The 72089-nt window shown below is 42.2% G+C and overlaps 2 protein-coding genes, 1 long non-coding RNA gene and 1 pseudogene across 4 annotated transcripts; all 4 read right to left on the bottom strand.

The window, feature by feature from the left end:
• Positions 1 to 20082: 20082 nt before the first annotated feature.
• Positions 20083 to 21083, bottom strand: LOC311119363. Its single transcript, XR_014611934.1, has 3 exons — positions 20915 to 21083; positions 20755 to 20801; positions 20083 to 20604 (listed from the first exon to the last, which is right to left on the bottom strand). It is a non-coding gene; the product is annotated as an uncharacterized lncRNA (long non-coding RNA).
• Positions 21084 to 21165: 82 nt separating this feature from the next.
• Positions 21166 to 22477, bottom strand: LOC311119354 (ribonuclease inhibitor-like; the record flags this gene model as incomplete). Its single annotated transcript, XM_084194073.1, has 4 exons — positions 21166 to 21340; positions 21528 to 21689; positions 21770 to 21943; positions 22278 to 22477. The coding sequence occupies 4 exons, from the start codon at positions 22475 to 22477 to the stop codon at positions 21166 to 21168; spliced, it is 711 nt and encodes a 236-aa protein (XP_084050199.1).
• Positions 22478 to 22835: 358 nt separating this feature from the next.
• On the bottom strand, positions 22836 to 24590 carry LOC311119353 (protein NLRC3-like; the record flags this gene model as incomplete). The annotated part of the gene is made up of 1 exon (XM_084194072.1): positions 22836 to 24590. The coding sequence occupies one exon, from the start codon at positions 24588 to 24590 to the stop codon at positions 22836 to 22838; it is 1755 nt and encodes a 584-aa protein (XP_084050198.1).
• A 7298-nt stretch (positions 24591 to 31888) lies between these two features.
• LOC311119361 (NACHT, LRR and PYD domains-containing protein 3-like) lies at positions 31889 to 42234 on the bottom strand (annotated as a pseudogene). The gene is made up of 11 exons: positions 42215 to 42234; positions 38246 to 38474; positions 37244 to 37534; positions 34943 to 36786; positions 34590 to 34844; positions 34235 to 34408; positions 33612 to 33779; positions 33299 to 33469; positions 32951 to 33124; positions 32748 to 32794; positions 31889 to 32622 (listed from the first exon to the last, which is right to left on the bottom strand). The product of its transcript is annotated as an NACHT, LRR and PYD domains-containing protein 3-like (transcript).
• Positions 42235 to 72089: the final 29855 nt, after the last annotated feature.

Genomic DNA, 72089 nt, shown 5'->3' with positions numbered 1-72089 from the left:
TCTGTTTAGTCCTATTTCAGATCCACCGAGAGCCTTCCTGATGTGTGCAGCAGAGGTCCTGAGGCCTCAAACGCAGTGGAAGAGGTGTGCAGTGACACAAAGAAGACAGAGTCTACTGGAAACCATCTGAAAACGGGAAATGGCCTAAGCAAGGTGGTGCAGCTATCCACTGAGAGCCGTCCTGAGGTGTGCAGCAGTCCTGAGGTGTGCATTAGAGTGCCTGAGGTGTTCAGTGGAGGTCCCAAGGCCTCATACACAGTGGAAGAGGTGTGCAGTGACACAAAGAAGACAGAGGCTACTGTAAACCTTCTGAAAACAGGAAATGGCCTATGCAGGGTTGTGCAGCTATCCACTGAGAACTGTCCTGAGGTGTGCAGCAGACCTGAGGTGTGCATCAGAGTGCCTGAGGTGTTCAGTGGAGGACCCGAGGTATGCAGTGGAGTGCCTGACATGTGCAGTGGAGTGCCTGAAGTGTTCAATGGAGGTCCTGAGGTGTGCAGGGGAAGTCCTGAGGTGTTCAGTGAGGTGCCTGAGGCACCAAACGCAGTGGAAGAGGTGTCCAGTGACAAAAAGAAGACAGCGGCTGCTGAAAACCGTCTGAACACTGGAAATGGCCTCAGCAAGGTGATGCAGCTATCTACTGAGAGCTGTCCTGAGGTGAGCAGCGGAGTGACCGAGGCGTTGAACTCAGTGGCAAAGGTGTCCAGCGAAACAAAGAAGCGGAAGAAAAATGGCGTTCTGCGATTCTTCCGACGTGTGTTGAAGTTCTTCACATGCACCATCAGCCTCCCCAAAGAGGAGTGACTCAAGCACAAACACACACACACACAACTCTGGGCCACACTCTGCATCTGAAAGTCTCCACCATCTCCACCTTTCCTTTGAACTGCCTATTTTTAATAATACAAATAAAGGGGATCTGAACCCCAACAAAAAAACTGGTTTCATTAGTGTTTTTCATATAACTTGAAATTCATAATGCTTGAAATAACATTTTTATTAATTAATTATCCAGACTATTAAGCTGTTTGAGAAGTACTTATTAAGTACTTATTAATCACAGTATTACTGCATTATACACTAGTAAATATGTACGAAATCTTTTGAGACACTTTGCATATTAATGTAAGTTTGTGGTTGAATGGCTCTACTGTGGGACATTTTCCTGATCAAAACCAAATCAAACTTTATTTTCAGAGCACATTTCTTACAGATTATGCATTTCAAAGTGCTTAGCAAATAAAATAAAAGGTTAGAAAGACACAAATAGGTTTTATAAATTAGACAAATTAAAATAGTAAAACAATAACAGTGGACATGAGAGACTAATGCATTAAAATAAATGAAAATAAATAAGATATATACAACAGATAGTATGACTAAGCAGAAGCATGGCTAAAAAGGTATGTCTTAAGCTCTTCAAACTGTCGACAGTTTCTGAGGCCCTCAGATCCTCCGGCAGGCTGTTCCAAAGGCCAGGACCATAGTGGCTGAAGGCAGCCTCACCAAACGTTTTGGTTCTCACCTTTGGAACAACTAAAAGAGGATCTGAGGGACCGACCGGGCACATACAGTATCTTAAAAGCATATCAGACATGTATTCAGGTGCAGGGCCACGTAGTACTTTAAAAATCAATACAGCTATTTTAAAATAAATTATAAAACTACAGGCAAGATTTACATTTAAATTTACGTCATTTAGCAGACACTCTTATCCAGAGCGATTTACAAATTGCTGCATTCAACTTGGGATAGCAAGTGGGACAACCACTTTTTATTTTTATTTTTATGGGGTGGGTGGGGGGGGGGGGTAGAAGGATTACTTTTATACTATTCCAGGTTGTTATGATGAGTTTCTCAGGTATCAAAGAATCAAGGATGCAAGGATATTCTTAGACATTCTGTGGAGATTTCATACCAAGCATTTATAGAATCACGAGCTTGTGGGTTCATCTAACAAACGGACATGGCTTTGCCCTTCGTCAGTTGAACTAACTAGACAAAAAAGACCCTCTGTCTTATATAGCCTTTTGGTTCTCATTCCTTTCACATACATCTGGCAAGTCTCCATGGGCACTCCCTGTCTTTGATGTTCATCACTTTTTACCCCAAGTCAGTATACTAAACATCACTCATGCTATCCTAAACATCACTAATCTACCTTAACATAATGGAATGTAGACTTTATGGCCCCAAACCACTCATTTCTTAATTCTTCCTCTGTCCTCACAACACTATGGCATGACATCATTATACCATAAAAACATCATATCAATCCACTCTTTTTTTTTTTTTTTTTTCTTTGTGGTATGTGACACGACTTAACCCCAACAATGCACATATAACTGTATATAAAATACAATATTCTCCCATTAGTAGTACACACATCTCTGACTAGATCCTAAACTATGCTAGATAACTGAGAATTGATTGCTTCCACCATTCATACCTGAATCCAACTCCATTCTCAATATATTTAATCAACAAAGGTATAAATTCTCAGTCATCTATCTTATGCGATATCAAACCTCTCAAACCTCTATAAACTCAGTCTGAGTAAAAAATAAACACATAATTAACTACTATATATTCATGATAATAATCTATGTAGTCAAAACCCCATTTTTACATATATAAGGAAAAATCCCACATAGATCATTATCCCCCCTTTTAAAATAACCCCTATTTCTGAGACATGCAATCAAAAAAAACATACATAGAAATAAATTGTGACCATCATGACATCATCCCCACAAATACAAAGATCCGTGACACTTTGTAAATTACATGGATATTACAATATATGCAAATGAATATATCAAAAATAGAAATAACTTCAGTCTTCTTACTTTTACTTATTTATAGGTTCACACCATTCTATGCCAAATTATCCCTTATTATGCATTAAGATACCATCTGTATTTACCTCACTAGAAGACAAAAACACAACAGTTTAATTAATTTCATTTCTAAACCAATAAATCCCTATAAACATTCACCATATGACAAATTATTATGGTTTAACAATTATTCCTAATACCAATTCCTAATATACATCCCAATTTCTATTATATAAACCCTTTAAATACATATAACCGAATGGAATGACAGTCAGTTGATATCTGAAAAATCTTGAAATTATTGGAGGTATATAACTCTGTTTCTCCACTCAGGTACTCAGACATAACCCACATCTCATCATTGTCATTCCTCAAACGTCGTCCTCTATCACCTGATAATTGTCATCAACAGTATCCTCATCTCTAATCGTCAATTTCATCGTAGCCTTCTGTATCATTGGTTGACATGATACCTGTTCAATCTCCCCTCTATCCATACCTCCTTTGTGTTAGAAAAGTCCTACAATGTTACATATAGATCTAGGAATCTCTCTTTCTTACTTGCCCCTCCATCAAGGTAGCCATTAACACCTATTACTAACCTTCCCACTTGGGTGTTGTCCATCAATGACTTCATTAATCCTTTACCACCACATAGTCTCCAAGTTGCAAAAAATGTCCAGATTCTCCCGGTAGGTCTGTCAGAGAAGCCATCACCTTTTCTAAAGAAAGTCTGGATAACATTGTTAGTTGAGACACAGCATGCTACTTCAACCTTTCTTCTTATCCTTCCTGATAAGCCTTTTAGATTAGGAAGTTCACATTCTTGCATCTTGTTATAGTCACTAATGTCATAGAAAGGCCTCCTCTAAATTCTGCCTTATACCACAAATACATTTTCCCTTAAAACATTTAATCTAACCCATAACACATGACTTTCTACTGCTCATATTCTTAATACAATATGCAAATATACCAAGAAATCCTCATACCATCAATACTACCCCCTTTTTTGAACACATGAGTCACAACGTGATTCATGCTTTCGAAAACAAAACACCAACATTGTTAATTAAACCCTAAAAAAATGAAATTAAAAAGACAACCTTTGATAATACCTCCATTTACTTCTATCCCGTAAAGTAATCCAAGATTAGTATACATAACTATCAACAGTTATCCCTCATTCAGGATAGCTCTCTCTCTCCCTTGTTATTATCTAGCCCAAATCATATATATTAAAATCAAATTATAAACCACAATCAGTTATAATAAATTACCCTCAACTCAGTAAAATGAACTATCTTACATTTCTCAGCCCTTGTTTCTCGGATTACTAGTGTGGATGATCAGATCACACCAGCACGTCAGAACAGAGTTCAGAGGTCATTGAAATCATTCAACGAATTGATAGTATACTAATCATTACCAACATTCAAAACATCTAATAAATGTTATGTACCCCAAGTTTACATAAAATCCTCATGACATTTATTCTCATAAGAAATCATGTATACCCAAAACTCAGTCAAAAATAAAAATAAAAAGTCATTGTGTGTGCTCCTTTAAGACGTATCACCTTTGACCTGTTGAAATCCCCTTAAATAAAAATAACAACCTTTTATAACATCATCCTAGGTGAGTTGTGTGTTTATTTGAAAAACCCATTTGGAAAACAAATAAAACAAACATGGCCAGGCTTTATTTAATTTGGTAGCTCCCTATTACAACCTAAAAACAAGACTACTTAATTTTACTAACTAGTTCCACCCTAGCTCTGGGCAATATTCCAATGAGATAAAGAAATGCCCTTTCTCCTGGAATAGAAAGTATACATGTTGTTAACATATAATCAACATTCCAAATATAGTAATTACACACAAAACATGATACATACATCCACAGTCCTATCTCATCAATAATCATTTGTATCAATCTCACTCCTCATAACTACTCAAATAAAAATATTATATAAAACCTTTCACAAAATTAAAACCACTCAAAATTCCTCTGAGTTTACAATGATTCTGTTGAATTGATCACCCTTCAGATCATATCCTCTTTAAATCTCAGCATGATTATTGAACCCCTACATCTGCTCCTTGTGATCCCACATCAAACAAACCGTTATCATTTACTGTATCAACAACATAGGAAATATCAGCTACCCCTTTTAATGTTCCTAACTTCCCTCTAAATGACCAATTTCATACATTATCCAATACAATCATGTATATAATATAATAATATAATATTATATATAATATAATATATAATATATATAATAATATAATAATATATAATATGCCATTTAGCAGTACTCCTCTTAAGTAAGACTAGATATCTTATCCCCAGCATCGATAAAAAAAAATTGATACGTTGTGTCCGACTTTACCCCTAACATAATATTATAGGAGACTTCCATCAATCCAGGAAAAAAAACTCCCACTTAGAAGACACTAGATAATAACACGTTTTATTAAGTTAAGTACACCTTCCACTATAAACCTACAACCCCTTTTTAGTAATTTAATCATTGCAAACTGTTGCATTGATGTTATTAAAATATAAACCTATTGTTTCATAATCCAAAACCCATAAAAAGATGTCTACTTAATCCATCATGCCAACAACAACTATCTCCCATCATTCAACGTACCATAAACAGATTATCGTTATCTGAAGTAATGAACCATTTGCATAACACACGGCTTTTTAAACAAACTATATACAGTGATCCCTCGCCACTTCGCGGTTCACTTATCGCGGATTCGCTATTTCGCGGATTTTCATAATGCATTTTTTTTTTTTTGGTGCATTGTGCTCTGCATTCTGATTCGCTAAAAACTCACTCCCGCTTCTTGTATCAAAACATGCTACGAATTGTGCTATCATTTTGTAGTCTCGTGCAGTTATGTGTACGTACATAAAACAGCTTGGCAAATTTACATTAAGTTGGCCAAATTATCTTGTAATTTCGAACATCTCCTAAACCCATAATGTCGACGAAACGGCCTGGACCGACAAAAGCACCTGCGGATGGGCCCAAACGGCGGAAGATGCTACCTATCTCAGATAAAGTTAAACTTCTGGACATGCTAAGGGAAGGTAAATGACAAAGCCACAAAGCGACGATGAAAGAGAAGAGGGAGAAGAGGACACGAGAGATGAGGAGGAAGGACTAACGCTTGGTCGCTTAGCAACCATGGTGCGAATGGCCACTGAACTTAAGCGAGTAGCTGAGGAATGGGACCCTTTGATGAGCCGTTCATTACAGTTCTCCAACGTAATCGATGGTGGCATGTCGGTGTACAAGGATCTTTTTGCAAAGAAGAAAAAAGAGCGACAACAGCTGCCTATCACTATGTTCTTCTCCCGAACAAACACACCTGCACCGCGGGCTTCAGAAGAAGAGAACACTGCAGAGCGCAGTCAGGATGCAGCGGCCCAGTCTGAAGAGCAGTGAAACGGCCTACACGTGAGTCACTGTATTTGTATACATGTAATAGTTGCTAATTGTAAAAAAAAAAAGTTTTCTATTTCGCGGATTTCACTTATCGCGGGTCATTTTCGGAACGTAACCCCCGCGATAAACGAGGGATTACTGTAATGTCATAATAAAATGATCAATTATCAAATATCGTTCCTTATTCAACTATCTAGACATGTTCTTCATTAGTAAATCGTCTCCACAAAGCAATACTACTTAATAACATATTCTCATTCTCCTAAATAGAAATAATTACTTATATTAAACAATCCAATTCAATATCATGTCAACCTGTCTCATCAACCAATTAAATTACTTACTTTTTAAACCCTCTACAATATCTATCATACTCTACCGCTAATTTTCCTCATAACGGTACCTCAACAGATGAGACATTAATTTAAAGTTATAGTCAAAACCAATAAAACATCAATTCACCGATATGCAATTTTAATTACTATGTTTTCCTATCTGACATGGATTGGTAGGACAACATCTTTCCTATAATGTTATCAATGAAACCAGTAATTCACGTCAATAGCATCAATGTAAAAGATTAGCTTTCTATCCCTTACTGGATTCGAATCAGGGACCCTCTGCACACATCGACAACAGTCACCCTCGAAGCACCGTTACCCGTCGCTCCACAAAAGCCGCGGCCTTTGCATAGCAACTACTTCCAGTTCATAGAGCAAGTGACGTCACCCAATGAAAACCGCACTAGCTCTCACCGCTAACTAGTTTGCCATTTCCTGCCGATAATATTCAACCTCCTATGACTTCCTACAAAATACGCAATCCTTGTACACCTAACGTAACCCATAATGTCCATTTCAGCGCTCTCACGTTTCAGCAAGCCCCAATGGTTAATACCCGCAGACAAAAATTGAAATTCTTCCATTTTTACTACCAGTCCTAATAAAACACACTTTCAAACAACGTTCTGCATTTACCTCTATCATAGGGTTTAAAAACTAACTTAACAACATTAACCATCCTAAATTGCCATAGTAACATCATGTTTGGTTCAGTTTATCAACTAAAATCATAGCCACGCAATGAAACCATCACTCCGCCATTTACAGAATGAATGAGATCTAGTCAACTATCCTTTCTAAGTAGGCTACAAGTAACACCAAACACTTGCTGTAGTTTACCATCATATATTGAAATCATCCATTTATCACGATCCAATTTATTTATAGACATATTCCACCATTCTCACTCATTTAATCTATCAAAACCTTATTCAAATGCCAAAAAAATGTACTATCACGCACTCTTCTCTCCATACTCGTTAACATTTTTACATTTTAGTCATTTAGCAGACGCTCGTATCCCAAGCGACCCACAATTAGTAAGCTCTTACATTGTTATACTTATTCCAGCCCACCTTGGGAATAGAACACACAACCCTGGCGTTGCAAGCACCATTCTCCACCAAACGAGCTACAAGAGTCCTGCTATTTAAACCACACACGCTTCAAATCATACATTCAACATCACCAAACCAAATACTCCGTCGTACCCATTCAATCAACACATCAGCAGTGGAATGTACACTCATAAATGCAGATTGATACTCCATGCCTTGAAATGATAAATAGATTTCCACCAATAGCGCCATTACAATGATTTCTCATCTGACCCTCTGATACAAAATGAAGTTCCCTCACTGTACTACGTTAGCTCTACCATGATAATTATTTCAATTGAACCCTCTATTTGCTTTGTACAATATTATACATTACATCTGAAACAACATTACTTATGGTCAGTTTATTCCACTATCACATGATCCAACAACGGTATAAACTTAGAAAACCCATATTTATTACTTTCTTCACCCACGACGCATGTCTACGTTTGAGTGAAAAAATATAATACAGACATGGCACTCTAATTATGATTTTGTCATTACCATTTCCAAATCGTCACAACTCCTTATAGAACGTTAGAAAGTTCTATATATTCACATTAAATAATCCCTTCAGTTAGTTTAACAATCCTCATTCAACCCAAATCAGCCTCTCCTTCATTCTCTCAGCGGAACCAAAAAAAAACAGACTGTAATTTCCAAGGACACTGCCGTTCCTGTCCCAGAAAACTCAGACTCTTCCACTACTTTCTACAATAACATCAAGCTCTATTTACCCCTTATAAATACTCTTCTGAGGATATTCTTTATCACCCATGCAATGTTAGTAACTTTCAGTGTTAGTAATTTAAATACTTGCATCAAATCCACTTCTGATAATGTTTTTTTTTTAAATGTAGTTCGCCTTTAAATGTCATTTTTGGTGCTATGATTCAATATGTTACCTGTCATTGGCTCCATCTCCTAGCCCTTTTGCGTAATTCATCCACAGTACTTATTGTGACAGGGCTTGTATAACACGGTTGAGGCCTTGAACCTCTTCCCGACTAACACTTTATGATGATTCTTTCACATCTGTCATGAACCCTGCGTCCTGAGTCGGTTCCTGCCTATGTTGCCATTTTTTCTGCTCTAAATCTCCTGTTCCTGAAGGTTCTTGAACGCTCCCTGCCTGGTTGCCGGGCGACGTTGCTAGGCGGGAGATCTCCCTATTACCCGCACCTGCATCTCATCAGCGATCTGCACACCTGGTCCTGATCATCACCCTTCATAAGCTCTGACCTGACATCCATTCCCTGCCGGATCGTTAGCCATGAACAGTATGTTTGTCAGCGTATCAGCCTTTGAGTTTCTAGCGTTAGTTTTGTTGTTTTGCACCTTGTTGTCTTGCCGTGTACTTACCTCCGTTTTGTTTCTATCTACAGTCAATCTCCCGGAACCTTCACCCAACCCCTGCCTGGTTGTCGGCGGCTGCCGAGCCATTATTGGATCTGCCACTGCACCTCCACCAACTCATCTCCGCCGCCCGCTCTGTCCCCTGGATTATTCTGCATCGTTTTTTTGAATCTGTTAAATAAATACTCACCTTCGTTTCAACTCACCTTGTCCTGGTCTGCTTCTGGGTTCTGGCTTAGTAAACCGTGACAACATCAAAGGCCTCAAAACTATTTTATGAACTTTATGATGAATCTTTCACATCAAAGGCCTCGAACCTATAGCAAGGATTCAATTTTATAATCTCGTCATGTTGAGGACTCGACCCCCGCATCTTCCTACGTTCGTCTACCAAAGACGTTTATCCCTGAGGACTCGAACCTCGCATCTTTCTACGTTCGTCTACCAAAGACGTTTATCGCTTTTCATAATGATACTACACATCTCTCTATTTCATGAATTCTTCCATGATGATACAACACATCAGAGCTTCATCTATTTTACTCCTATGATGATACTACACATCAGAGCTTCACATATTTTACTCCTATGATGATACTACACATCAGAGCTCCATCTATTTTACTCCTATGATGATACAACACATCAGAGCTTCATCTAATTTACTCCTATGATGATACTACACATCAGAGCTTCATCTATTTTACTTCTATGATGATACAACACATCAGAGTCTCATAACCTAATTTACTCCCATGATGATACTACATATCAGAGTCTCATAACCTAATTTACTCCCATGATGATGCTACACATCAGAGTCTCATAACCTAATTTACTCCCATGATGATACTACACATCAGAGTCTCTCTTTACCAATTTATGCTAATTACTATAAACACACCTTGTTTTGAATCATAGCATCATGTCATTGTGTAATTTAATATTTCTCCTTACATCCCTTTACATCATTCAACACCACTCATCGTCCCCATTTAAAAATATTGCTTTTTACAGTTCGTTACAGCTCAGCTTTACCACAGATAAGCAGATTTTGACAGAATTCAAAAAATGAAAGTCTGCTTACCTGTTAGTTGAGCTGTGAACTGCATCCTGTTCATTTAGACGCCAATCTGTTATGATGAGTTTCTCAGGTATCAAAGAATCAAGGATGCAAGGATATTCTTAGACATTCTGTGGAGATTTCAAACCAAGTATTTATTGAATCACAAGCTTGTGGGTTCATCTAACAAACGGACATGGCTTTGCCCTTCGTCAGTTGAACTAACTAGACAAAGAAGACCCTCTATCTTATATAGCCTTTTGGTTCTCATTCCTTTCACATACATTTGACAAGTCTCCATGGGCACTCCCTGTCTTTGATGTTCATCACTTTTTACCCCAAGTAAGTATACTAAACATCACTCATGCTATCCTAAACATCACTAATCTACCTTGACATAATGGAATGTAGACTTCATGGCCCCAAACCACTCATCTCTTAACTCTTCCTCTGTCCTCACAACACTGTGGCATGACATCATTATACCATAAAAACATCATATCACAGGTATTCCTTAAAGAGGTAGGGTTTCAAGTGTCTCCGGAAGGTGGTCAGTGACTCCGCTGTCCTGGCGTCGTGGGGGAGCTTGTTCCACCATTGGGGTGCCAGAGCAGCGAATAGCTTTGACTGGGCTGAGCGGGAACTGTGCTTCCGTAGAGGTAGGGGGTCTAGCAGGCCAGAGGTGGATGAATGTAGTGCCCTCGTTTGGGTGTAGGGTCTGATCAGAGCCTGAAGGTCATGGCTGGTCATGGCTCACATCAACATCATTATCCCAGAAACCCTAGACCTACTCTAATTTGCATACCACCCCAAGAGATCCACAGATGTTGCAATCTATATTGCACTCCACACTGCCCTTTCCCACCTGGACAAAAGGAACACCTACGTGAGAATGCTATTCATTGACTACAGCTCAGCGTTCAACACCATAATGCCTTCAAAGCTCATCACTAAGCTAAGGACCCTGGGACTAAACACCTCTCTCTACAACTGGATCCTGGACTTCCTGACGGGTCACCACCAGGTGGTAAGGTTAGGTAACAACTAGGGGTGTAACGATTCATTTTAACAACGATTCGATTTGTATCACGATTCGTGGTTGTTGATACGATTCAAGGACGTTATTGGTTCATTTAGAACGATACAATCCGAAACGATTCAGTGACTTGAAATCGATTCAGTAACCTTTTAGCCAAAAATTCAACCAGTGTGACTGAAATAAATACCTGGATATTGGACAGTGCAGGTGAAGTTTCCTAGATTCCTGTTTCTTGTAAGGACCGCAATGGTGGCTTGATAATTTCTCGCTCGTCGGCTTCTCCTCTGTCGTCCGCTATGCTATGTTTTGTTGTCTTGGCGCCTTTGCGCTGCTGCTGGCGCGATGACGTCACGGACAGGCAGACTGAATCGAGTAATGTTTAAAGCCTTTATCATTAAAAGTGCTAAGAAAAAACATCCATATAAACAGGGGTGCACATAACTTTTTCAGTGAGTTACTCAGGTGAGTACCAGCAGATGGTGTTTGGTACTCACCATATATGTAGCGTGGTCTTAATAAGTGCAGTCTTCTTCACTGTCCTCCTCAGTGCCGCCACCACTGTCCTCCTCAGTGCTGCCATCACTGTCCTCCTCAGTGCTGCCACCACTGTCCTCCTCAGTGCCACCACCACTGTCCTCCTCAGTGCTGCCATCACTGTCCTCCTCAGTGCTGCCACCACTGTCCTCCTCAGTGCCACCACCACTGTCCTCTGCTTCAGCTTCCTGCATGGTAGATGATGAAGATGCTGCAGATGCACCTCCCTGTCCTTGGTTGAGCCTCCGATTAGCTGTCTCCATCCACAGGTCAACAGCAGGCTTTGGGTCAAATGTCTCTGGGGTCTGCTTTGACAGGTGAATGTGCATCAGTGCTGAGAGACGAGCATGTGACAGACAAGATCTGTACTTGGTTTTTATAATGTTGAGATGTGAGAATCCGCTCTCACAAGCTGCACTGCTTAAAGGCAGTGTAAGAGACAGCTTAACCACCTTGTTGATGTTGGAATAAGCATCTGGGTTACTTGTACTTACTATTTGGACCAAGTCATACACAGAAGAGGCTCCCAGGCGTTTTCCTGCCTGCTTTAAGCGCATCCATTCTGTCACAGTGGTATCTTTGTCAAGTTGCAATGTGGCCTCATATTTCTTGAGAATGCTGCAAACTGTTGTGTTTCCAAAACTGTGGAGGTCTTGCATTTCCTGAGGCCATGTTGAAGGATCAAATACTAAGAAATGATCACATGACTTGAGGGAGTCATATCTGATTTCAAACTCTTCAATTAACCCCCTGAGTATTGTCTCTGTCAGCATCAGCATTGGAAACAGTGTGTGCCCTATGGCTTTCACCATCAAGCAGAAGTGTGAACTGTCCAATGGCCACCATGAGTTCATCCTTACATTCTCCAATGGTCAGCTTTTCCTTCTGAAACCTAATGGATGTGGTGTTCAAAATGTTGCAAATGTCAAGCATGTTTGACAGAAAGCACTGAAAACGCTCTGTGCAGATATGCTGCAAGTCACTGTTATCACTCGTAACCAGTTGCATTTTAATGGCTGGCAATAGTCTTGATATTTTTAACAGTGTTTCATGCCTCCATGCAGACCATCTGATATTATGAAACTTTCCCAGTTTCACAAAGGAGATCCCATTTTCTTCACATTGCTTATTCAGTGCAGCAGTTTTTTTTGCTCCACCTTTTTGTAAATAAAACTGCAGCAGCTTGACCACAGAGCGATTAAATGTCTCACAGTAAGGAACGTTGCGATCAGCTGATTTCGCGCAATTCTCCAGTGTGTGTGCGGTGCACAGAATGTGCACAAGGGAGTCTCCAACCGCAGCAAGTTGCCGGAGTTTTGGCACAACGCCGTTGTAGATACCCACGTTGACAGCAGCAGTCTGTGCACACAGCGACCAACTTTGTTGTCCAGTCATCCAAGCCTGTGTCCTGGAAAAGTCTCACAAGTCCGTCTGTTATGGCCTGTGCGGTTCGGTCAGCACCCAATTCAATCGGTCCAATAAAGTCCGAAGTAAACTCTCCGTTGCTGGACACAGACACACTGTAAACGATTTCCTGCTCAGTTTTTGTGATGTCCTCAGATCCATCAAAAAGCAGCCCACAAAAATTCAGCAGACTGCAACTTGGCTCGTAACTCCCCGCTCATGGTGTGAGCAATGCTCTGCATGATCCGTGTGCCCTCTTCACGTGAATGATATGCACCTCCGACATTTACTTCTAGCCGCTTCAGTAAAGGAACATCCTCAGAATAGGAAGACGTGGGACGTGCGTGTTTAGCTTTATGGAAGGCGAGGAGAAAAATATTAAACAGAGCTTGCCGCTGTTCTTCATTCAGCTTGTCTCGCCATCTGGCAAGTGGGCAACTGGACATTTATTCTCGGCTAGCTTGTTTAGCAATGGCTTGCGCTACATTCGTGTGCTCCTTGCTCTTTTCATGTTTGTCAAATAAAGGATGGTTGAAATTCTTTGAGCCTTTATAAAATGCACCTGTTTTGTCTGCTAGATGTGGATTTGAGTGGCAAATCTTGCACCACATTTCAGTGCGCTCATCGTTAGCTTCAAGCCACTGCACATCTTGGAGCCACTTTTCCGAAAAAAGTATTTTCTTCGGCTCTGGCTCCAGTTGGCGTTTCTTTGTAGGTGGCGAAACGCCAAAGAAGCTGCTTAATGTCTGTTGCTTTTTGGACATCCCTGACAGTAGTTGACAAGCAACATGTCATGTGTAAGGTTAGATGAGAAGATCGGTCAAGTACGCAAAGGCGCGTAGTAACACAAGTGGCATTACGCATTCCTGATTTTTGTCGCGCTTGCGTACCTGCGTACCAGTTATGTGCACCCCTGCATATGAAATCTGACGTGCTGAAATCCAATGGGTTATTTCCTAGCATCGATACAATCGATTTATTACATTTTAAAACAGGGTTAGATCAATATATGTTGTCCAAAAGGCCAACTCGCCGAGCACAGATCGATGTAGTTGGATCATAGAAATATAAATCGATACATCGATGTAGTAGATGGATCGTTACAACCCTAGTAACAACACATCTGCCATGCTGATCCTCAACATGGGGGCCCCTCAGGGGTGCGTGCACAGTCCCCTCCTGTACTCCCTGTTCACCCATGACTGCATGGCCAGGCATGACTCCAACACCATCATTAAGTTTGCAGACAACACAACAGCGGTAGGCCTGATCACCAACAACGATGAGACAGCCTATTGGGAGGAGGTCAGAGACCTGGCCGTATGGTCAAGACAAAGTGGTCAAGACAAAGGAGATGATTGTGGACTACAGGAAAAAGAAGAGGACAGAGCACGCCCCCATTCTCATCGACGGGGCTGTAGTGGAGCAGGTTGAGAGCTTCAAGTTCCTTAGTGTCCACATCACCAAGAAACGATCATGGTCCAAACACACCAAGACAGTCGTGAAGAGGGCACAACAAAGCCTATTCCCCCTCAGGAGACTGAATAGATTTGTTCTACAGCTGCACCATCGAGAGCATCCTGACTGGTTGCATCACTGCCTGATATGGCAACTGCTCGGCCTCCGACCGCAAGGCACTACAGAGGGTAGTGCGTACGGCCCAGTACATCACTGGGGCCAAGCTTCCTGCCATCCAGGACCTTTATACCAGGCGATGTCAGAGGAAGGCCCTAAAAATTGTCAAAGACTTCAGCCACCCTAGTCATAGACTGCTCTCTCTGCTACCGCATGGCAAGCGGTACCGGAGTGCCAAGTCTAGGTCCAAAAGGCTTCTTAATAGCTTCTACCCCTAGCCATAAGACTCCTGAACAGCTAATCAAATGGCTACCTGAACTATTTGCATTGTCCCCCTCTTTTACGCTGCTGCTACTCTCTGTTTATTATCTATGCATAGTCACTTTAATGTACATATTACCTCAATTACCTCGACTAACCTGTGCCAACACATTGACTCAGTACAGGTATCCCTTGTATTTAGCCTCGCTCCTGTTATTTTACTGCTGCTCTTTCATTATTTTATTTATTATTATTTTTTACTTAACACTTATTTTTTGTTAAAACTGCGTTGTTGGTTAAGGGCTTGTAAGTAAGCATTTCACTGTAATGTCTACACCTGTTGTATTCCGCGCATGTGACAAATACAATTTGATTTTATTTTATTTTGTTGATATCTAGGCATAGTGTAAATTGTATTGATTGATTCTGTAATTTCTTTCATATAGCCACCTTTAAATTGCCTATTGTCTTCAACTTTGAAGAGATGTATTAACCAACACATTTGAATACTGTATTGCATGTTTTATGTATTTTTCTTTCAATGCCAATAAACCATCATAAAATACGTTTTTTTTCCCGTGACATCGCGTAAAAATGTTATAGGATGTGTATTTATTAGGGAGAAATAGGATTTGCCCGGGGCAAATGATACAACAGGACAAATAAATGTGCTCAGAAATTACGCACTCTGTCCGCAGTAAGGAACTCGTCACCATAGAAATCGAATCTAGATTATAATTCTATACGCGTCACAATGCCCAATAACATACATTCTAATTCCTAATTCTGTGTGTATCACTCAGAGGTTAAGTTATTCACAATCACAACCAACCTACAGTATATCTATAGCAAACGCGCATTCTTCATTCAAGTCAATCAATATTTTTTATTGTTCTCAGTAAGGTAAGTAGGTCTTCCCATAATGAGAATAACCGATATTGCACGCTTTCGACATTTGAGAAAAATAACGTTACTTGGATCATATCGAATCTATTAGATATACAACCAATTTATCGACAATCTAAGATGACTTGCTTCCTCATCATAATTAAGATCTCATTAATCTCATCTGCATTTTCATTGTTTATATTGCATGGTCTTGTTCTATGTAAGGTATAATGTATATTCTTCCCATTTAGATAACTTTTTCCAGCATGAATTAATAAAAGATAGATGTACTGCTGTAGACATATGGTGTTGGGTACTGTGCTCAGTAACCCTCGCTCTTTCTGCAGGGTTTTGGCCAACAACAATTAATAATCAATAAGGCCTCATCACTCTCCATGTAGGAGCAGTAAGTTTTTGCCATGAACCAATTCATATCACTCTCTGATTGCCACATTCTAACTGGTTTAGTCACTAATTGAAGACTCTATTGCAGAAAATGCTCAAGAGGCAATTCTGTATGCTGAAAGCCCAGGGAAGGCTCCCACTGGACCTACCTCTGAGACCAATGAAGGACTGGCTCCTGGCAGGGAAAAGAGTCTTCCTGGAGTAAGTGCAGTGTTCTCAGACTATTTTTAAATACGAAGTACGAAACTTTATACTTCATTTAGGTAACTTGAGTTTATCACATCAGTACACAAGGCCAAATAATAACCTGAATGTATCAAAATATATTAGATGATAGCAATAGTTTGATAGATAGTGTAGACAGACACAGTCTGATACATTTCCATATTCACATGAAGGCGTGAGGCAGAGACATGGAAGAGATGGAGGAAGGTCTCTGTAGCTGAATTGGTGAGGACTATGTAGAGCAAACAGTACACCCACTGTAAAGCACTTCAAATATCAGCAAGCTCATTTTTGTACCCAGAGAAAAACAATAGCTATCAGTTCAAATTCATAATTTTCCCCATCATTTCAATGATGGACCAGTGTCCAGTCTCACCTGGTACATCAACAGTCTTTTAATGACATATTATGTTGTTACATAGACTTGGGATGCAAAGAGGGGCCTGGAATTACAGGAAACAGAGACAGAGAGAGTTATCCTGCTCAGTGGCCAGAGAGTTCAGGATGAATTAAGGATACCAAATGTCATCGTGGACACTGCTACCGACGGAGACATCCAGCTTCTGAAAGAGGAGCGTTTGAAGTTAATCCGAAAATTCTATGATATGATTGCAGAACTACCAAAGGTAAGGAACAAGAAGCCTGTTTCGTAAGTGTCTTTCCAAGTTGGGTGAATCAGAGTTGTCTCAAACTGGACAATATTACAAATGAGCTTCTATACATTTTGACTTTAGATGTCTGTGGTATGTTTTGTGAAAAAGGACAGATATTGTTTTGTTCTTACTCTTTCATTGCTCTGCATTGTCTATTTAGTCCTATTTCGGATCCACTGAGAGCCTTCCTGAGATGTGTGGCAGAGGTCCTGAGGTGTGTAGTAGAGTGCCTGAGGTGTGCAGCAGAGGTCCTGAGGTGAGAAGCGGAGGTCCTGAGGTGAGGTGCAGAGGTCCTGAGGTGTGCAGCATAAGTTCACAGGTGTGCAGCACAGGTCCTGAGGTGTGCAGTGGAGTGCCTGAGGTGTCAAATGCAGTGGGAGAGGTGTCAAGTGACACAAAGAAGACAGAGGCTACTGGAGCCCTTCGGAACACTGGAAATGGCCTGAGAAAGGTGGTGCAGCTATCCACTGAGAGCCGTCCTGAGGTGTGCAGCAGTCCTGAGGTGTGCATCAGAGTGCCTGAGGTGTTCAGTGGAGGTCCCGAGGTATGCAGTGGAGTGCCTGACATGTGCAGTGGAGTGCCTGAAGTGTTCAATGGAGGTCCTGAGGTGTTCAGGGGAAGTCCTGAGGTGTTCAGTGAGGTGCCTGAGGCACCAAACGCAGTGGAAGAGGTGTCCAGTGACAAAAAGAAGACAGCGGCTGCTGAAAACCTTCTGGACACTGAAAATGTCCTTAGCAATGTTGTGAACCCCAAAGGGTGGCTGAAGGAGGGCTGGGAAGATCAGCTGCACCAAGACTTCACTAATATGATTGCAAATCTCCCAAAGGTAATGAACAAGAAGCCTGTTTTGTAAATGAAAGGTCTAGCATCTTTGAAAGTTGGGTGTATCAGGGTTGTCTCAATCTGGACAATATTATAAATTAGCTACTATAATCTTAGACTTTGGATGTCTGTGGTATGTTTTTTGAAAAACGACAGATGTGTTGTTCTTGCTCTTTCATTACGCTGCATTGTCTGTTTAGTCCTATTTCGGATCCACCGAGAGCCTTCCTGAGGTGTGCAGCAGAGGTCCTGAGGCCTCAAATGCAGTGGAAGAGGTGTGCAGTGACACAAAGAAGACAGAGTCTACTGGAAACCATCTGAAAACGGGAAATGGCCTAAGCAAGGTGTTGAAGCTATCCACTGAGAACCGTCCTGAGGTGTACAGCAGTCCTGAGGTGTGCATCGGAGTGCCTGAAGTGTTCAATGGAGGTCCTGTGGTGTGCAGGGGAAGTCCTGAGGTGTTCAGTGAGGTGCCTGAGGCACCAAACGCAGTGGAAGAAGTGTCCAGTGACAAAAAGAAGACAGCGGCTGCTGAAAACCTTCTGAACACTGGAAATGGCCTCAGCAAGGTGATGCAGCTATCTACTGAGAGCTGTCCTGAGGTGAGCAGCGGAGTGACCGAGGCGTTGAACTCAGTGGCAAAGGTGTCCAGCGAAACAAAGAAGCGGAAGAAAAATGGCGTTCTGCGATTCTTCCGACGTGTGTTGACGTTCTTCACATGCACCATCAGCCTCCCCAAAGAGGAGTGACTCAAGCACAAACACACACACACACAACTCTGGGCCACACTCTGCATCTGAATTTCTCCACCATCTCCACCTTTCCTTTGAACTGCCTAGTTTTAATAATAAAAATAAAGGGGATCTGAACCCCAACAAAAAAACTGGTTTCATTAGTGTTTTTCATATAACTTGAAATTCATAATGCTTGAAATAACATTTTTATTAATTAATTATCCAGACTATTAAGCTGTTTGAGAAGTACTTATTAAGTACTTATTAATCACAGTATTACTGCATTATACACTAGTAAATATGTACGAAATCATTTGAGACACTTTGCATATTAATGTAAGTTTGTGGTTGAATGGCTCTACTGTGGGATATGTTCCTGATCAAAACCAAATCAAACTTTATTTTCAGAGCACATTTCTTACAGATTATGCATTTCAAAGTGCTTAGCAAATAAAATAAAAGGTTAGAAAGACACAAATAGGTTTTATAAATGAGACAAATTAAAATAGTAAAACAATAACAGTGGACATGAGAGACTAATGCATTAAAATAAATGAAAATAAATAAGATATATACAATAGATAGTATGACTAAGCAGAAGCATGGCTAAAAAGGTATGTCTTAAGCTCTTCAAACTGTCTACAGTTTCTGAGGCCCTCAGATCCTCCGGCAGGCTGTTCCAAAGGCCAGGACCATAGTGGCTGAAGGCAGCCTCACCAAACATTTTGGTTCTCACCTTTGGAACAACTAAAAGAGGATCTGAGTGACCGACCGGGCACATACAGTATCTTAAAAGCATGTCAGACATGTATTCAGGTGCAGGGCCACGTAGTACTTTAAAAATCCCATACAGCTATTTTAAAATAAATTATAAAACTACAGGCAACATTTACATTTACATCTACGTCATTTAGCAGACACTCTTATCCAGAGCGATTTACAAATTGGTGCATTCAACTTGGGATAGCAAGTGGGACAACCACTTTTTATTTTTATTTTTATGGGGTGGGTGGGGGGGGGGGGGGGGGTAGAAGGATTACTTTTATACTATTCCAGGTTGTTATGATGAGTTTCTCAGGTATCAAAGAATCAAGGATGCAAGGATATTCTTAGACATTCTGTGGAGATTTCATACCAAGCATTTATAGAATCACGAGCTTGTGGGTTCATCTAACAAACGGACATGGCTTTGCCCTTCGTCAGTTGAACTAACTAGACAAAGAAGACCCTATATCTTATATAGCCTTTTGGTTCTCATTCCTTTCACATACATTTGGCAAGTCTCCATGGGCACTCCCTGTCTTTGATGTTCATCACTTTTTACCCCAAGTCAGTATACTAAACATCACTCATGCTATCCTAAACATCACTAATCTACCTTGACATAATGGAATGAAGACTTTATGGCCCCAAACCACTCATCTCTTAACTCTTCCTCTGTCCTCACAACACTATGGCATGACATCATTATACCATAAAGGTCATACATATTACCACGAGGTCATACATATTGTAGATACTATTGTTTTCGTTGATAATAACCCCAATATCAAACCATCCTGTGGCCTCCACCTGCCAGTAGAAACGTCCAGTAGATAAACCCTTGGTACAATGCACAGACAGGGATCTTGTACAAATTGATGGATCAATCCATTTATTTGATTCTTCCCCTCTGGTAGCTTCGTTTCCTATGCTAACACCGTCCCCACTGTTAGCATTGTTAGCTTCGTTTCCTATGCTAGCACCATCCCCACTGTTAGCATTGTTAGCTTCGTTTCCTATGCTAGCACTACTTTGACTGTTAGCATTGTCCTCTCTCCACAACACTGTCCTCCTATCCTCAGACAGCCTCAGGTCAATGTGTGCAGAATCTGGGTCCAGGGTGAGCTCACTGGAATCTGTAGAAAACACACATGCACAATGAGGAGCCAGGGAAATAAGAAAGTTAAATGTTTTTCTGTTTAGCTGACGGTACTTTCTCATTGTTTTAAAGGAAATGTCAAACTGAAGAAACCCTGTATATCATATTACACATCAGTCAGACTCACATTTCCTCAGGCCTGGTTTGATCCTGCACTCTCCACACAAGTCCACACTGTATTGTTTTAATAGAAATAGTTCATGTCAAGAAATAATCATAATATGCAGAGGAATATTAAAGGAATATTAAAGTAACTAAATAGTGTACACATAACATATTACACTAACTTGAGTTTATCCAGTCTACAGTGTGGATCCTCCAGTCTAGCAGAGAGCAGCTTCACTCCAGAGTCTCCTGGGTGATTGTAGCTCAGGTCCAGTTCTCTCAGGTGGGAGGGGTTTGACCTCAGAGCTGAATCCAGAGAAGCACAGCCTTCCTCTGTGACCAGACAACCAGACAGCCTGCAGAGAACAGTTGGAATGAGTTAGGGTGCCATACTCAATTCAAAAGGGTTTGCTTACATCAATATGTGAGCCTCTCACCCCAAGACCTGCAAGGCACAGCGAGGGTCCCCCAGGGCAGCAGAGAGTCGCTCCACTCCTGAATCCCCCAAGTCGTTGTCTCTCAGGTCCAGCTCTATCAGGGTTGAGTTTGAACACAGGACAGAGGACAGGGACTCACAGGATAACTCTGATAGATTACACTGCCTCAGTCTAAGAGATGAATGAGAGAGATAGCGGGAGAAACAGAGAGAGAGAGAGAGATTGAAATTTGAATTTGGTTTTATCCAAATACCTATGCACAGAAATACAGAATGTTAAATAAAACTGTATGTATGTATGTATACCACACTTTACTTTTTTTTTTTTTTTTTTTTTTTACAGCATCATCATTTCTCACCCCAGTTTCTGTATCTGACAGTGTGGATCCTCCAGTCCAGCAGAGAGCAGCTTCAGTCCCATGTCGCCCAGGGTGTTGCAGCTCAGATGCAGTTCCTCCAACTGGGAGGCTGCTAGAGCAGGGGACAAACTTCCACAGGAAGTGACCTCACAACGGACAAGTCTGGCGTGAGAGAATATGGAATTAAAAGGGGCTGTATGGATTGACACGATTCGAAACACTTGTTGTCGTAAATATCGCACCTCAGTATCTTCAGTTCACAGTGTGGACTCATAAGCCCAGTGGAGATCCCCTCCACCCCGGTGTCTGTCAGTTTGTTGTCGCTGAGGTCCAGCTCTCTCAGATGGCTGTTCTCTGACGCCAGAGCTGAAGCCACAATTTCACCGCAGCTCTCGTCGAGCCAACACCCAGGAAACCTATGGATTACAACAAAGTGGATCATCCTTCTACACTTTGTGGACTTACATGCTTTAGTCTCTTACGGAGTGTAATCGTAGTAAACAAGTTTACAGAAGAGTCTTTTAAATTGACTTCAAACAGCTAAACACTTGGCTGACTTCCCCTGTTCCGTCCCCTAACATCCCTTAGGTGCCGTTGTTGCATTGCTAGTTGCCAGCAGAAGAAGAAGCTGTAGATCCATCTATCCATTCATGTCACAAACGGCTTCCGTTTCTATTTTTCTTCCACTTTACTAAGAAGCTTTTTCTTGGTTTGCTCTTTTTTTTGTTTTGTTTACTAATAATTGCTCACCTTAGTGTGTGCAGCTGACTGTAAGATTGATTCAGTGCAGCAGTTAGCACCTCCAGCTCAGTTGTTGAAAACCCTTGGATATGACTGATGTCTAGTGACTCTAGTCTGTTGTTGGGACTTGCCAGCGCGTCTATGAAGGGCTTCTGGTTCTCCATCTGGCTGTAGATTATGCTGAGTTCTCTCAGGTGTGAGCCAGGCATTTGGATAGCTGATGCCAAAATTTCAGCGCAGTCGTCTGTGAAATAGCAGGCTACTAGCCTTAAGAGGGGAAAACAAAGGGCTTATAAAGGACATAAAAAATAGTGTAAATTATACTAATAGTCGTAAGTGACTACGGGAATCTACCAATCTTAGGAAAGTAAATGGAGGCAGGTAGCTTAGTGGGTAAGAGCGTTGTGCCAGTAACCGAAATGTCGCTGGTTCTATTCCCCGAGCCGACTAGGTAAAAAATCTATCTGTACCCTTAAGCAAGGCACTTAACCCTAATTGCTCCTGTAAGTCGCTCTGGATAAGAGCGTCTGCTAAATGACGTAAATGTAAATTCACTATCATCTGAACTTACATAGCCTTCCTGCAGTATCTAACTATTGGGAGGAGTCTGCTACGGCCCTGACTTGACGTGTTGTATTTTCTCGTGTCAAATTCATCCAGCACCTCCTCTGACATCAACAGCATGTACGCCAGCGCCGAGCACTGAGCAGGTGTCAGCTCAATCTTGGAGAGACTTTGGGAGGTCAGGAACTTTAGAATTTCATTCACCAGGGAGTTGTCCTTCAGCTCAATCAAACAGTAGAGGAGATTGATACACCTCTCTGAGGAAACAAACCATTCAGTCGATAACTTGACCTTGATGTATTGGATGGTATTCTGGATACTCTCTTTGTCTCCCTCTGTCTGGAGCTGTAGGCATTTCAAGAGGATCTGATTGGACTCAAGTGAGATGCCCAGAAGGAAGCGGAGGAAGAGGTCCAGGTGGCCGTTCTTGTTGTGGAACGCTTTATCCACTGCACACCTGTGTAAGTCATGCAATGTATCCAGCTTTCCGAAATATAGTGAAACCCATGGTGAAATCCATGGCAAACCATTGGTATGACAATGGGAAACATAGAGTGCTGCGAAGAACTCCTGAATGCTGAGATGCACAAAGCTATACAACTTCACTCTAAACATTGGGTCCTCCTCTCTGAAGATATCTGTGCACATCCCTGAGCCCAAAAAGGCTTCATTGATATCAATATCACACTCTCTCAAATCTTCTTCAGAAAACACCAGATTGCTCTTTAACAGGTTATGGGAGGCTAGTTTTCCAAGTTTCAAAAAAATCTGTACGTCAGACTCTGACAGTTTCCGAAGGTCTGTTTCATTTTTCCCATGCTTCTTGTTCTCCAGGTTTGTCAGAGTGAGTAGGAAACAAATGTACATCTCAGTCAGAGTTTTAGGGAATTCTTCAGAACAGGATCCTCTCAACATGTTCCCAAGAACCATGGCAGTAATCCAACAGAAGACCGGAATGTGGCACATGATGAAGAGACTCCTCGATGTCTTTATGTGTGAGATGATTTTGCTGGACAGGTTCTCATCATCACTGAATCTCTTCTTGAAGTATTTTTCTTTCAGTGGGTCGTTGAATCCCCGAACTTCTGTTACACGGTCAAAACAGTCGGAGGGTATCTTATCAACTGCTGCTGGTCGGGAGGTTATCCAGAGGAGAGCAGAAGGAAGCAGATTCCCCTTGATGAGGTTTGTCAGCAGCACATCCACTGATGTTGTCTTGGTTACATTAGACAACCTCTTGTTGTTATGGAAATCCAGTGGAAGTTGGCTTTCATCCAGACCATCCAAGATGAACACGACTTTGCAGTCGACCACCTTCTTTGTGTCTTCCATATCTGAAAGTTCAGGGTGGAAGTCACTCAGCAGCTCCAACAGACTGTACTGGTCGTCTTTGTTTCGATTCAAATCCCTGAATGGAAGGGTGAAGACGAAATCTACATCCTGATTGGCTCGTCCTTCTGCCCAGTCAAGGATGAACTTCTGCACCGAGACTGATTTTCCGATGCCAGCGATACCCTTCGTCAGCAGAGTTCTGACGGATGCCTCTTGTTGGAATATGGATTTGAAGACGTCATTGCAGTTGATTGCATGGTCTTGAAATGCTTTGGTCCGAGCCGTATCGTCCATCTTCCAAACCTCGTGCTCTTTGTTCTCCCCTTCACTCTCTGTGATGTAGAGCTCTGGGTAGATCTTGTTGAGCAACGTTGGATCTCCACGTTTTGCAATGCCCTCAAAGATGTTCCCAGACTTCTTCCTCATTGAGGTTGTTTTTCACTCCTCGCAGGCCTACTTGTAATTACTTCTAATCAGGAGAACAGTAGAGATATTGAGTAGTTTGTTAGTCCGAGTTTGCCGTTCTAGTGTCTGTAATATGTTACTTTTCACACAAAGTTAGTTTCCTATAGTTCTAATCAGAGTTTGATTATTTGTTACATTTTATTTTTTTTCTCCATTTGGTCTGGTCGTGTTCACATTGCCAAATGTCAAACGAATGAAATTGCCTAAACGAAACCATGTGTTCTTCATGCAGGTTGACTCATCATGGGTTGTTTGGTACAGTACTTAACCTACACCCAATGTAGACGGTGCTAAATAGCCTAATAATGAGAAGATTTGCAAGGTCAATTCATGATGTTTGCATATTCACTTTAAATAGGATAAAGTTTACGTCACTGCTGTGTTTTAAATGGCGCAAAACGCAGACGAAAATTCAACTATAATGGGGATTCACATTCTGTCTTATTTTAGTAGAGCTGTATCTGTTCATCTCAAATAAGTACAGAGGTTTGGTTCACTGAAAATCATTTTTGAGAATGTGCACATTTCTGTGTGACTCACCAGTAGCTGGATGACTTGTCTCTGGAGAGAGACAGGAAACAGTCAAGCTCTTAATAAAAAATAAAAAAATACCCTCTATTATCTTCGTAAATATCTTTATGATCTTCGGTCGTAAAATAATAAACGGAGAAATAAAGTTTCTCACCAGCGCCATGTGAACTCATAGTGATATTAATGTTAACTGGATCCCTCACCATTGCAGCCAACAAGCTGGGGTGCATCGACATTAGAACATGAAGAGTTGGGTTGACAACATTAATGGAGGCTCAAATAATTGAAAGTTTTCCTTGTCTGATGAAAGTGTTCTTTGTCTCTGATTAAATGTTCACTTCCCTCATGACCTCATTTGTAGGCAGGTTTTAATGTCTATGCTTTCTTGCAACACCTGCCAATTGTCACGATCGTCTAAGGAAGCGGACCAAGGCGCAGCGTGTTTAGCGAACATGTTGACTTTATTAAATTAAAGCAACCACGAAAACAACAAAACAAATGACGATAGTGAAGTCCACAGTGACAATGACTGAACATGGAACAAAAACCCACAACCCTAAGGTGAACACTGACAGTTTAAATATGGCTCCCAATCAGAGATAACGAGCCGACAGCTGACACTCGTTACCTCCGATTGGGAGTCACATGACGAGACAAGACACTACGACCAAAACCAAACACAACAAATGAACACACCCTATACCCAACACAACCAAATGAATACACCCTGGCTCAAACAACACAGTCCCGGAGCCAGAGCGTGACAGTACCCCCCCCTAAAGGCGCGGACTCCGACCGCGCCTACACACCAAAATAGGGGAGGGCTGGGTGGGTGTTGCTCCTCGGAGGCGGCTCCGGCTCCGGGCTTGACCACCACCCCACTTCACTCCCCCCGTAGTGCCCCCGGTCCGATCTGACCCAGCTTGCTGGATCAGGACCTCCGACGCGCACCCCTGGCTTGGTGCGAGTAGCAGGAATGGGCTGGATCCAGCTGACGGCTCGCACCCTTGGCTTGGTGCGAGTAGCAGGGACGAGCTGAACCAGGCTGATGACATTGCACCCTTGGCTTGGTGCGAGTAGCAGGAACGGACTGGACCAGGCCGACGACTCGCACCCCTGGCTTGGTGCGAGTAGCAGGAATGGGCTGGATCCAGCTGACGGCTCGCACCCTTGGCTTGGTGCGAGTGGCAGGAACAGGCCGGATCGGGCTGGCGACGCGCACCGTACACTTGGTGCGGGTGGCAGGAACAGGCCGGACCGGGCTGGCGACGCGCACCGTAGGTTTAGTGCGAATGGCAGGAACAGGCCGGGTCGGGCTGGCGACGCGCACCGTAGGTTTGGTGCGAATGGCAGGAACAGGCCGGGTCGGGCTGGCGACGCGCACCGTACACTTGGTGCGGGTGGCAGGAACAGGCCGGACCGGGCTGGCGACGCGCACCTTAGGTTTAGTGCGAATGGCAGGAACAGGCCGGGTCGGGCTGGCGACGCGCACCGTAGGTTTGGTGCGAATGGCAGGAACAGGCCGGGTCGGGCTGGCGACGCGCACCGTACACTTGGTGCCGGTGGCAGGAACAGGCCGGACCGGGCTGGCGACGCGCACCGTAGGTTTAGTGCGAATGGCAGGAACAGGCCGGGTCGGGCTGGCGACGCGCACCGTAGGTTTGGTGCGAATGGCAGGAACAGGCCGGGTCGGGCTGGCGACGCGCACCGTACACTTGGTGCGGGTGGCAGGAACAGGCCGGACCGGGCTGGCGACGCGCACCGTAGGTTTGGTGCGAGTGGCTGGAACAGGCCGGGTCGGGCTGGCGACGCGCACCGTACACTTGGTGCGGGTGGCAGGAACAGGCCGGGTCGGGCTGGCGACGCGCACCGTAGGTTTGGTGCGAATGGCAGGAACAGGCCTCACCGGACTGTGGAGACGGATAGGAGACCTGGAGCGAAGAGCGGCCACCACCCGTCCCGGCTGGATGCCTACCCTCACACACTCTGCGTGAGGCATCCGCACAGGACGTACAGGGCTGTGAACCCGTACCGACATGACAGCACGCGATACGGGAGCAGGATATCCGGGACCGCGGAGAGGCACTGGAGACCTCGAGCGTAGATCCGGCACACTCCGTCCTGGCTGCATTCCCCCCTTCGCACGACACGTGCGGGGTGCTTTCACAGGACGTACAGGACTGTGCCGGACCACTCGTGGCACAGTACGCTGCTCCGCATACCGCGGAACCTGCCCCGTCTCATGCTGCCATGCCTGAGTACGGGAAGTTGGTTCCGCTCTACCTCCAGGCCTCGCCAACCTGCCTTCTGCCTCCCAACACCCGGTGACCACCTCTCCAAAACGTCCTGTAGCAGCCGCCTGCTGCCCAGCCGCCCAAGCCATGTGCCCCCCCCCAAATTTTTTTTGGGGTTGCCTCTCTTCCATCCGACGATGGCCCTGCTGACGTCGTTGCTCCTCACTCGCCAGGGCCTTGATCCTTCCCCAAGGTCCCTTGCCCCCGAGCATGTCCTCCCAGGACCACGATTTGCCCACCTGGGCCATCGCCAGCCTCTCTATCTCCTTACCCGGCGCTTCCTCCCATGTCCAGTCTCCTTGCTCCTGGACACGCTGCTTGGTCCTTTTACGGTGGGTTTTTCTGTCACGATCGTCTAAGGAAGCGGACCAAGGCGCAGCGTGTTTAGCGAACATGTTGACTTTATTAAATTAAAGCAACCACGAAAACAACAAAACAAATGACGATAGTGAAGTCCACAGTGACAATGACTGAACATGGAACAAAAACCCACAACCCTAAGGTGAACACTGACAGTTTAAATATGGCTCCCAATCAGAGATAACGAGCCGACAGCTGACACTCGTTACCTCCGATTGGGAGTCACATGACGAGACAAGACACTACGACCAAAACCAAACACAACAAATGAACACACCCTATACCCAACACAACCAAATGAATACACCCTGGCTCAAACAACACAGTCCCGGAGCCAGAGCGTGACACCAATGCCAACTCATAAATTGTAGTGTCGCAATATCAAAGGTAAAATGAGATAATATAGCCTTGGCACCCCCTTTTAAGTTTAATAATTAATTTTGAGTTACTAAAGGCTTAGCAACACCAGTCAATATACAAGCCATAGACTGTTCACTCTGCTACCGTCCGGCAAACTGTAGCGGAGCATCGGCTCTATGAGCCTGTCCGACAGCTTCTACCCCCAAGCCAGAAGACTGATAAATAGCCAGAAGACTGCTAAATAGTTAATTAAATGGTTACCCACTGACCCTATCTTGCATTGACTCTATGCACACTCACTATATATACACACTACATACACTCTCACTAGACTATATATACACACTATATACACACTCACTAGACTATATATACACACTATATACACACTCACTAGACTATATACACACTATATACACACTCACTTGACTATATATACACACACTTGACTATATATACATACTATATATACACACTATATACACACTCACTAGACTATATATACACACTATATACAGTGGGGAAAAAAGTATTTAGTCAGCCACCAATTGTGCAAGTTCTCCCACTTAAAAAGATGAGAGAGGCCTGTAATTTTCATCATAGGTACACGTCAACTATGACAGACAAATGGAGAATTTTTTTCTCCAGAAAATCCCATTGTAGGATTTTTAATGAATTTATTTGCAAATTATGGTGGAAAATAAGTATTTGGTCAATAACAAACGTTTCTCAATACTTTGTTATATACATACTCACTAGACTATATATACACACTATATACACACTGACTAGACTATATACACACTATATACACACTCACTTGACTATATGCACACTATATACACACACACTTGACTATATATACACACTATATACACACTATATACACACTCACTAGACTATATATACACTCACTAGACTATATATACACACACTTGACTATATATACATACTATATATACACACTATATACACACTGACTGGACTATACTGTGTATGCAGACTATATACACACTCACTCACACACTACACTGACACTCACACAAAACCCACACACATTCACATAAACCAGAGGAGGATAGGGGAGGAGGAGGAGGATAGGGGAGGAGGAGGAGGATAGGGGAGGAGGAGGAGGAGGATAGGGGAATAGGAGGAGGAGGATAGGGGAATAGGAGGAGGAGGATAGGGGAATAGGAGGAGGAGGATAGGGGAGGAGGATAGGGGAGGAGGAGGAGGAGGAGGAGGGAAGGGGAGGAGGAAAGAGGAGGAGGAGGATAGGGGAGGAGGAGGATAGGGGAATAGGAGGAGGAGGATAGGGGAGGAAGAGGAGGATAGGGTAGGAGGAGGAGGAGGAAAACACTCCAGGCCATTCTTGAACGTCTTCAACTAGATGCTAGATAGAAAGTATAACGGAGCTTTATATTTTATATATATATTATATAGATTTTATATTTTCAAATAAATGCCCTTTTTTCCGTCCCTCAACTTGATTTTGATGAGACAAATCGAACAACTTTTACTTTTATCTGAGACAAAGTTTGCCCACCACTGCTCTAAAGTATCATCCACCCCTCCTCCCTCGCTCTTCCCTCTATCACTCTCCCTTTCTCCCCCTCCTCCCTCCCACACTCTTCCCTCTATCACTCTCCCTTTCTCCCCCTCCTCCCTCCCACACTCTTCCCTCTTTCACTCTCCCTTTCTCCCCCTCCCTCGCTCTTCCCTCTATCACTCTCCCTTTCTCCCCCTCCTCCCTCCCACGCTCTTCCCTCTATCACTCTCCCTTTCTCCCCCTCCTCCCTCCCACGCTCTTTCCTCTATCACTCTCCCTTTCTCCCCCTCCTCCCTCTATCTCTCTCCCTTTCTCCCCCTCCTCCCTCCCACGCTCTTTCCTCTATCACTCTCCCTTTCTCCCCCTCCTCCCACGCTCTTCCCTCTATCACTCTCCCTTTCTCCCCCTCCTCCCTCCCTCGCTCTTCCCTCTATCACTCTCCCTTTCTCCCCCTCCTCCCTCCCACGCTCTTTCCTCTATCACTCTCCCTTTCTCCCCCTCCTCCCTCGCTCTTCCCTCTATCACTCTCCCTTTCTCCCCCTCCTCCCTCCCACGCTCTTCCCTCTATCACTCTCCCTTTCTCCCCCTCCTCCCACGCTCTTCCCTCTATCACTCTCCCTTTCTCCCCCTCCTCCCTCCATCGCTCTTCCCTCTATCACTCTCCCTTTCTCCCCCTCCTCCCTCCCACGCTCTTTCCTCTATCACTCTCCCTTTCTCCCCCTCCTCCCTCGCTCTTCCCTCTATCACTCTCCCTTTCTCCCCCTCCTCCCTCCCACGCTCTTCCCTCTATCACTCTCCCTTTCTCCCCCTCCTCCCTCGCTCTTCCCTCTATCACGCTCCCTTTCTCCCCCTCCTCCCTCCCACGCTCTTCCCTCTATCACTCTCCCTTTCTCCCCCTCCTCCCTCCCTCGCTCTACCCTCTATCACTCTCCCTTTCTCCCCCTCCTCCCTCGCTCTTCCCTCTATCACTCTCCCTTTCTCCCCCTCCTCCCTCCCACGCTCTTTCCTCTATCACTCTCCCTTTCTCCCCCTCCTCCCTCCCACGCTCTTTCCTCTATCACTCTCCCTTTCTCCCCCTCCTCCCTCGCTCTTCCCTCTATCACTCTCCCTTTCTCCCCCTCCTCCCTCCCTCGCTCTTTCCTTTATCACTCTCCCTTTCTCCCCCTCCTCCCTCGCTCTTTCCTCTATCACTCTCCCTTTCTCCCCCTCCCCCCTCCCAAGCTCTTTCCTCTATCACTCTCCCTTTCTCCCCCTCCTCCCTCCCTCGCTCTTCCCTCTATCACTCTCCCTTTCTCCCCCTCCCCCCTCCCACGCTCTTTCCTCTATCACTCTCCCTTTCTCCTCCTTCCCCCTTCCTTGCTCTCTCTCTTTCCTCTATCACTCTGTAGTATCACCCCCCCCCCCCCTTTTACACAAATTAATCATTAAAAACATATTAATAATCAAACATGATAACTATAACAACAACAATAATACAATAATAAAAATATAAACAAACAACTTCCAAAGACCATTTCCACCCAAAGCTGAACGATGTGTGAATGGTAAATATTTATTACGTTTATTACATAACATTTTCTAATCAAAACATCATTGTCCTCTCTCTAAGTGAAGGTGTATTTGTGATGAGACAGGTGGATGTCATCTCTCTGAGTGAAGGTGTATTTGTGATGAGACAGGTGGATGTCACCTCCCGAGTGGCGCAGTGGTCTAAGGCACTGCATCGCAGTGCTAGCTGTGCCACTAGAGATCCTGGTTCGAATCCAGGCTCTGTCGTAGCAGGCCGCAACCAGGAGACCCATGGGGTGGCGCACAATTGGCCCAGCGTCGTCCAGGGTAGGGGAGGGAATGGCCGGCAGGGGATGTAGCTCAGTTGGTAGAGCATGGCGTTTGCAACGCCAGGGTTGTGGGTTCGATAAAATAATGTATGTGCTAACTGTAAGTCGCTCTGGATAAGAGCGTCTGCTAAATGACTAAAATGTAAATGTCATCTCTCTGAGTGAAGGTGTATTTGTGATGAGACAGGTGGATGTCATCTCTCTGAGTGAAGGTGTATTTGTGATGAGACAGGTTGATGTCATCACTCTGAGTGATGATGTGTTTGATGAGACAGGTGGATGTCATCTTCATCACTTGATATAAGACAGAGACATGACTCTCAGTTACATACAAAACTTTATTTACATCATCAATGTATGTAATGTGTGACTATACCATTTCGATTTCCCACCTGGGTATCAATAAAGTTCAATTAAAATCTCCCCCCAAAAAACAGACTAAATCTATTTACAGAAATAAAATTAATTAAAAATGTGTCTGTCAGTTACTCTGGTGATGGCTGCTTTCATTCACAGAGTTTGGATTTTAACTGAGCCAAATATCTCCATCTCATCACACATGATTTTGAACTGAGGGTAAAGGGGCTCAGTGAACGTGGTGTGGAATGTGTACCGGTGGGTCAGTGTACCAGAGGAGACGCTGTAAAAGGACAGAGTGCCAGCCGGAAAGTCCAGATACACTCCTATACACTTTGGGTCCGGCCTGGGTACTGGCACAACTGAGATCCTGATATTATGAATAAATGTGTACTGTTCATTGCAGCAGAAAAGCCTCCAAGACCTCTTGTTCTCAATATCCCATTTGGGTGTATATGTCACCCCAATGTCAACAAAGCCAGTCCATTCAACCTGCCAGTAGAAACGACCATCAGACAGGGGCTCCCTGCAGCGTACTTTGGCCCACTTATCCAACTTTTTTGTCTGATCTGAGTCATCTGAATCCGAGAAATCAAAATAAGGATATCGGTTAACCTGTGTTCTCCTCACCACCCTCGTGTTGTCCTCGGACAGAGTCAGGTCAAAATCTGCTGACATACAGTTCAGCTTGAGCTGGCAGGCATCTGTAGCAAGACAAGGCAGAAATAAACAGAAACACGTGTGTTACGTTCTTTTCACAATTTGCTTATAAAAGTTTAGGTGCTTAAAAAGCCAGCTTTCTTTTCCTAAATGTAGTTTGATGACTCACATTTCCTCAGGCCTGGTTTGATTCTGGACTCTCCACCATGGTCCAAACTGTGGGACAAAGAAAGAGTCATGTAGGGCCAATTGAACCTGATTACAGTGGAGATTGCCTTGATGATTTCACTATATAAACTAGAGTCTTGAAAGCCCATTGAGCAATGAGGTGTTAACAGAAGCAAAAGTCAAATCAACTAAATTTCCTTTTACCTGAGTTTCTCCAGTCTACAGTGTGGATCCTCCAGTCTAGCAGAGAGCAGCTTCACTCCGGAGTCTCCTGGGTGATTGAAGCTCAGGTCCAGTTCGTTCAGGTGGGAGGGATTTGACTCCAGAGCAGAGGCAAGAAACGTACAGCCTTTCTCTGTGACTAGACAACCAGACAGCCTACAGAGAGAAGAGACAGCATAAAACAATGAACAACTGCTAGAGTATATATTTTTTAAGTTAAAACGTTTAAATTCCATTTAAGTGCAGTGCAGTTCACTAGTTCAATCATTCCTATTTGACTGTTTTCTGAAGTTTACAGTATGCTTTCACAATATCAAATGTGTAATCTACCTAAGAGTCTGTAAGGCACAGTTGGGGTTCCTCAGTCCAGCAGAGAGGAGCCTCATTCCAGAGTACCACAGGCTGTTGTCTCTCAGGTCCAGCTCTCTCAGTACTGAGTATGACCACAGGACAGGAGCCAGGGAGACACAGGAACGTCTGGAGAGATTACACTCCCTTAGCCTTGGGAGGGAAAAAGGGAGAGAATTTAACGCTATGTTCTCTTGGTGTTTCCATTGTTACGGTATAGTTTTAACAATGCGGTAATAAAAGGTTTCTTCTACTGTAACATGTGGAAGATTAAACATAACGGTTTATTTCTCACCCCAGAGTCTGTATCTGACAGTGTGGATCCATCAGTCCAGCAGACAGCAGCTTTACTCCAGAGTCGCCCAGTTTGTTGCAGCCCAGACGTAGTTCCTCGAGCTGACAGACTGCTATAGCAGAGGACAAACTTCCACAGGACTCCTCTGTAACCCCACAACCAGTCAGTCTGTCCAACATGAAAAAACATGTATTAAAAAAATGTAAAGGGGAGCTGTCATTAATCAAGAATAAATTAACCTATAGGGCCAGTTTCAAGATACATTAAGCCAAATCCTGGACTAATATAATATGCCATTTAGCAGACGCTTTTATCCAAAGCGACTTAGTCACGCGTGCATACATTTTATTTTTTGTGTATGGGTGGTCCCGGGGATCGAACCCACTACCTTAGCGTTACAAGCGCCATGCTCTACCAGCTGAGCTACAGAGGACCACAGAGACTAAGAAGCTAGCTAACAATCAATGGTAAGTGATAGGGGCATGTGTGCAATGTTTTTACATAAATTAACAAAATCACCTAATGTCAAACCACATATGGAGTTGATTTGACAATTTTGAAAATTGCAGGCATTTCCCTTCTATTGATCCTGAACTTCCCCTTTAAACATGTTCATTACTCACCTCAGTATCTTCAGGTTACAGTGTGGACTCATAAGACCACTGGAGATCTGCTTCACCCCTGTGTCTGTCAGTTTGTTGTAGCTGAGATCCAGCTCTGTCAGACATGAGCCAGCTGCCTGGAGAGCCGAGGCAACGGTTTCACAAACGTCATCTTTGAGATCACAACTGGTGAGTCTGTGTGAAACAACCCCAAAAAAATTATTGAATTGTTCAAACTTGCCAACATGCATACCACCATCATTTAAAGTTGTTTATCATTATATGTATTGCTTGTTTTCTTTGCCAGAGTAGATTTTGAAGGTTACTGACTGTTGAAAAGTGTTCTGCTGTGTGTTGTTCCAGGCATAGCACTCACCTCAACACAAGTGGCTGGCTGTGAGCACCCATCAGCACAGCCTTTAGAAGCTCTGGTCCCGATCTTCCCATGTTGATATGGCTAAGGTTAAGTGACTCCAGTCGGCAGTTGGGACTCCTCAGTCCAACAGAGAGGGACTTCAGGTCCAACAGGGCGTTGCCGCTGAGGTCCAGCTCTCTCAGCTGGGAGTCGGGCAGCTGTAGTGCAGATGCCACCGTTTCACAGCAACTCGTTGTAAGGCGGCAGTCCGCTAGTCTACAGAGGAGAGACGTTTATTATGGGAGATGTGGATGTAGTATAGGATTAATTAAATGGCTATAAGACATACAGTGACATACTGTATATATCAACACTTCAACTCACATAGCCGTTCGGCAGCATCGAACAGCCTCTTACGCCCCTCATCTGACGTGTTGTACTCTCTCACGTCCAGTTTGTCCAACACTTCCTCTGACATCAAGAGTACGTATGCCATCGCCGAGCACTGTGCAGGTGTCAGCTTCTTCTCAGCAGGGTTTTTGGATGTCAAGAACCTTTGAATTTCATTTACAAATGAGGTATCGTTCAACTCAATCAAACAGTGGAAGAGATTGATGCACCACTCTGGGGAGGGATATTGTCTTTGTTTTTCGTCTGAGAGCTTGTCTTTGATGTATTGGATGGTATTCTGGATACTCTCTTTGTCTAGGAAGAGGTCTAGATGACCGGTCTTGCTCTTCAAAGCTTCATCCACCGCACTCCTCTGCAAGTCATGCAGTGTTTTCTGCTGCTGCTGAGAACCTCTGGGTTGTGGCCTGTAATCTTCGTCCTCACTGAAGTCATCACCTTCTCCAAAATACCCGTAATTCGATCTTGGTAGCCTGTTCTCTCTTGATGCAAACGGGGTTGACATTTTCACTGACAAAGAGGTAGGCAACATAGAGTGCAGCGAAGAACTCCTGAATGCTGAGATGCACAAAGCTGTACTTGTTTGCTCTAAACATTGGGTCCTCCTCTCTGAAGATCTCTGTGCACATCCCTGAGAGCAAGAAGCCTTCTTTGACATCAATGCCACACCCTCTCAGATCGTCTTCAGAAAACACCAGATTGCTCTTTTCCAAGTTTTGGAAGGCTAGTTTTCCAAGCTTCAGAATTATCTGTACGTCAGACTCTGACAGAATACGAGGATCTGGTTCGTTTTTCCCATTATATTTCTTGTTCTTCATGCTTGTCAGAGTGAGAAGGAAACGAATGTACATCTCAGTCAGAGTTTTAGGGACTTTTCCATGGTCATTTTCACAAGAACCATGGCAGTAATCCAACAGAAGACTGGAATGTGGCACATGATGAAGAGACTCCTCGATGTCTTTATGTGTGAGATGATTTTGCTGGACAGGTTCATCATCATCACTGAATCTCTTCTTGAAGTATTCTACTTTCTGTGGGTCGTTGAATCCCCGAACTTCTGTTACACGGTCAAAACAGTCGGAGGGTATCTTATCAACTGCTGCTGGTCGGGAGGTTATCCAGAGGAGAGCAGAAGGAAGCAGATTCCCCTTGATGAGGTTTGTCAGCAGCACGTCCACTGATGTTGTCTTGGTTACATTAGACAACCTCTTGTTGTTATGGAAATCCAGTGGAAGTTGGCTTTCATCCAGACCATCCAAGATGAACACGACTTTGCAGTCGACCACCTTCTTTGCATCCTTGATATCTGTTAGTTCAGGGTGGAAGTCACTCAGGAGCTCCAAGAGATTGTAGTCATCTTTGATGAAATTCAAGTCCCTGAATGGAAGTGCGAAGACAAAATCTACATCCCGATTGGCTATTCCTTCTGCCCAGTCAAGGATGAACTTCTGCACTGAGACCGTTTTTCCAATGCCAGCGATTCCCTTTGTCAGCACAGTTCTGACGGGTACCGCTTGTTTGGATTGGGATTTGTCATTATGTTCCTCTGTCTTAGGGTCTAAAGATTTAAAGATGTCATTGCAGTTGATTGCATGGTCTTGAAATGCTTTGGTCCGAGCCGTATCTTCAATCTGCCATACCTCATGCTCTTTATTAACCCCTTCACTCTCCCCAGTTGTGATGTAGAGCTCGGTGTAAATATTGTCCAGCAATGTTGGGTTTCCCCGTTTTCCAAGCCCCTCAAAGATGCTCCCAAACTTCTTCTTCATGTTGGACTTGTGTTTGCCCTTGACTTTTTGCAGATCTTCATCTAATGAGGAAAGAACATTGATAGTGTTGTGGGATGCATAAAATATCTTTACTTCCGTTTTTTTATCTGCAGTATTCAGTACCGTAACGAACACAATACTTTCAGTTACTGGTTTCAAAGTCCGATTTCCTGCATGGGCGTGCCTTATTTATTTTTTTCAGACTTTTATGAGTCTGTGTGTGTGTGTTAATCTACAAATGGTACATCCATTTTTTTACTTTAAAAATTAATTATATACTGTGTACCCATTTGATTCTTGAAGAATACAACTTACAAATACCTCATGAGCTTAGTTCAACTGTCGTACCCTATCAGAACACAAAATATATGCTTAATTGTATAGTATTATTTGACAGGGACACTGCATATTAACTAATAAACATTTCTGTAATAATTTGTTTTGTTTTTTTGCATTATTTTCTATTATAACAAAAATAACAATAAAGAATTGTCTTACCAGCACCATGTGAAGGCATAGTAACACTGATGTTTTGATAAACTGAACCTCCGAGATTGCAGCCAACAAGTTGGGGTGCAACAACAACAGAACCACCCTGAGCTGTAATGGAGGACTGTGGTGGGGCAGGCTGAGCCGTAATGGAGGACTGTGGTGGGGCAGGCTGAGCCGTAATGGAGGACTGTGGTGGGGCAGGCTGAGCCGTAATGGAGGACAGCGGACCAGAGTCCTGGGCTGGAACGAGGGACTGAGGAGTCTGATCCATGATATCAGACAGTCAGTCTCCTCCCCCTGAGAGAGCCAGAAGCAAAGAGAGAACAGACAATATACACTGAACACTTTCCTTACATTGAGTTGCACCCCCTTTTGCCCTCAGAACACCTTCCTAATATTGAGTTACACCCCTTTTGCCCTCAGAACACCTTCCTAATATTGAGTTGCACCCCCTTTTGCCCTCAGTACACCTTCCTAATATTGAGTTACACCCCTTTTGCCCTCAGAACACCTTCCTAATATTGAGTTACACCCCCTTTTGCCCTCAGAACACCTTCCTAATATTGAGTTACACCCCCTTTTGCCCTCAGAACACCTTCCTAATGTTGAGTTGCACCCCCTTTTGCCCTCAGAACACCTTCCTAATATTGAGTTGTACCCCCTTTTGCCCTCAGTACAGTCTCAATTCGGTATCAGTATTGTAGTCCTATGCCATAACCACAGAAGGCTAGACTGGTCATCATAAAGGATACATAGTTGACTTACAGAAAGATTCCCTAGTATATTTATTTTATTTAACCAGGTACGCCATTGAGTATACATTTTCTTTAACAATAACAACCTGACCACGATAAGAGCGAGACACCGTGCAGCAAAGCAGACAATTCTTTAAAACTCAACACATAAACAGAAAACGTAAAAGACAAATGCACAACACTCGGTAGGATGTAAAACATATCTATATAACGGTTATATAGAGCTTTGAATCCCTAAAAAGACGACACTTACCGCATGTAAGTTGTCTTGTTGTGCCGTCTACAATGGTGCTCTTTCTTCCTCCTACTTTCTTTGGTCTGTTTCATGTTCTGGGCGTTGTAGAGGAGGATACTTCCTCAGTGTTGCCAACTCCTCAGTAAGTAAAGTAGCTATTGGCTGTCCTAAAAGTCACTAGAAGTCGCTAAATGACGTCACCACTCAATTTGCATCATTGGCCATGCGCTTGTAATTGTGATGGACGCTGTAGGAGAGAGGAATAACTTCGTGAGAGAGAATTTTTTTTGTATACAATCTACATTAACAATCTAAATGGACCACAAAAAAATAAGGGCGGGATCAGCCAGCGGCGGCTTCTCGCATGCGCGATTCATTTGCAGTCTGGACGCGGAGTGGTGAACATCTTCTGCTCTGAATACTCGCTAAATATAGCGACAAAGTCGCTAAATTGGCAATGTTAACTTCCTGAACTTTGCAGTTAACCGCAAAGTTTCATCATCTCTGTACTGACAGGGTTTGGTGACTGGATAGAAATTAATTCAAAGGAATAGTCAGAGAGGCGTGTCTTAGTTTATAATACAAAACTGTGTCTGTCTGTCTGTTTTATATACTTTGTATTTAAAGTACAAATGTATTAATAAAGTTGATTTTTCTATCAGTCTGTCTGTCGGTCTGTCTCTCTGTCCATCCATCTGTCTGTATGTGTTTCTTTCTCTCTCTCTTTATAGTAGGGATATTCAAAAATAAAATATATAAATATTTTTAAAAACATGTTGATTTTTCTGTCAGTCAGTCTATCAGTCTGTCTGTCTGTTTTATATACTTTGTATTTAAAGCATAAATTAATTAATGAAGTTGATTTTTCTGTCAGTCAGTCTGTCGGTCTGTCTCTCTGTCCATCCATCTGTCTGTATGTGTTTCTTTCTCTCTCTCTTTATAGTAGGGATATTCAAAAATAAAATATATAAATATTTTTAAAAACATGTTGATTTTTCTGTCAGTCAGTCTATCAGTCTGTCTGTCTGTTTTATATACTTTGTATTTAAAGCATAAATTAATTAATGAAGTTGATTTTTCTGTCAGTCAGTCTGTTAGTCTGTCTGTCAGTCTGTCAGTCAGTCTGTCTGTTGTCTGTCAGTCTGTCTATCTGTCAGTCAGTCTGTCTGTTAGTCTGTCTCTCTCTGTCCATCAGTCTGTCTGTTTTTCTTTCTCTCTCTCTTCATCATTGGGATATTCAATATATAAGGCCATGCGCTTCTCCCGAGTGGCGCAGTGGTCTAAGGCTGATCCACTAGAGATCCTGGTTCGAATCCAGGCTCTGCTGTAGCCGGCCGCAACCGGGAGACCAATGGGGCGGCGCACAATTGGCCCAGCGTCGTCCAGGGTAGGGGAGGGAATGGCCGGCAGGGAGGTAGCTCAGTTGGTAGAGCATGGCGTTTGCAATGCCAGGGTTGTGGGTTCAATTCCCACGGGGGGCCAGTATGAAAATAAATAAAAAATAATAATGTATGCACTAACTGTAAGTCGCTGTGGATAAGAGCGTCTGCTAAATGACGTAAAAATATAAATATTTTAAAAAAACATGTAGAATACATCTAGGCAGTGGCGGCTCCTGAAAAAATTCTCAGGGGGGGCAATTTTTCTGATGATTTAGGTGATCTACACACATTTTTAAAAAGATATGTCCAGCAACAACATGAAGACAGGGGCAGCATATAAGTCAATACCAGAAGCATTTATTGACTGATCTCAAAAGTGTTGGCTTACAAAAGCAAAATAAGTTATCACAGTAAAAATAATCAAGGGTGTTCTTTCACATTCCTCAACACTGCATAAACAATATGTATGGCTTTGTAAAAATGAACAACCATATTCTGGCCAATTGTATAGATTTGTAAATATGAACAACCATATTCTGGCCAATTGTATAGATTTGTAAAAATGAACATGAACAGATTTTTTATTTTTTTGAATGGCAGTACCTTTCAAACATGTCTGCTTGCAGTAAGGTAGCACTCACAGGGTGGCCAGAGAAAGAGAACCTTTCTTTGGTGTGATCCAGGATGGTGTTGCAGACCTCTTCAGACAGCCTCTGCTTCTCCTCTTCTCTCAAAGCTGTTCTGGGTCTTTTGGCTCCTGTTGCTTCTTGCAGCTGCTGTTGAGAGGAGTCCCTGAAGGCAAACAGACCAATGTGTTTGTTGGCTTTGTACAGTATTGTTGTCTATGTGATGCACAGGTATATGCAATGTATCCATGTATAGTACAAATACTTCAGTTCCACTTAAAATGGGCAGGGATGCATAAAGTCTTTAGTGTTTAAGTTAGCCTTTGTGTCTCACATAGCCTGGATGTTCAGCACAGTATACAGTGGTGCTCATAAGCTTATGATCCCATGCTAAAGTTGACTAAAAAGAGGAATAAAAAAGAAAAGAAAATTGGTGTCCTTAAAGGTTGGATTTTCCAACTTTTTTAATTAAGTCATTAAGATCAATTTCCAAAAGATGATTTTTATATTTTTTTATTCCTCTTTTTAGTCAGCTTTAGAATGTGTTCATACACTTATGAGCACCACTGTACAGTACACATAGTATATAAAATAAGATAGATTACACCACTGGCCATATATAATGAGAATAATGTAATTTCAAACACAAATGCAGTCTCCTTTCATGCATACATTTTCAAATAAAGCTCTGCTTTGAGAAAGATCGAATGATATTGTTTAATCTTTATCTTACCTTATGGCCTGCACACTGCTTGCGAAGCTGTCGAGGGCACGTTTGATAAAGACAGCATCGATGTCCTTCTTCTGTAGCTTCTGGTACAGTGGGCTGGTCAAATGAACCCAATGAACCCGTCCGGATGGCTTCAAAACATTCTATGAGGTCGTCTCGATTCTCGTAGACAGTGTTCACGACTCTGCTGTTGCTAACCTCATCGTTGTGGCGGCGGACAGCTAGCCTGTATCCCTCATCCAGTTGAGTGGCAATATTCACTCTCCCCAAAGCAGACAATCTCAAACAGCTATCAATGTGGGTCTTTGACAGCTCATTTTTCTTAATCTTTTCTGAAAGATGGTGCATGTCGGTTACACCAGTCGCTGTCCAAGCGGTGCTGTCTGCGGTGCCGCCTTCAGGGTGAAAGAGTAGTTTCTTAGTTACGTTCATGGTTACGTTACGTTACGTATGACGAAAGCGCGTAAGTGCAAGCCCTCAGAAACCCATAGAGATTGTATTGACAGCTCTGAAATTTGAAAAAAAAATATTTTACATTAGAGGCTATGAGAGACTTCTGGGCGATTTTCAACCTGACTGAAATCGCCCCAAAACGGGCGGGGACATTTGAAGCACGACTTTAGCCTGATTGGACATTTAGTGGCTGGCAGATCAGACGTGAACACTGAACTACTGTTGCCGTGATATAATTGATTAGAAAAAAAATCCCTTCCTTTTCCCGTTTGGCAGTGCGTCGCCCATATCGCCCTATTGAACACACCGCCCATGCATGTAGGATACATAGGATACTAGTTGATTTACAGAACGATGCCGTAGTAAATGTATTTTATTTGCTCTTATTTAACCAGGTACGTCATTGAGTATACTTAAGCAATAAGGTCCAAGGGGGTGTGGTATATGGCCGATATACCACAAACCCCAGAGGTGCCTTATTGCTATTGTAAAATGGTTACCAACATAATTAGAACAGTAAAAATAAGTGTTTTGTCATACCCGTGGTATACGGTCTTATATACCATGGCTTTCAGCCAATCAGCATTCAGGGCTCGAACTACCCAGTTTACACATTTTCTTTAACAATAACGACCTGACCACGATAAGAGCGATACACCGTGTATCAAAGCAGACAGTTCTTTGAAACTCAACACATAAACAGAAAAGGTAAAAGACAAATGTACAACACTGGGTAGGATGTAACACATATCTATATAACGGTTATATAGAGCTTTGAATCCCTAAAAAGACGTACCGCATGTAAGTTGTCTTGTTGTTCTGTCTACTCTGGGCGTTGTAGGGTAGGCTCCTTCCTGTTAACCGCAAAGTTTCATAAACTCTGGCAACGGTTCTGTTCTAACAGGCTTGGTGATTGGATAGAAATAAATTCAAACAAATAGGCAGAGAGGCATGTCTTAGCTTGTATTACAAAGCTGTGTGTGTGTGTGTGTGTGTGTGTGTGTGTGTGTGTGTGTGTGTCTGTCTGAAGCTGTTTGTCTCTGTCTGTCCATCTGTCTGTCTGTCTCTCTCTCTCTCTCTGTCTGTCCATCTATCTCTCTCTCTGTCTGTCTAGGGCCTAGGTCATGTTTAAATTAAGGGATTAACATTTGCCAGGTATAATCTTTGGGATTTGACTCCTTGATGTTAAATTGGGAAATATATTTTTGGGTGGTGGTGGTGGAGGAGGAATAATGGTCTGGGGCTGTTTTTCATGGTTCAGGCTCCTTAGTTCCAGTGAAGGGAAATCTTAACGCTATAGCATACAATGACATTCTAGACCATTCTGTGCTTCCAACTTTGTGGCAACAGTTTGGGGAAGGCCCTTTCCTGTTTCAGCATGACAATGCCCCCGTGAACAAAGCGAGGTCCATACAGAAATGGTGTTTAGAGATCGGTGTGGAAGAACTTGACTGGCCTGCACAGAGCCCTGAACTCAACCCCCTTCGAACACCTTTGGGATGAATTGGAACGCCGACTGCGAGACAGGCCTAATCGCCCAACATCAGCGCCCGATCTCACTAATGCTCTTGTGGCTGAATGGAAGCAAGTCCCAGCAGCAATGTTCCAACATCTAGTGGAAAGCCTTCCCAGAAGAGTGGAGGCTGTTATAGCTGCAAATGGGGACCAATTCCATATTAATGCCCATGATTTTGGAATGAGATGTTTGACGAGCAGGTGTCCACATACTTTTGGCCATGTAGTGTATTTTTGGTTGGTGGAGGAGGTGATTCCTTCTTGATGTTAACCAGAGAGAATATATTTCTGGGTGGTGGTGAAGGTGATTCCTTTCCAATGTAACCCAGAGAGAATATCTTCAGTTCTCCTTTCTTCACCTCTTTCTTCCTCTTACCCGGAGAGAGACTCTTCAGTGACACAGACTCCTTCCTAGAGTTACCCAATGACAGCCTCTTGATTGAGGGTGACTCCGTCCTCTTCCCGGCCAATGAAAACCTCTTCTTGGGAGTAAGGACCTCCCTCTTTAGGATCTCCACTGACAGTTTGTCCAGAGTAGGAAGAATGATGCTTCTCTTCTGTTTCTTACTGGATAGCGCCCCCTTCAGTTCACTCCAGGTCAACACTGAGTCCTGTTTCTTCTTTTGGCCATGTACTAATCCAGGCACTTGTGCCATCAAACCAATTTATCCAGAACGCAGCAGCCTGCCTGGTTTTCAACCTTCCCAAGATCTCTCCTGTCACCCTGCTCCTCCGCACACTCCACTGGCTTCCAGTCGAAGCTCTCATCCACTACAAGACCATGGTACTTGCCTACGGAGCAGCAAGAGGAACTGCCCCTCCCTACCTTCAGGCTCTGCTCAAACCCTACACCCCAACCCAAGAACTCTGTTCTGCCACCTCTGGTCTTTTGGCCCTCCCTCCCCTATGGGAGGGCAGCTCCCGCTCAGCCCAGTCCAAGCTCTTCTCTGTCCTGGCACCCCAATGCTGGAACCAGCTTCCCTCTGAAGCTAGGACAGCAGAGTCCCTGTCACTCTTTCGAAAGCACCTGAAACCCTACCTCTTCGAACAGTATCTTAAATAATCCCACAGTCTACTGAAGGGAGTGGCTCTCCCATAGACACCAATGATAGCAGCCGGGTCCGATCTACTGAAGGGGGTGGCTCTCCCATAGACACCAATGATAGCAGCCGGGTCCGGTCTACTGAAGGGGTTTGGCTCTCCCATAGACACCAATGATAGCGGCCGGGTCCGATCTACTGAAGGGGGTGGCTCTCCCATAGACACCAATGATAGCAGCTGGGTCCGGTCTACTGAAGGGGTTTGGCTCTCCCATAGACACCAATGATAGCAGCCGGGTCCGTTCTACTTAGTTCATTGAGGTCTCACTTCCGTTTCCTTTTCTGTCTCTCTCTTTATCAGCTCACCACTCCCCGCCCCTCCCGCTCAGAGAAAAGGGGTGTATTCATTAGTCTGACAAACCTTTTTTCATCAAAAAAATAATAAGAATTGGCTATGAAAATAGGAGTATCTATTAGACGAATTCAAATAGTTCCCTCCCTGTTCCGATTGGCTCTGTTTTGGTTCTGTTAGGTTCCTAGTGACTACACACCAGAACAGAAGGATCCGGGTGTCTGGCAGGTTCAACTAAATAAAAACTAAATTCAGGGCAGCAAGTAGCTTAGTGGTTAAGAGCGTTGTGCCAGTAACCGAAAGGTCGCTGGTTCTAATCCCCGAGCCGACTAGGTGAAAAATCTGTCGATGTGCCCTTGAGCAAGGCACTTAACCCTAATTGCTCCTGTAAGTCGCTCTGGATAAGAGCGTCTGCTAAATGACCAATTATTTATTACACCATTCTGTACATATGTATAACATTTGCATGTAGCTGTTATGAATGCATAGAGCTGTTATGAATGCATGGAGCTGTTATGGACGAATGGAGCTGTAATGAATGCAGGGAGCTGTTAGGAATGCAGGGAGCTGTTAGGAATGCATGGAGCTGTTAGGAATGCATGGAGCTGTTAGGAATGCAGGGAGCTGTTATGAATGCATGGAGCTGTTAGGAATGCATGGAGCTATTAGGAATGCAGGGAGCTGTTAGGAATGCAGGGAGCTGTTAGGAATGCATGGAGCTGTTAGGAATGCAGGGAGATGTTAGGAATGCATGGAGCTGTTAGGAATGCAGGGAGATGTTAGGAATGCATGGAGCTGTTAGGAATGCAGGGAGCTGTTAGGAATGCATGGAGCTGTTAGGAATGCATAGAGCTGTTATGAATGCATGGAGCTGTTATGGACGAATGGAGCTGTAATGAATGCATAGAGCTGTTATGAATGCATGGAGCTGTTAGGAATGCAGGGAGCTGTTAGGAATGCATGGAGCTGTTAGGAATGCATGGAGCTGTTAGGAATGCAGGGAGCTGTTATGAATGCATGGAGCTGTTAGGAATGCATGGAGCTGTTAGGAATGCAGGGAGCTGTTAGGAATGCATGGAGCTGTTAGGAATGCATGGAGCTGTTAGGAATGCAGGGAGCTGTTAGGAATGCATGGAGCTGTTAGGAATGCAGGGAGATGTTAGGAATGCATGGAGCTGTTAGGAATGCAGGGAGATGTTAGGAATGCATGGAGCTGTTAGGAATGCATGGAGGTGTTAGGAATGCATGGAGCTGTTAGGAATGCAGGGAGCTGTTAGGAATGCAGGGAGCTGTTAGGAATGCAGGGAGCTGTTAGGAATGCATAGAGCTGTTAGGAATGCATGGAGCTGTTATGAATGCAGGGAGCTGTTAGGAATGCATGGAGCTGTTAGGAATGCATGGAGCTGTTATGAATGCATGGAGCTGTTAGGAATGCATGGAGCTCTAATGAATTCTTATAGCAAGTTATGATACGCTATAGGGGCAATTATCACATCATGTTGTCATGGATATATATCAACGTTAACTGTGCATTGATGAGACGTTACGCCTAAATAGACAGACCAGACAGACAGTTCAGTACCTACATGAATCATTTATTGACCATTTTGATACCTTCTGGAAACAAAGCTTGTATTATAAGGAGGATGGGATCCATCCAAATCATTTGGGTTCCTGGATCATTTCACAGCATTATAAGGCTGCGTTGAGACAATGACTTATCAATGACCCAAGTCCTGCTCATTTAATCAAATCAAATCAAATCAAATCAAATTGTATTGGTCACATGTGCCGAATACAACAGGTGCACACATTACAGTGAAATGCTTACTTACAGCCCTTAACCAACAGTGCATTTATTTTAAACAAAAAAAGTAAGAATAAAACAACAACAAAAAAAATTTGAGAAAAAAAGAGCAGAAGTAAAATAAAGTGACAGTAGGGAGGCTATATATACAGTAAAATAAAGTGACAGTAGGGAGGCTATATATACAGGGGGGTACCGTTGCATAGTCAATGTGCGGGGGCACCGGCTAGTTGAGGTAGTTGAGGTAATATGTACATGTGGGTCGTTGAGTTGTCATAATGCTTCAGGAAATGTACATTATCCTAGGGACATTGGAAGACACAATGTAAATAACCAAATTTATGTCCCTCTTACTGCCCGGAATGCCTCTGCTGATCCTACAGCTATTGTATGCAGTACTCATATGCCTATGAACCAGAGTAATACTGTTGCCACTGAGGTGGTGTGCCCTAGTAGGAAGTCCACTGTGTGCAGCTCACCCTGCACTAATAAAAATAACCAGAATATGTCTACCTCTGCTAAGCTTCCCAGTAAAGCAAGAAAAATAATGAAGCATCCCAGAAAAGTGTTAAAAATAGCCCAAGTTAACATATGTAGCTTAAGAAACAAGGTTCATGAAATCAATAATTTGCTAGTAACAGATGACATTCATATTCTGACAATCTCTGAAACTCACTTAGATAATACCTTTGATGATACAGTGTTAGCAACACAGGGTTATTACATTTACAGAAAATACAGAAATGCTAACGGGGCGGTGTTGCTGTCTATATTCAGAACCACATTCCTGTAAAGCTTAGAGAGGATCTCATGTTAAATACTGTTGAAGTAATATGGCTACAGGTTCACCTGCCTAGACCACCAAATGCTAACAGTCAGTATCTGCTATAGACCACCAAATGCTAACAGTCAGTATCTGGATAACATGTGTGAAATGCTTGATAATGTATGTGATATCAATAGAGAGGTATACTTTCTGGGTGATTTAAATATTGACTGGCTTTCATCAGGCTGCCCACTCAAGAGAAAGCTTCAAACTGTAAACTAGTGCCTGCAACCTGGTTCAGGTTATCAATCAACCTACCAGGGTAGTTACAAACAGTACAGGAACTGAAATCATCAACATGTATTGATCACATCTTTACTAATGCTGCAGACATTTGTTTGAAAGCAGTATCCAAAATCCATCGGATGTAGTGATCACAATATAGTAGCCATATCTAGGAAAACCAAAGTTCCAAAGGCTGGGCCTAATATAGTGTGTAAGAGGTCATACAATAAGTTTTGTAGTGATTCCTATGTTGCTGATGTAAATAATATTTGTTGGTTCGTGGTGTGTACTGAGGAGCAAACAGACACTGCACTTGACACATTTTTGAAATTGCTTATCCCAGTTACTAATAAGAATGCACCCATTAAGAAAATGACTGTAAAAACTGTTAAATCCCCGTGGATTGATGAGGAATTGAAAAATTGTATAATTTAGAGGGATGAGGCAAAAGATATGGCAAATAGGTCTGGCTGTACAACCGATTGGCAAACATACTGCAAATTGAGAAATCATGTGACTGAACTGAATAAAAAGAAGAAACTACACTATGAAACAAAGATAAATGACATTGAATTATAGTAAAAAGCTTTGGAGCACCTTAAATGACATTTTGGACAAAAAGGCAAACTCCGCTCCCTTCATTGAATCAATGGCTCATTCATCACAAAACCCACTGATATTGCCAACTACTTTAATTATTAGCAAACTTAGGCATGACATGCCAACAACAAACGCTGACACTATACATCCAAGTATATCTGACCAAATTATGAAAGACAAGCATTGTAATTTTGAATTCCGTAAAGTAAGTGTGGAAAAGTATTATTGTCTATCAACAATGACAAGCCACCGGGGTCTGACAACTTGGATGGAAAATTACTGAGGATAATAGAGGTCGATATTGCCGCTCCTATTTGCCATATCTTCAATTTAAGCCTACTAGAAAGTGTGTGCCCTCAGGCCTGGAGGGAAGCAACATTTATACCCCTACCTGAGAATAGTAAAGCCCCCTTAACTGGCTCAAATAGCCGACCAATCAGCCTGTTCCCAACTCTTAGTAAACTTTTGGAAAAAAATGGTAATTGACCAGATAAAATGCTATTTTACAGTAAACAAATTGACAACAGACTTTCAGCACGCTTATAGGGAAGGACATTCAACAAACACAGCACTTACATAAATGACTGAAATTGATGATAAAAAGATTGTGGGGGCTGTTTTGTTAGACTTCAGTGCGGCTTTTGACGTTATCGATCATAGTCTGCTGCTGGAAAAACGTATGTGTTATGGTTTTACACCCCCTGTTATATTGTGGATGAAGAGTTACCTGTCTAACAGAACACAGAGGGTGTTCTTTAATGGAAGCCTCTTCAACATAATCCAGGTAGAATCAGGAATTCCCCAGGGCAGCTGTCTAGGCCCCTTACTTTTTTCAATCTTTAGTAAAGCCAGTGTGTCTGTGTATGCGAATGACTCAACACTATACACGTCAGCTACCACAGCGACTGAAATGACAGCAACACTTAACAAAGAGCTGCAGTTAGTTTCAGAATGGGTGGCAAGGAATAAGTTAGTCCTAAATATTTCAAAAACTAAAAGCATTGTATTTGGGACAAATCATTCACTAAACCCTAAACCTCAACTAAATATTGTAAGGAATTATGTGGAAATTGAGCAAGTTGAGGAGACTAAACTGCTTGGAGTAACCCTGGATTGTAAACTGTCATGGTCAAAGCATATTGATACAACAGTAGCTAAGATGGGGAGAACTATGTCCATAATTAAGCGCTGCTCTGCCTTCTTAACAGCACCATCAACAAGGCAGGTCCTACAGGCCCTAGTTTTGTCGCACCTGGACTACTGTTCAGTCATGCGGTCAGGTGCCACAAAGAGGCACTTAGGAAAATTGCAATTGGCTCAGAACAGGGCAGCACGGCTGGCCCTGGATGTACACAGAGAGCTAACATTAATAAAATGCATGTCAATCTCTCCTGGCTCAAAGTGGAGGAGAGATTGACTTCATCACTACTTGTATTTGTGAGAGGTATTGACATGGCATCGGACACACATGCATACCCCACAAGACATGCCACCAGAGGTCTCTTCACAGTCCCCAAGTCCAGAACAGACTATGGGAGGAGCACAGTACTATATAGAGCCATGACTACATGGAACTCTATTCCACATCAAGTACCTCATGCCAGCAGTCAAATTAGATTTAAAAACGGATAAAAAATACACCTTATGGAACAGCGGGGACTGTGAAGCAACACAAACATAGACACATGCACACAAACTCATGATAACGTACGCACTATACACACATGTACACATGGATTTTGTGTTCTAGATATGTGGTAGTAGAGTAGAGGCCTGAGGGCACACACTTAATATGTTGTGAAATCTGTTATGAATGCATTGTAAAGTTTGTTGTCATGTTTTTAAAATGTATAACTGCCTTTATTTTGCTGGACCCCAGGAAGAGTAGCTGCTGCCTATTGGGAATCCATAATAAATATAAATGACCATGCTACCAATGGATCTTCATCTATCATTCATGAACTAAGACACCGAAGGACAATGAAGTCAGGTTACAACAGCAGCCAAACCCCTTCAGTAGAAAACCAGAGGTCCCCCTAAACCTACACAATGTCATTAGTAGAAGATATAATCACAGTAATTTCTTCTAAACCTTGACATGGCCCTAAATGAACGTTACAACAATCTGATGGACCCCTCCTTCTCCTCTTCTGTGTGAATATTGTAGGGCCTTAATGAACATTACAACAATCTGATGGACCCCTCCTTCTCCTCTTCAGTGTGAATATTGAAGGGCCTTAATGAACGTTACAACAATCTGATGGACCCCTCCTTCTCCTCTTCAGTGTGAATATTGAAGGGCCTTAATGAACGTTACAACAATCTGATGGACCCCTCCTGCTCCTCTTCAGTGTGAATATTGAATGCAGGGTAAAGGGGTCCAGTGAACAAGTCATTGTACGTGTGCAGGTGTGTCATAGCGTCAGAGGAGACGCTGTAAAAGGACAGCGTGCTGACCGGCCAGTCCAGAAACACCCCAATGCAATTAGTGGTAGTGGTGCCTTCTCCTGAATATGCAACTTCATCTATAGCAAACGCGCATTCTTCATTCAAGTCAATCAATATTTTTTATTGTTCTCTGTAAGGTAAGTAGGTCTTCCCATAATGAGAATGACCGATATTGCACGCATTCGACATTTGAGAAAAATAACGTTACTTGGATCATATCGAATCTATTAGATATACAACCAATTTATCGACAATCTAAGATGACTTGCTTCCTCATCATAATTAAGGTCTCATTAATCTCATCTGCATTTTCATTGTTCTATGTAAGGTATAATGTATATTCTTCCCATTTAGATAACTTTTACCAGCATGAATTAATAAAAGATAGATGTACTGCTGTAGACATCTGGTGTTGGGTACTGTGCTCAGTAACCCTCGCTCTTTCTGCAGGGTTTTGGCCAACAAACATTTATAATCAATAAGGCCTCATCACTCTCCATGGAGGAGCAGTACGTTTTTGCCATGAACCAATTCATATCACTCTCTGATTGCCACATTCTAACTGGTTTAGTCACTAATTGAAGACTCTATTGCAGAAAATGCTCAAGAGGCAATTCTGTATGCTGAAAGCCCAGGGAAGGCTCCCACTGGACCTACCTCTGAGACCAATGAAGGACTGGCTCCTGGCAGGGAAAAGAGTCTTCCTGGAGTAAGTGCAGTGTTCTCTGACTATTTTTAAATACGAAGTACGAAACTTTATACTTCATTTAGGTAACTTGAGTTTATCACATCAGTACACAAGGCCAAATAATAACCTGAATGTATCAAAATATATTAGATGATAGCAATAGTTTGATAGATAGTGTAGACAGACACAGTCTGATACATTTCCATATTCACATGAAGGCGTGAGGCAGAGACATGGAAGAGATGGAGGAAGGTCTCTGTAGCTGAATTGGTGAGGACTATGTAGAGCAAACAGTACACCCACTGTAAAGCACTTCAAATATCAGCAAGCTCATTTTTGTACCCAGAGAAAAGCAATAGCTATCAGTTCAAATTCATAATTTCCCCCATCATTTCAATGATGGACCAGTGTCCAGTCTCACCTGGTACATCAACGGTCTTTTAATGACATATTATGTTGTTACATAGACTTGGGATGCAAAGAGGGGCCTGGAATTACAGGAAACAGAGACAGAGATAGTTATCCTGCTCAGTGGCCAGAGAGTTCAGGATGAATTAAGGATACCAAATGTCATCGTGGACACTGCGCCCGACAGAGACATCCAGCTTCTGAAAGAGGAGCGTTGGAAGTTGAACTTCTTGCACCTAAAGGATGAGACATGCCTGGCCACTGAGGTAAGACATAAGAGCCATCTACAATGCCAATATTGTTTCTTTGAATAAAATATCAAGCATCTTTGTCGTTTCTGTGTATAATATGGTGGTAAAAGTTGGTCAATATTACATAGGAGTTACTATCAACGTTGGATGTCTTTGGTTTGTTTTATTTGTGAAACTTCTATAGGATATCAATCAATCACATTTATTTATAAAGCCCTTTTTACATCAGCAGATGTCACAAAGTGCTATACAGATAGTTATGTATGTCTCTGTCCATTTACAGCTCTCTGAGCTTTATGGACATTCTGAGACCTCTTCAAAGGAAACTCTAATTGAAGAGAAAAGACCAAAGACCAAGTGCCCGGCCAGTGTCGCTGGGGCTGCTGACATTGACAACACCAACGAGGAGGCTTCAGTGGAGTCTCCGAATAACAATGTGGTGGATGTCCAGGCTGAACCGCTGGCCCTGGTCGGTGTGGAGAAAGAGGCTGCTGGAGATGGAAAGGTCCTCAGCAAGGTGGTGAAGCCCAAAGTGTGGCTGAAGGAGGGTTGTAAAGTTCAGCTAACCCGAAAATTCTATGATATGATTGCGGAACTACCAAAGGTAAGGAACAAGAAGCCTGTTTCGTAAGTGTCTTTCCAAGTTGGGTGTATCAGAGTTGTCTCAATCTGGACAATATTTTAAATTAGCTACTATAATCTTTGACTTTGGATGTCTGTGGTATGTTTTTTGAAAAACGACAGATGTGTTGTTTTTGCTCTTTCCTTACGCTGCATTGTCTGTTTAGCCCTATTTCGGATCCACCGAGAGGCTTCCTGAGGTGAGCATAGGAGTGCCTGAGGTGTTGAACGCAGTGGAAGAGGTGTGCATTGACACAAAGAAGACGGAGAGAACTGGAGACCTTCTGAACACTGGAAATGGCCTCAGCAAGGTGATGCAGCTATCTACTGAGAGCTGTCCTGAGGTGAGCAGCGGAGTGACCGAGGCGTTGAACTCAGTGGCAAAGGTGTAAAGCGAAATAAAGAAGCGGAAGTAAAATGGCGTTCTGCGATTCTTCCGACGTGTGTGGAAGTTCTTCACATGCACCATCAGCCTCCCCAAAGAGGAGTGACACACACAACTCTGGGCCACACTCTGCATCTGAATTTCTCCACCATCTCCACCTTTCCTTTGAACTGCCTATTTTTAATAATAAAAATAAAGGGGACTGAACCCCAACAAAAAAACTGGTTTCATTAGTGTTTTTCATATAACTTGAAATTCATAATGCTTGAAATAACATTTTTATTAATTAATTATCCAGACTATTAAGCTGTTTGAGAAGTACTTATTAAGTACTTATTAATCACAGTATTACTGCATTACACACTAGTAAATATGTACGAAATCATTTGAGACACTTTGCATATTAATGTAAGTTTGTGGTTGAATGGCTCTACTGTGGGACATTTTCCTGATCAACACCAAATCAAACTTTATTTTCAGAGCACATTCCTTACAGATTATGCATTTCAAAGTGCTTAGCAAATAAAATAAAAGGTTAGAAAGACACAAATAGGTTTTATAAATGAGACAAATTAAAATAGTAAAACAATAACAGTGGACATGAGAGACTAATGCATTAAAATAAATGAAAATAAATAAGATATATACAATAGATAGTATGACTAAGCAGAAGCATGGCTAAAAAGGTATGTCTTAAGCTCTTCAAACTGTCTACAGTTTCTGAGGCCCTCAGATCCTCCGGCAGGCTGTTCCAAAGGCCAGGACCATAGTGGCTGAAGGCAGCCACACCAAACGTTTTGGTTCTCACCTTTGGAACAACTAAAAGAGGATCTGAGGGACCGACCGGGCACATACAGTACCTTAAAAGCATGTCAGACATGTATTCAGGTGCAGGGCCACGTAGTACTTTAAAAATCCCATACAGCTATTTTAAAATAAATTATAAAACTACAGGCAACATTTACATTTAAATTTACGTCATTTAGCAGACACTCTTATCCAGAGCGATTTACAAATTGGTGCATTCAACTTAGGATAGCAAGTGGGACAACCACTTTTTATTTTTATTTTTATGGGGTGGGTGGGGGGGTAGAACGATTACTTTTATACTATTCCAGGTTGTTATGATGAGTTTCTCAGGTATCAAAGAATCAAGGATAAATTCTCAGTCATTATGCGATATAACCCCTATTTCTGAGACATGCAATCAAAAAAAACATACATAGAAATAAATTGTGACCATCATGACATCATCCCCACAAATACAAAGATCCGTGACACTTTGTAAATTACATGGATGTTACAATATATGCAAATGAATATATCAAAAATAGAAATAACTTCAGTCTTCTTACTTTTACTTATTTATAGGTTCACACCATTCTATGCCAAATTATCCCTTATTATGCATTAAGATACCATCTGTATTTACCTCACTAGAAGACAAAAACACAACAGTTTAATTAATTTCATTTCTAAACCAATAAATCCCTATAAACATTCACCATATGACAAATTATTATGCTTTAACAATTATTCCTAATACCAATTCCTAATATACATGTCACGCTCTGGCTCCGGGACTGTGTAGTTTGAGCCAGGGTGTATTCATTTGGTTGTGTTGGGTATAGGGTGTGTTCATTTGGTTGTGTTTGGTTTTGGTTGTAGTGTCTTGTCTCGTCATGTGACTCCCAATCGGAGGTAACGAGTGTCAGCTGTCGGCTCGTTATCTCTGATTGGGAGCCATATTTATACTGTCAGTGTTCACCTTAGGGTTGTGGGTTTTTGTTCCATGTTTCAGTCTGTGTACTGAGGACTTCACTATCCGTCATTGTTTATTGTTTTCTCGTTCGTGCACTTTAACTTTAATAAAGTCATGTTCGCTACAAACGCTGCGCTTTGGTCCACTCCTTCCGTAGACGGCCGTGACAATACATTCCAATTTCCATTATATAAACCCTTTAAATACATATAACCGAATGGAATGACAGTCAGTTGATTCCTGAAAAATCTGAAAAATCTTGAAATTATTGGAGGTATATAACTCTGTTCCTCCACTCAGGTACTCAGCCATAACCCACATCTCATCATTGTCATTCCTCAAACGTCGTCCTCTATCACCTGATAATTGTCATCAACAGTATCCTCATCTCTAATCGTCAATTTCATCGTAGCCTTCTGTATCATTGGTTGACATGATACCTGTTCAATCTCCCCTCTATCCATACCTCCTTTGTGTTAGAAAAGTCCTACAATGTTACATATAGATCTAGGAATCTCTCTTTCTTACTTGCCCCTCCATCAAGGTAGCCATTAACACCTATTACTAACCTTCCCACTTGGGTGTTGTCCATCAATGACTTCATTAATCCTTTACCACCACATAGTCTCCAAGTTGCAAAAAATGTCCAGATTCTCCCGGTAGGTCTGTCAGAGAAGCCATCACCTTTTCTAAAGAAAGTCTGGATAACATTGTTAGTTGAGACACAGCATGCTACTTCAACCTTTCTTCTTATCCTTCCTGATAAGCCTTTTAGATTAGGAAGTGCACATTCTTGCATCTTGTTATAGTCACTAATGTCATAGAAAGGCCTCCTCTAAATTCTGCCTTATACCACAAATACATGTTCCCCTAAAATATTTAATCTAACCCATAACACATGACTTTCTACTGCTCATATTCTTAATACAATATGCAAATATACCAAGAAATCCTCATACCATCAATACTACCCCCTTTTTTGAACACATGAGTCACAACGTGATTCATGCTTTCGAAAACAAAACACCAACATTGTTAATTAAACCCTAAAAAAACGAAATTAAAAAGACAACCTTTGATAATACCTCAATTTACTTCTATCCCGTAAAGTAATCCAAGATTAGTATACATAACTATCAACAGTTATCCCTCATTCAGGATAGCTCTCTCTCTCCCTTGTTATTATCTAGCCCAAATCATATATATTAAAATCAAATTATAAACCACAATCAGTTATAATAAATTACCCTCAACTCAGTAAAATGAACTATCTTACATTTCTCAGCCCTTGTTTCTCGGATTACTAGTGTGGATGATCAGATCACACCAGCAAGACCGGAACAGAGTTCAGAGGTCATTGAAATCATTCAACGAATTGATAGTATACTAATCATTACCAACATTCAAAACATCTAATAAATGTTATGTACCCCAAGTTTACATAAAATCCTCATGACATTTATTCTCATAAGAAATCATGTATACCCAAAACTCAGTCAAAAATAAAAATAAAAAGTCATTGTGTGTGCTCCTTTAAGACGTATCACCTTTGACCTGTTGAAATCCCCTTAAATAAAAATAACAACCTTTTATAACATCATCCTAGGTGAGTTGTGTGTTTATTTGAAAAACCCATTTGGAAAACAAATAAAACAAACATGGCCAGGCTTTATTTAATTTGGTAGCTCCCTATTACAACCTAAAAACAAGACTACTTAATTTTACTAACTAGTTCCACCCTAGCTCTGGGCAATATTCCAATGACATAAAGAAATGCCCTTTCTCCTGGAATAGAAAGTATACATGTTGTTAACATATAATCAACAATCCAAAGATAGTAATTACACACAAAACATGATACATACATCCACAGTCCTATCTCATCAATAATCATTTGTATCAATCTCACTCCTCATAACTACTCAAATAAAAATATTATATAAAACCTTTCACAAAATTAAAACCACTCAAAATTCCTCTGAGTTTACAATGATTCTGTTGAATTGATCACCCTTCAGATCATATCCTCTTTAAATCTCAGCATGATTATTGAACCCCTACATCTGCTCCTTGTGATCCCACATCAAACAAACCGTTATCATTTACTGTATCAACAACATAGGAAATATCAGCTACCCCTTTTAATGTTCCTAACTTCCCTCTAAATGTCCAATTTCATACATTATCCAATACAATCATGTATTTAATATAATAATATAATATAATATATAATATAATATATAATATATATAATAATATATAATATGCCATTTAGCAGTACTCCTCTTAAGTAAGACTAGATATCTTATCCCCAGCATCGATAAAAAAAAATTGATACGTTGTGTCCGACTTTACCCCTAACATAATATTATAGGAGACTTCCATCAATCCAGGAAAAAAAACTCCCACTTAGAAGACACTAGATAATAACACGTTTTATTAAGTTAAGTACACCTTCCACTATAAACCTATAACCCCTTTTTGTAATTTAATCATTGCAAACTGTTGCATTGATGTTATTAAAATATAAACCTATTGTTTCATAATCCATAACCCATAAAAAGATGTCTACTTAATCCATTATGCCAACAACAACAACTATCTCCCATCATTCAACGTACCAGAAACAGATTATCGTTATCTGAAGTAATGAACCATGTGCATAACTCACGGCTGTTTAAACAAACTATATAATGTCATAATATAATGATCAATTATCAAATATCGTTCCTTATTCAACTATCTAGACATGTTCTTCATTAGTACATCGTCTCCACAAAGCAATACTACTTAATAACATATTCTCATTCTCCTAAATAGAAAGAATTACTTCTATTAAACAATCCCATTCAACATCAAGTCAACCTGTCTCATCAACCAATTAAATTACTTACTTTTTAAACCCTCTACAATATCTATCATACTCTACCGCTAATTTTCCTCATAACGGTACCTCAACAGATGAGAAATTAATTTAAAGTTATAGTCAAAACCAATAAAACATCCATTCACCGATATGCAATTTTAATTACTATGTTATCCTATCTGACATGGATTGGTAGGACAACATCTTTCCTATAATGTTATCAATGAAACCAGTAATTCACGTCAATAGCATCAATGTAAAAGATTTGCTTTCTATCCCTTACTGGATTCGAATCAGGGACCCTCTGCACACATCGACAACAGTCACCCTCGAAGCACCGTTACCCGTCGCTCCACAAAAGCCGCGGCCCTTGCATAGCAACTACTTCCAGTTCATAGAGCAAGTGACGTCACCCAATGAAAACCGCACTAGCTCTCACCGCTAACTAGTTAGCCATTTCCTGCCGATAATATTGAACCTCCTATGACTTCCTACAAAATACGCAATCCTTGTACACCTAACGTAACCCATAATGTCCATTTCAGCGCTCTCACGTTTCAGCAAGCCCCAATGGTTAATACCCGCAGACAAAAATGGAAATTCTTCCATTTTTACTACCAGTCCTAATAAAACACACTTTCAAACAACTTTCTGCATTTACCTCTATCATAGGGTTTAAAAACTAACTTAACAACATTAACCATCCTAAATTGCCATAGTAACATCATGTTTGGTTCAGTTTATCAACTAAAATCATAGCCACGCAATGAAACCATCACTCCGCCATTTACAGAATGAATGAGATCTAGTCAACTATCCTTTCTAAGTAGGCTACAAGTAACACCAAACACTTGCTGTAGTTTACCATCATATATTGAAATCATCCATTTATCACGATCCAATTTATTTATAGACATATTCCACCATTCTCACTCATTTAATCTATCAAAACCTTATTCAAATGCCAAAAAAATGTACTATCACGCACTCTTCTCTCCATACTCGTTAACATTTTTACATTTTAGTCATTTAGCAGACGCTCGTATCCCAAGCGACCCACAATTAGTAAGCTCTTACATTGTTATACTTATACCAGCCCACCTTGGGAATAGAACACACAACCCTGGCGTTGCAAGCACCATTCTCCACCAAACGAGCTACAAGAGTCCTGCTATTTAAACCACACACGCTTCAAATCATACATTCAACATCACCAAACCAAATACTCCGTCGTACCCATTCAATCAACACATCAGCAGTGGAATGTAAACTCATAAATGCAGATTGATACTCCATGCCTTGAAATGATAAATAGTTTTCCACCAATAGCGCCATCTGACCCTCTGATACAAAATGAAGTTCCCTCACTGTACTACGTTAGCTCTACCATGATAATTATTTCAATTGAACCCTCTATTTGCTTTGTACAATATTATACATTACGTCTGAAACAACATTACTTATGGTCAGTTTATTCCACTATCACATGATCCAACAACGGTATAAACTTAGAAAACCCATATTTATTACTTTTTTCACCCACGACGCATGTCTACGTTTGAGTGAAAAAATATAATACAGACATGGCACTCTAATTATGATTTTGTCATTACCATTTCCAAATCGTCACAACTCCTTATAGAACGTTAGAAAGTTCTATATATTCACATGAAATAATCCCTTCAGTTAGTTTAACAATCCTCATTCAACCCAAATCAGCCTCTCCTTCATTCTCTCAGCGGAACCAAAAAAAAACAGACTGTAATTTCCAAGGACACTGCCGTTCCTGTCCCAGAAAACTCAGACTCTTCCACTACTTTCTACAATAACATCAAGCTCTATTTACCCCTTATAAATACTCTTCTGAGGATATTCTTTATCACCCATGCAATGTTAGTAACTTTCAGTGTTAGTAATTTAAATACTTGCATCAAATCCACTTCTGATAATGTTTTTTTTTAAATGTAGTTCGCCTTTAAATGTCATTTTTGGTGCTATGATTCAATATGTTACCTGTCATTGGCTCCATCTCCTAGCCCTTTTGCGTAATTCATCCACAGTACTTATTGTGACAGGGCTTGTATAACACGGTTGAGGCCTTGAACCTCTTCCCGACTAACACTTTATGATGAATCTTTCACATCAAAGGCCTTAAACCTATTTTATGAACTTTATGGTGATTGTTTCACATCAAAGGCCTTAAACCTATTTTATGAACTTTATTATGATTCTTTCACATCAAAGGCTTTAAACCTATTTTATGAACTTTTTGATGAATATTTCACATCAAAGGCCTCGAACCTATTTTATGAACTTTATGATGAATCTTTCACATCTGTCATGAACCCTGCGTCCTGAGTCGGTTCCTGCCTATGTTGCCATTTTTTCTGCTCTAAATCTCCTGTTCCTGAAGGTTCTTGAATGCTCCCTGCCTGGTTGCCGGGCGACGTTGCTAGGCGGGAGATCTCCCTATTACCCGCACCTGCATCTCATCAGCGATCTGCACACCTGGTCCTGATCATCACCCTTCATAAGCTCTGACCTGACATCCATTCCCTGCCGGATCGTTAGCCATGAACAGTATGTTTGTCAGCGTATCAGCCTTTGAGTTTCTAGCGTTAGTTTTGTTGTTTTGCACCTTGTTGTCTTGCCGTGTACTTACCTCCGTTTTGTTTCTATCTACAGTCAATCTCCCGGAACCTTCACCCAACCCCTGCCTGGTTGTCGGCGGCTGCCGAGCCATTATTGGATCTGCCACTGCACCTCCACCAACTCATCTCCGCCGCCCGCTCTGTCCCCTGGATTATTCTGCATCGTTTTTTTGAATCTGTTAAATAAATACTCACCTTCGTTTCAACTCACCTTGTCCTGGTCTGCTTCTGGGTTCTGGCTTAGTAAACCGTGACAACATCAAAGGCCTCAAAACTATTTTATGAACTTTATGATGAATCTTTCACATCAAAGGCCTCGAACCTATAGCAAGGATTCAATTTTATAATCTCGTCATGTTGAGGACTCGACCCCCGCATCTTCCTACGTTCGTCTACCAAAGACGTTTATCCCTGAGGACTCGAACCTCGCATCTTTCTACGTTCGTCTACCAAAGACGTTTATCGCTTTTCATAATGATACTACACATCTCTCTATTTCATGAATTCTTCCATGATGATACAACACATCAGAGCTTCATCTATTTTACTCCTATGATGATACTACACATCAGAGTCTCATAACCTAATTTACTCCCATGATGATACTACATATCAGAGTCTCATCTATTTTACTCCTATGATGATACTACACATCAGAGCTTCACATATTTTACTCCTATGATGATACTACACATCAGAGCTCCATCTATTTTACTCCTATGATGATACAACACATCAGAGCTTCATATATTTTACTCCTATGATGATACAACACATCAGAGCTCCATCTATTTTACTCCTATGATGATACTACATATCAGAGTCTCATAACCTAATTTACTCCCATGATGATACTACATATCAGAGTCTCATAACCTAATTTACTTCCATGATGATGCTACACATCAGAGTCTCATAACCTAATTTACTCCCATGATGATACTACACATCAGAGTCTCTCTTTACCAATTTATGCTAATTACTATAAACACACCTTGTTTTGAATCATAGCATCATGTCATTGTGTAATTTAATATTTCTCCTTACATCCCTTTACATCATTCAACACCACTCATCGTCCCCATTTAAAAATATTGCTTTTTACAGTTCGTTACAGCTCAGCTTTACCACAGATAAGCAGATTTTGACAGAATTCAAAAAATGAAAGTCTGCTTACCTGTTAGTTGAGCTGTGAACTGCATCCTGTTCATTTAGACGCCAATCTGTTATGATGAGTTTCTCAGGTATCAAAGAATCAAGGATGCAAGGATATTCTTAGACATTCTGTGGAGATTTCATACCAAGTATTTATTGAATCACAAGCTCGTGGGTTCATCTAACAAACGGACATGGCTTTGCCCTTCGTCAGTTGAACTAACTAGACAAAGAAGACCCTCTATCTTATATAGCCTTTTGGTTCTAATTCCTTTCACATACATTTGGCAAGTCTCCATGGGCACTCCCTGTCTTTGATGTTCATCACTTTTTACCCCAAGTCAGTATACTAAACATCACTCATGCTATCCTAAACATCACTAATCTACCTTGACATAATGGAATGTAGACTTCATGGCCCCAAACCACTCATCTCTTAACTCTTCCTCTGTCCTCACAACACTGTGGCATGACATCATTATACCATAAAAACATCATATCACAGGTATTCCTTAAAGAGGTAGGATTTCAAGTGTCTCCGGAAGGTGGTCAGTGACTCCGCTGTCCTAGAGTCGTGGGGGAGCTTGTTCCACCATTGGGGTGCCAGAGCAGCGAATAGCTTTGACTGGGCTGAGCGGGAACTGTGCTTCCGTAGAGGTAGGGGGGTCTAGCAGGCCAGAGGTGGATGAATGTAGTGCCCTCGTTTGGGTGTAGGGTCTGATCAGTGCCTGAAGGTCATGGCTGGTCATGGCTCACATCAACACCATTATCCCAGAAACCCTAGACCTACTCTAATTTGCATACCACCCCAAGAGATCCACAGATGTTGCAATCTCTATTGCACTCCACACTGCCCTTTCCCACCTGGACAAAAGGAACACCTACGTGAGAATGCTATTCATTGACTACAGCTCAGCGTTCAACACCATAATGCCCTCAAAGCTCATCACTAAGCTAAGGACCCTGGGACTAAACACCTCTCTCTACAACTGGATCCTGGACTTCCTGACGGGCCACCACCAGGTGGTAAGGTTAGGTAACAACTAGGGGTGTAACGATTCGTTTTAACAACGATTCGATTTGTATCACGATTCGTGGTTGTCGATACGATTCAAGGACGATATTGGTTCATTTAGAACGATACAATCCGAAACAATTCAGTGACTTGAAATCGATTCAGTAACCTTTTAGCCAAAAATTCAACCAGTGTGACTGAAATAAATACCTGGATATTGGACAGTGCAGGTGAAGTTTCCTAGATTCCTGTTTCTTGTAAGGACCGCAATGGTGGCTTGATAATTTCTCGCTCGTCGGCTTCTCCTCTGTCGTCCGCCATGCTATGTTTTGTTGTCTTGGCGCCTTTGCGCTGCTGCTGGCGCGATGACATCACGGACAGGCAGACTGAATCGAGTAATGTTTAAAGCCTTTATCATTAAAAGTGCTAAGAAAAAACATCCATATAAACAGGGGTGCACATAACTTTTTCAGTGAGTTACTCAGGTGAGTACCAGCAGATGGTGTTTGGTACTCACCATATATGTAGCGTGGTCTTAATAAGTGCAGTCTTCTTCACTGTCCTCCTCAGTGCCGCCACCACTGTCCTCCTCAGTGCTGCCATCACTGTCCTCCTCAGTGCTGCCACCACTGTCCTCTTCAGTGCCACCACCACTGTCCTCCTCAGTGCTGCCATCACTGTCCTCCTCAGTGCTGCCACCACTGTCCTCCTCAGTGCCACCACCACTGTCCTCTGCTTCAGCTTCCTGCATGGTAGATGATGAAGATGCTGCAGATGCACCTCCCTGTCCTTGGTTGAGCCTCCGATTAGCTGTCTCCATCCACAGGTCAACAGCAGGCTTTGGGTCAAATGTCTCTGTGGTCTGCTTTGACAGGTGAATGTGCATCAGTGCTGAGAGACGAGCATGTGACAGACAAGATCTGTACTTGGTTTTTATAATGTTGAGATGTGAGAATCCCCTCTCACAAGCTGCACTGCTTAAAGGCAGTGTAAGAGACAGCTTAACCACCTTGTTGATGTTGGAATAAGCATCTGGGTTACTTGTACTTACTATTTGGTCAAGTCATACACAGAAGAGGCTCCCAGGCGTTTTCCTGCCTGCTTTAAGCGCATCCATTCTGTCACAGTGGTATCTTTGTCAAGTTGCAAGGTGGCCTCATATTTCTTGAGAATGCTGCAAACTGTTGTGTTTCCAAAACTGTGGAGGTCTTGCATTTCCTGAGGCCATGTTGAAGGATCAAATACTAAGAAATGATCACATGACTTGAGGGAGTCATATCTGATTTCAAACTCTTCAATTAACCCCCTGAGTATTGTCTCTGTCAGCATCAGCATTGGAAACAGTGTGTGCCCTATGGCTTTCACCATCAAGCAGAAGTGTGAACTGTCCAATGGCCACCATGAGTTCATCCTTACATTCTCCAATGGTCAGCTTTTCCTTCTGAAACCTAATGGATGTGGTGTTCAAAATGTTGCAAAGGTCAAGCATGTTTGACAGAAAGCACTGAAAACGCTCTGTGCAGATATGCTGCAAGTCACTGTTATCACTCGTAACCAGTTGCATTTTAATGGCTGGCAATAGTCTTGATATTTTTAACAGCGTTTCATGCCTCCATGCAGACCATCTGATATTATGAAACTTACCCAGTTTCACAATGGAGATCCCATTTTCTTCACATAGCTTATTCAGTGCAGCAGTTTTTTTTGCTCCACCTTTTTGTAAATAAAACTGCAGCAGCTTGACCACAGAGCGATTAAATGTCTCACAGTAAGGAACATTGCGATCAGCTGATTTCGCGCAATTCTCCAGTGTGTGTGCGGTGCACAGAATGTGCACAAGGGAGTCTCCAACCGCAGCAAGTTGCCGGAGTTTTGGCACAACGCCATTGTAGATACCCACGTTGACAGCAGCAGTCTGTGCACACAGCGACCAACTTTGTTGTCCAGTCATCCAAGTCTGTGTCCTGGAAAAGTTTCACAAGTCCGTCTGTTATGGCCTGTGCGGTTCGGTCAGCACCCAATTCAATCAGTCCAATAAAGTCCGAAGTAAACTCTCTGTTGCTGGACACAGACACACTGTAAACGATTTCCTGCTCAGTTTTTGTGATGTCCTCAGATCCATCAAAAAGCAGCCCACAAAAATTCAGCAGACTGCAACTTGGCTCGTAACTCCCCGCTGATGGTGTGAGAGATGCTCTGCATGATCCGTGTGCCCTCTTCACGTGAATGATATGCACCTCCGACATTTACTTCTAGCCGCTTCAGTAAAGGAACATCCTCAGAATAGGAAGACGTGGGACGTGCGTGTTTAGCTTTATGGAAGGCGAGGAGAAAAATATTAAACAGAGCTTGCCGCTGTTCTTCATTCAGCTTGTCTCGCCATCTGGCAAGTGGGCAACTGGACATTTATTCTCGGCTAGCTTGTTTAGCAATGGCTTGCGCTACATTCGTGTGCTCCTTGCTCTTTTCATGTTTGTCAAATAAAGGATGGTTGAAATTATTTGAGCCTTTATAAAATGCACCTGTTTTGTCTGCTAGATGTGGATTTGAGTGGCAAATCTTGCACCACATTTCAGTGCGCTCATCGTTAGCTTCAAGCCACTGCACATCTTGGAGCCACTTTTCCGAAAAAAGTATTTTCTTCGGCTCTGGCTCCAGTTGGCGTATCTTTGTAGGTGGCGAAACGCCAAAGAAGATGCTTAATGTCTGTTGCTTTTTGGACATCCCTGACAGTAGTTGACAAGCAACATGTCATGTGTAAGGTTAGATGAGAAGATCGGTCAAGTACGCAAAGGCGCGTAGTAACACAAGTGGCATTACGCATTCCTGATTTTTGTCGCGCTTGCGTACCTGCGTACCAGTTATGTGCACCCCTGCATATGAAATCTGACGTGCTTAAATCCAATGGGTTATTTCCTAGCATCGATACAATCAATTTATTACATTTTAAAACGATGTTAGATCAATATATGTTGTCCAAAAGGCCAACTCGCCGAGCACAGATCGATGTAGTTGGATCATAGAAATATAAATCGATACATTGATGTAGTAGATGGATCGTTACAACCCTAGTAACAACACATCTGCCATGCTGATCCTCAACACGGGGGCCCCTCAGGGGTGCGTGCACAGTCCCCTCCTGTACTCCCTGTTCACCCATGACTGCATGGCCAGGCATGACTCCAACACCATCATTAAGTTTGCAGACGACACAACAGCAGTAGGCCTGATCACCGACAACGATGAGACAGCCTATTGGGAGGAGGTCAGAGACCTGGCCGTATGGTCAAGACAAAGTGGTCAAGACAAAGGAGATGATTGTGGACTACAGGAAAAAGAAGAGGACAGAGCACGCCCCCATTCTCATCGACGGGGCTGTAGTGGAGCAGGTTGAGAGCTTCAAGTTCCTTAGTGTCCACATCACCAAGAAACGATCATGGTCCAAACACACCAAGACAGTCGTGAAGAGGGCACAACAAAGCCTATTCCCCCTCAGGAGACTGAATAGATTTGTTCTACAGCTGCACCATCGAGAGCATCCTGACTGGTTGCATCACTGCCTGATAGGGCAACTGCTCGGCCTCCGACCGCAAGGCACTACAGAGGGTAGTGCGTACGGCCCAGTACATCACTGGGGCCAAGCTTCCTGCCATCCAGGACCTTTATACCAGGCGATGTCAGAGGAAGGCCCTAAAAATTGTCAAAGACTTCAGCCACCCTAGTCATAGACTGCTCTCTCTGCTACCGCATGGAAAGCGGTACCGGAGTGCCAAGTCTAGGTCCAAAAGGCTTCTTAATAGCTTCTACCCCTAGCCATAAGACTCCTGAACAGCTAATCAAATGGCTACCTGAACTATTTGCATTGTCCCCCTCTTTTACGCTGCTGCTACTCTCTGTTTATTATCTATGCATAGTCACTTTAATGTACATATTACCTCAATTACCTCGACTAACCTGTGCCAACACATTGACTCAGTACAGGTATCCCCTGTATTTAGCCTCGCTCCTGTTATTTTACTGCTGCTCTTTCATTATTTTATGTATTATTATTTTTTACTTAACACTTATTTTTTGTTAAAACTGCGTTGTTGGTTAAGGGCTTGTAAGTAAGCATTTCACTGTAATGTCTACACCTGTTGTATTCCGCGCATGTGACAAATACAATTTGATTTTATTTTATTTTGTTGATATCTAGGCATAGTGTAAATTGTATTGATTGATTCTGTCATTTCTTTCATATAGCCACCTTTAAATTGCCTATTGTCTTCAACTTTGAAGAGATGTATTAACCAACACATTTGAATACTGTATTGCATGTTTTATGTATTTTTCTTTCAATGCCAATAAACCATCATAAAATACGTTTTTTTCCCGTGACATCGCGTAAAAATGTTATAGGATGTGTATTCATTAGGGAGAAATAGGATTTGCCCGGGGCAAATGATACAACAGGACAAATAAATGTGCTCAGAAATTACGCACTCTGTCCGCAGTAAGGAACTCGTCACCATAGAAATCGAATCTAGATTATAATTCTATACGCGTCACAATGCCCAATAACATACAATCTAATTCCTAATTCTATGTGTATCACTCAGAGGTTAAGTTATTCACAATCACAACCAACCTACAGTATATCTATAGCAAACGCGCATTCTTCATTCAAGTCAATCAATATTTTTTATTGTTCTCAGTAAGGTAAGTAGGTCTTCCCATAATGAGAATGACTGATATTGCACGCTTTCGACATTTGAGAAAAATAACGTTACTTGGATCATATCGAATCTATTAGATATACAACCAATTTATCGACAATCTAAGATGACTTGCTTCCTCATCATAATTAAGATCTCATTAATCTCATCTGCATTTTCATTGTTTATATTGCATGGTCTTGTTCTATGTAAGGTATAATGTATATTCTTCCCATTTAGATAACTTTTTCCAGCATGAATTAATAAAAGATAGATGTACTGCTGTAGACATCTGGTGTTGGGTACTGTGCTCAGTAACCCTCGCTCTTTCTACAGGGTTTTGGCCAACAACAATTAATAATCAATAAGGCCTCATCACTCTCCATGGAGGAGCAGTAAGTTTTTGCCATGAACCAATTCATATCACTCTCTGATTGCCACATTCTAACTGGTTAAGTCACTAATTGAAGACTCTATTGCAGAAAATGCTCAAGAGGCAATTCTGTATGCTGAAAGCCCAGGGAAGGCTCCCACTGGACCTCCCTTTGAGACCAATGAAGGACTGGCTCCTGGCAGGGAAAAGAGTCTTCCTGGAGTAAGTGCAGTGTTCTCAGACTATTTTCAAATACGAAGTACGAAACTTTATACTTCATTTAGGTAACTTGAGTTTATCACATCAGTACACAAGGCCAAATAATAACCTGAATGTATCAAAATATATTAGATGATAGCAATAGTTTGATAGATAGTGTAGACAGACACAGTCTGATACATTTCCATATTCACATGAAGGCGTGAGGCAGAGACATGGAAGAGATGGAGGAAGGTCTCTGTAGCTGAATTGGTGAGGACTATGTAGAGCAAACAGTACACCCACTGTAAAGCACTTCAAATATCAGCAAGCTCATTTTTGTACCCAGAGAAAAACAATAGCTATCAGTTCAAATTCATAATTTTCCCCATCATTTCAATGATGGACCAGTGTCCAGTCTCACCTGGTACATCAACAGTCTTTTACTGACATATTATTTTGTTACATAGACTTGGGATGCAAAGAGGGGCCTGGAATTACAGGAAACAGAGACAGAGAGAGTTATCCTGCTCAGTGGCCAGAGAGTTCAGGATGAATTAAGGATACCAAATGTCATCGTGGACACTGCTACCGACGGAGACATCCAGCTTCTGAAAGAGGAGCGTTGGAAGTTAATCCGAAAATTCTATGATATGATTGCAGAACTACCAAAGGTAAGGAACAAGAAGCCTGTTTCGTAAGTGTCTTTCCAAGTTGGGTGTATCAGAATTGTCTCAAACTGGACAATATTACAAATGAGCTTCTATACATTTTGACTTTAGAAGTCTGTGGTATGTTTTGTGAAAAAGGACAGATATTGTTTTGTTCTTACTCTTTCATTGCTCTGCATTGTCTATTTAGTCCTATTTCGGATCCACTGAGAGCCTTCCTGAGATGTGTGGCAGAGGTCCTGAGGTGTGTAGCAGAGTGCCTGAGGTGTGCAGCAGAGGTCCTGAGGTGTGCAGAAGCGTGCCTGAGGTGTGCAGAAGCGTGCCTGAGGTGAGAAGCGGAGGTCCTGAGGTGAGGTGCAGAGGTCCTGAGGTGTGCAGCAGAGGTCCTGAGGTGAGAAGCGGAGGTCCTGAGGTGAGGTGCAGAGGTCCTGAGGTGTGCAGCATAAGTTCACTGGTGTGCAGCACAGGTCCTGAGGTGTGCAGTGGAGTGCCTGAGGTGTCAAATGCAGTGGGAGAGGTGTCAAGTGACACAAAGAAGACAGAGGCTACTGGAGCCCTTCGGAACACTGGAAATGGCCTGAGAAAGGTGGTGCAGCTATCCAATGAGAGCCGTCCTGAGGTGTGCAGCAGTCCTGAGGTGTGCATCAGAGTGCCTGAGGTGTTCAGTGGAGGTCCCGAGGTATGCAGTGGAGTGCCTGACATGTGCAGTGGAGTGCCTGAAGTGTTCAATGGAGGTCCTGAGGTGTGGAGGGGAAGTCCTGAGGTGTTCAGTGAGGTGCCTGAGGCACCAAACGCAGTGGAAGAGGTGTCCAGTGACAAAAAGAAGACAGAGGCTGCTGAAAACCTTCTGGACACTGAAAATGTCCTTAGCAATGTTGTGGACCCCAAAGGGTGGCTGAAGGAGAGCTGGGAAGATCAGCTGCACCAAGACTTCACTAATATGATTGCAAAACTCCCAAAGGTAATGAACAAGAAGCCTGTTTTGTAAATGAAAGGTCAAGCATCTTTGAAAGTTGGGTGTATCAGGGTTGTCTCAATCTGGACAATATTATAAATTAGCTACTATAATCTTAGACTTTGGATGTCTGTGGTATGTTTTTTGAAAAACGACAGATGTGTTGTTCTTGCTCTTTCATTACGCTGCATTGTCTGTTTAGTCCTATTTCGGATCCACCGAGAGCCTTCCTGAGGTGTGCAGCAGAGGTCCTGAGGCCTCAAATGCAGTGGAAGAGGTGTGCAGTGACACAAAGAAGACAGAGGCTACTGGAAACCATCTGAAAACGGGAAATGGCCTAAGCAAGGTGGTGCAGCTATCCACTGAGAGCCGTCCTGAAGTGTGCAGCAGTCCTGAGGTGTGCATTAGAGTGCCTGAGGTGTTCAGTGGACGTCCCAAGGCCTCATACACAGTGGAAGAGGTGTGCAGTGACACAAAGAAGACAGAGGCTACTGTAAACCTTCTGAAAACGGGAAATGGCCTATGCAAGGTTGTGCAGCTATTCACTGAGAACCGTCCTGAGGTGTGCAGCAGTCCTGAGGTGTGCATCGGAGTGCCTGAGGTGTTCAGTGGAAGTCCCGAGGTATGCAGTGGAGTGTCTGACATGTGCAGTGGAGTGCCTGAAGTGTTCAATGGAGGTCCTGTGGTGTGCAGGGGAAGTCCTGAGGTGTTCAGTGAGGTGCCTGAGGCACCAAACGCAGTGGAAGAAGTGTCCAGTGACAAAAAGAAGACAGCGGCTGCTGAAAACCTTCTGAACACTGGAAATGGCCTCAGCAAGGTGATGCAGCTATCTACTGAGAGCTGTCCTGAGGTGAGCAGCGGAGTGACCAAGGCGTTGAACTCAGTGGCAAAGGTGTCCAGCGAAACAAAGAAGCGGAAAAAAAATGGCGTTCTGCGATTCTTCCGACGTGTGTGGAAGTTCTTCACATGCACCATCAGCCTCCCCAAAGAGGAGTGACTCAAGCACAAACACACACACACACAACTCTGGGCCACACTCTGCATCTGAATTTCTCCGCCATCTCCACCTTTCCTTTGAACTGCCTATTTTTAATAATAAAAATAAAGGGGATCTGAACCCCAACAAAGAAACTGGTTTCATTAGTGTTTTTCATATAACTTGAAATTCATAATGCTTGAAATAACATTTTTATTAATTAATTATCCAGACTATTAAGCTGTTTGAGAAGTACTTATTAAGTACTTATTAATCACAGTATTACTGCATTACACACTAGTAAATATGTACAAAATCATTTGAGACACTTTGCATATTAATGTAAGTTTGTGGTTGAATGGCTCTACTGTGGGATATGTTCCTGATCAAAACCAAATCAAACTTTATTTTCAGAGCACATTTCTTACAGATTATGCATTTCAAAGTGCTTAGCAAATAAAATAAAAGGTTAGAAAGACACAAATAGGTTTTATAAATGAGACAAATTAAAATAGTAAAACAATAACAGTGGACATGAGAGACTAATGCATTAAAATAAATGAAAATAAATAAGATATATACAATAGATAGTATGACTAAGCAGAAGCATGGCTAAAAAGGTATGTCTTAAGCTCTTCAAACTGTCTACAGTTTCTATAAATCCCTATAAACATTCACCATATGACAAATTATTATGGTTTAACAATTATTCCTAATACCAATTCCTAATATACCTCCCAATTTCTATTATATAAACCCTTTAAATACATATAACCGAATGGAATGACAGTCAGTTGATTGCTGAAAAATCTGAAAAATCTTGAAATTATTGGAGGTATATAACTCTGTTTCTCCACTCAGGTACTCAGCCATAACACACATCTCATCATTGTCATTCCTCAAACGTCGTCCTCTATCACCTGATAATTGTCATCAACAGTATCCTCATCTCTAATCGTCAATTTCATCGTAGCCTTCTGTATCATTGGTTGACATGATACCTGTTCAATCTCCCCTCTATCCATACCTCCTTTGTGTTAGAAAAGTCCTACAATGTTACATATAGATCTAGGAATCTCTCTTTCTTACTTGCCCCTCCATCAAGGTAGCCATTAACACCTATTACTAACCTTCCCACTTGGGTGTTGTCCATCAATGACTTCATTAATCCTTTACCACCACATAGTCTCCAAGTTGCAAAAAATGTCCAGATTCTCCCGGTAGGTCTGTCAGAGAAGCCATCACCTTTTCTAAAGAAAGTCTGGATAACATTGTTAGTTGAGACACAGCATGCTACTTCAACCTTTCTTCTTATCCTTCCTGATAAGCCTTTTAGATTAGGAAGTTCACATTCTTGCATCTTGTTATAGTCACTAATGTCATAGAAAGGCCTCCTCTAAATTCTGCCTTATACCACAAATACATTTTCCCTTAAAACAATTAATCTAACCCATAACACATGACTTTCTACTGCTCATATTCTTAATACAATATGCAAATATACCAAGAAATCCTCATACCATCAATACTACCCCCTTTTTTGAACACATGAGTCACAACGTGATTCATGCTTTCGAAAACAAAACACCAACATTGTTAATTAAACCCTAAAAAAATGAAATTAAAAAGACAACCTTTGATAATACCTCCATTTACTTTTATCCCGTAAAGTAATCCAAGATTAGTATACATAACTATCAACAGTTATCCCTCATTCAGGATAGCTCTCTCTCTCCCTTGTTATTATCTAGCCCAAATCATATATATTAAAATCAAATTATAAACCACAATCAGTTATAATAAATTACCCTCAACTCAGTAAAATGAACTATCTTACATTTCTCAGCCCTTGTTTCTCGGATTACTAGTGTGGATGATCAGATCACACCAGCACGTCAGAACAGAGTTCAGAGGTCATTGAAATCATTCAACAAATTGATAGTATACTAATCATTACCAACATTCAAAACATCTAATAAATGTTATGTACCCCAAGTTTACATAAAATCCTCATGACATTTATTCTCATAAGAAATCATGTATACCCAAAACTCAGTCAAAAATAAAAATAAAAAGTCATTGTGTGTGCTCCTTTAAGACGTATCACCTTTGACCTGTTTAAATCCCCTTAAATAAAAATAACAACCTTTTATAACATCATCCTAGGTGAGTTGTGTGTTTATTTGAAA

The sequence above is a fragment of the Coregonus lavaretus genome (assembly GCF_964263955.1).
Source record: "Coregonus lavaretus genome assembly, contig: HAP1_SCAFFOLD_592, whole genome shotgun sequence".
Taxonomy (NCBI): Eukaryota; Metazoa; Chordata; class Actinopteri; order Salmoniformes; family Salmonidae; genus Coregonus; species Coregonus lavaretus.
This window is presented reverse-complemented; position numbering and strand designations above follow the sequence as displayed.